The sequence below is a fragment of the Bombina bombina genome, chromosome 1 (genome assembly GCF_027579735.1).
Source record: "Bombina bombina isolate aBomBom1 chromosome 1, aBomBom1.pri, whole genome shotgun sequence".
NCBI lineage: Eukaryota > Metazoa > Chordata > Amphibia > Anura > Bombinatoridae > Bombina > Bombina bombina.
The window spans coordinates 148,223,856-148,295,944 of NC_069499.1; positions in this window are offsets into that span (position 1 = coordinate 148,223,856).

Genomic DNA, 72,089 nt, shown 5'->3' on the forward strand with positions numbered 1-72,089 from the left:
TTTAAAGACATTTAACAATGATACATAGTCATTTCATTGACATTTTTTCATAGCAAGATAATAATTTTTTTTATTATACTGGCTAATTATACTGTCGTACCATCACTTTAAGGTTATTTATTTCTGTTAAATCACAAAGCTGTTTCAGATCACAGATATACATTTGATAAAAATACAATAAAAGAAACACTGATATCATTTAGTTTCTTTTTAGGTTGATCAGGGAAAATGTACTTGTATTTACATATATTTTATTGCTGTTCAATAATTGAGTGTAATATCTCTATATTATTTATTTTTAATTTGCTATTGCTTTATATCTCTTTTAGCTATTTACTAAAGACAAATTACACATAATAAATTCTTCTCTGTGACATATACAGATACTTTTCCTTATCTGAATCAATGCATATAACAGAAACTTCATTATGTAAATTTCCAGCTAAAGTTTTAGATATTTCCAGCTTTCTGTTAATAGTTTTTCTTCATTGTATGCTCCCAATTAACCTTTTATAGTTCATTTAATCACAAAACTGCATATTCTAATGCCTGAATTTTTATCTTCTTAATTGCATTTTTTTTTTTTCAAATGCATCTTTTGATTTCAAATCTAATTACATTGCTATCACCAGAACATAGATGTTGTAAAACCATTTTGTTATTGATAACTTCCTCTCATTACTAAATTAAAATTAGCCTTATCATTCCCTATTTCCTAACATTTGATTTAAGAAATCTGTTCACATCTGGCCCTTAAGGAAATGACAGATATTATTTTGCCTACTGCACATCATTTCCTAATCTTGATAGACCACATTATAAATGCTATATTGCTTTAAGTTAATTAATGCAATGGTATTTGAAAGTAAGTGTTTGGGCTATTTTAACAAATTTTGTTGATTTCCTGTTGTCTTTTAGAGCTTTGTTTTCATATTTTTGTTTTAATTTGGAGACTTCTTAAACTGATTGGTACAACCTTTCACTAGATATGGGATGGATAGAAAGATGATAGATAGATAATTGATTGATTGATAGACTGAATAATAGATAGATAGATAGATAGATAGATAGATAGATAGTTGATTAATAGATGGCTAGAAAGATAGATAGATAGATAGATAGATAGATGGTAGATAGATAGATTTTTTTTTTTTTTTTTTTGCAGTGATATGTAAGTTTGAGCAGAGTTACTATAGGTCATACCTGCCTAAAAAAAGCTTATCAGATATATTTCTTCAAGGAAAAGTGTTTCTTTGGACACATGAGTAAGATGTAAAGCTCAAAGGTGTGTTAAGTACTTATAGCAGAAAGAAAAGAGTATGAATATGTATTTGTTTGTTTTTTTATTGCGGCATTCCTGTATTAATTAGTTGGCCTCTCTTAAATGTTTAAAACTGAGGTGAGGTTTGGGTTTAAATAATAATTTATTGGACACTATCCTCCAATATTATGTAGAATGACACCATATATCGGAAATTCCATTTATATAATAAACATGTTCAAATGAAGTCTATTAACATGATCTGCAAAAAAATGGAGCATACCAGGAATGACCTTTAATATTATATAATACATATAAATATCTATATTTGATTCAAAAATATTCAAAGGAATTGAATAAAATGCAAGAGGAAATCCCTTTTCAGCAAATGTCGAACACCTTAACGATTATTGCTACATTTTTATTTTTAAGTATATTTAAGAATATTTTGCTAAAGTATTTATCTACTGAAAGGTGGTAAATGAAGAAAACAAAATCCAATCGAAATGGTGGGGAAATCTATGGTAAAGGATTTGATGTAAAGATTGTTCAGAAAAATGTAAAATATGTAATAACATCAAAATTACTTATCTAAGGATTAACATATGTTGATGACAGTATTTTTATTTTAATATATATCTCTTTGCAAATAAAATTCCCCATCCCCCTTATTAACAGCTCTACCATATTTAAAGGAACCTATATTATGCATTGATAAAAAAATAATAATTTAGTAATCTACAATCTACAAAGCCACAGGCACTTAAAGGGATGGTAAACACCTTGTAATTACTAGAAATATATTTAGTGCTGCTATAGAACAACATATCAGTCAAGTCTTAAAGCTTCAAAAACAAAATAACATCCTTTTTACTGCAGTTGTTTAATAGCCAAACTACAACATTTCCCTAATTTGGAAGAGCCAATCTGGGATTTAGTCTACAGATAACAAGGCTAGCAACATTCATAATGTTAGTATTAAGTGTTTTGAAGTCATTATCAGTTATATCCAATAAGAGTTGTAGGGTTAGCTTTGAAGAATCAACAGGGTGCATTTCAAATTCTGAGAATTAGAAATTTCTCAACTATCAGGGCTAAGTTATATTAAAACAAGGGCAAAATATATTGCAGAGTTATTCCATTATGCATAACCAAACATTTTATATAAAAAGTATCACAACATTTTTCTATGTGTTTAAACAACATATGTTTTGGCCACTAGAGGGCACTATCTTTAGAAATTGATGTGATTTTGTACAGGCAAGGGTTAAGACAGGTGAAGGTGTATGTGGGGGCGTGGTTATAGTCTATTTAAGGTTGATTTTAAATGTATGCACATTAGACATGATTAAGGATGAAAATCCGAAATGTTGTCTGTTTTATGTTGGCTTAATAAAGTAATCTTTTTATATTAAATGGGTGGTGCTGCTATACTACTTTTGGAACAGTTCAATGTTTCCAGACCGTGGTGCTTAACTTGCACACCTGCAAAAAATTTGCAACCCCAGTGGTGGGGGTTACCTTGGTGCTTGTACACATTGGGCTTACCTGTATTTCTCTCCGCCTGTTCTGAGCACAAGGTAATATGGAGGAACAAACCAGTACAAGATGTTGAGCCGCATACTTTATGCTATACAGAGACTGTAATTACCACATTAATCCATGGTTCCAGGGAATTCCTGAAGACTACACCATCACATACAGTGAATAAATATTTTGAACACCTGAAAAAAAAAATACTTTGAGCTACATGCGGTCACCCTGGCGGAGTACCACAGGGTTTAATGCATTCCTAGAGGTTTGCACACGAATGTGTGCCCCACATTGATGAAGGAGAATCTGGATTATTGCCAAAAGTTTGAGAGAATTCTTACAAGTGCTCCTTTGATTTGATTGTGTTAACAGTTGAACATGTAAAATTAGAGCTGGATAAGCAGAAGATTCAGTTGGAGGGTCTCAAGAAAGACTTACAGTCCAATCTATCTCCGAATGCCTTAAAACAGTATATCGGCACGATTGACAAACAGATCCTGGAGTTGAGAAATTAAATCCAAGAGCATAAAAAGAGCAAATGGAGACGTGATGAGAACGATTACTTATCCAAAACTGTTTATGGGGGTTGAATGGCTGGACCGGAAGTACATGGGAGACTACTTCCGGCACCAGACGCCATGACACACGGAATGCCTATGCAGGCTCATGGAGCCAAACATCCGAATCAGGGTCAGGGGACTCCGACCTGGAAGGAGGCAGCGACACCAGCAGGGTGGTAGGAGACACCGGAAGAGGTGGACGAAGCAGGAACCGCCAGAGGGGCAGAGGCCAGAGTGTTTACTGTGTAATGACCCGCAGCAAGTACGGTCAGTAGTGCTTAATTTGAGTACTTATCCTCTAGCACCAGATAAACAGATAACTCTTTCTAAAGGACTCTAATTTTGGCCGGTACAACAGAGACTGAACACATTTGAATTAAGGAGAGACTTACAGCGTTTTCACAGATCTCTAAAATTAAAATGTAATTTTTCAGGGGTAAATGCTGGGAATATTTATGATGTTACCTGTATTTCAAAGTCACACAATAGATTTAAGTTAAAAGCACTGGGTTTGAAAAATAAAAGTAACTTTACGCCACAACAGGTGAACCTAGGTGTTAGTACCTTTATCCAACTAGTGGAACATGACATTGATAATTTATGCAAAAGGGTTGAAAGGAATTGTTCTAAACATGCATATACAGTGAATAACTTTAATAGGGATGATAGGGGCAATTTAAAGAGCCTTAAGGAATATAATAAACCTATTTTTAAAGAGGTGGACAAGGGTGGAGCCCTTGTCATTGTAAGAAAAGAGTATAATATTCAAGAGATTGTGGGACAGCTGGCTGATAAAAATGTATATCAATTGCTACCATCTAATCCAATGTATAAAATCAAAAAGAGCTTGAGATATGCGTGGTTAGAGCTCAAAAAAATGGATTAATTGATAGCAAGACAGCCAGGTTTATTCTAAAAACAGAAGACACTATACCTGTCCTGTACACACTCCTCAAAGTCCACAAGGACATGGAAAGGCCTCCTGGCCATCCTATATTGGCAGGGGTGGGCTCTAAACTTTCTAAAGCATCCATATATGTTGATAAAATACTTAGGCCATTTGTCTGCTCCACCTCGTATTTTAAAGTTACAGGGGACTTTGTAAATAAAGTCCAAAATCTGATATTAGATAACAAGGGTATTCTATTAAGCCTTGACGTGACAAGTCTATACACCTCAATTACACACGAGGCAGGTATGGGTGCTGTCAAAAGGTGTTTAGTACAAGATTTGGATATAAGTGAGAGACAGAGGACATTTGTTTTGGATCTCTTGTGTATTGTCCTTAGTTGCAATTTTTTCTGTTCCAAGATAATTTTTATTTGCAATTGCAGGGTACAGATATGGGTTCCAATGTCGCCCCAACCTATGCCAATATTTTCATGAATACATTTGAAGAATGTTTTGTTTATAGTCATCAGTTGTTTCATCTATATGGCGCCACATGGTGGTGCTATATAGATTATATTTTTAGCATATGGTTGAGTGACATTGGAACCCTGGAGCATTTTGTTAGGGATCTAAATTGTACCACACAGCATATTAAAGTTTAAATTAAATATGAGTGAAGAAAGAATTGATTTTTTGGACACTACTGTGTACAAAAAATTATGGTATGTTGGCTGTAGATCTTTATAAGAAACAAACAGACTGCAACAATATGTTGCAATTTGAAAGTGCACATCCTCCTGCTCTGGTGAAGAGTTTACCCAGAAGCCAATTCATGCGTGTGAGATGGATTGTCTCTGATGAGAAATTAATTAAAGATAGACTTTTGGAAATGTGTGAATGCTTCAAACAGAGGGGATACCCGGCAGATATAATTGAACAGGGAATGAAAGATGTATTGAAAATTCCTAGGACCACCCTTCTCTAAGACAAAATAAAGGTTAAGGGAACACCCAAAATGATTTTTGTTAATGAATATTCCCCTTGGAGTAGCCAGATACAAAAGGTTCTGCGAATGCATTGGCATGTTTTACAGATGTCAAACACAGATGTGAAGGAGTTTATAAGTCCCCCTATGACTGCATTCAGAAGTGGTAAACACCTTAACGACACATTGGTAAAGGCAGATGTTGGTCCAAAAAAGAATGTTAACCAAAGTTACATTGGTGATAAAAATGTGGGATGTTTTCCCTTCCTTGGTTGTCAAAATTGCAATAGCATCATAAAAGGCCCAATATGTACCCATCCTCGTAAGGTAAAAAATATAGATTAAGAGATCATTATACCTGAAATACAAAGTATGCGGTTTATTTAATTAAGTGTCCTTGTGGGCTGGGGTATGTTGGCGAGACTACTCGCAAGGTGTGTGAACGCATCAACCAGCACAAGAGTAATATCAGAATAGGTAATTTGGAGGCCCCTGTGTCCAATCATTTTATTATGGCTGGACATCAAATAAACCAGCTCAAGTTTAAGGTACTGGAGCATGTTAGAATACCCAGAAGAGGAGGAAATAGAACAAACATTTTAAAGAATATGGAGCTATACTGGATACATGAGTTAGGGACTATGACCCCAAATGGGAGGAATAGGGAAATGGATAGGGGGGTATGTTTGTAATGAATAGATAACCATTCCTTTAGGATTTATGGTAATTATGTTATACAAATGATCCCAAAAAATTGGATCTAAGGGATACTTTTTACTATGTGTTTAAACAACATATGTTTTGGCCACTAGATGGCACTATCTTTAGAAATTGATATGATTTTGTACAGGTAAGGGTTAAGACAGGTGGAGGTGTATGTGGGGGCGTGGTTATAGCCTATTTAAGGTTGATTTTAAATGTATGCACATTAGACATGATTAAAGATGAAAATCCGAAATGTTGTCTGTTTTATGTTGGCTTAATAAAGTAACCTTTTTATATTAAATTGGTGGTGCTGCCATACTACTTTTGGAACAGTTAAATTTTTCCATACCGTGGTGCCAGTCCGTTAGCTTGCACACCTGCAAAAAATTTGCAACCCCAGTGGTGGGGGTTACCTTTGTGCTTGTACACATTGGACTTACCTTAACTACTAAAGAGGTCACTCTTTAGTAGTTAAAGTGAATGTCAAGTTTTATGAATCAGTGCCTGTTTTTTAAAAATCCTATTAAAAACAGGGGCACTTTTATTCATCAAACTTTACATTTCACTTGTTTTGTTTAAATACTTAGGCCTAGATTTGGAGTTTGGCGTTAGCCGTGAAAACCAGCGTTAGAGGCTCCTAACGCTGGTTTTAGGCTAACTCCGGTATTTGGAGTCACTCAAAATAGGGTCTAACGCTCACTTTTCAGCCGCGACTTTTCCATACCGCAGATCCCCTTACGTAAATTGCGTATCCTATCTTTTCAATGGGATCTTTCTAACTCCGGTATTTAGAGTCGTGGCTGAAGTGAGCGTTAGACATCTAACGACAAAACTCCAGCTGCAGGAAAAAAGTCAGTAGTTAAGAGCTTTCTGGGCTAACGCCGGTTCATAAAGCTCTTAACTACTGTACTCTAAAGTACACTAACACCCATAAACTACCTATGTACCCCTAAACTGAGGCCCCCCCACATCGCCGCCACTCGATTACATTTTTTTAACCCCTAATCTGCCGACCGCCACCTACGTTATACTTATGTACCCCTAATCTGCTGCCCCTAACACCGCCGACCCCTGTATTATATTTATTAACCCCTAACCTGCCCCCCACAACGTCGCCGCCAGCTACCTACAATAATTAACCCCTAATCTGCCGACCGCAAAGCGCCGCCACCTACATTATAGCTATGTACCCCTAATCTGCTGCCCCTAACACCGCCGACCCCTATATTATATTTATTAACCCCTAATCTGCCCCCCACAACGTTGCCTCCACCTGCCTACACTTATTAACCCCTAATCTGCCGAGCGGACCGCACCGCTACTATTATAAAGTTATTAACCCCTAATCCGCATCACTAACCCTATAATAAATAGTATTAACCCCTAATCTGCCCTCCCTAACATCGCCGACACCTAACTTCAAACATTAACCCCTAATCTGCCGACTGGAGCTCACCGCTACTATAATAAATGTATTAACCCCTAAAGCTAAGTCTAACCCTAACACTAACACCCCCCTAAGTTAAATATAATTTTTATCTAACGAAATTAATTAACTCTTATTAAATAAATTATTCCTATTTAAAGCTAAATACTTACCTGTAAAATAAATCCTAATATAGCTACAATATACATTATAATTACATTGTAGCTATTTTAGGATTAATATTTATTTTACAGGCAACTTTGTAATTATTTAATTATACTATCATTAAATTAATTAAATAAAATACCTACAATTACCTACAATTAAACCTAACACTACACTATCAATAAATAAATTAAATACAATTCCTACAAATAACTACAATGAAATAAACTAACTAAAGTACAAAAAATAAAAAAGAACTAAGTTACAAAAAATAAAAAAATATTTACAAACATAAGAAAAATATTACAACAATTTTAAACTAATTACACCTACACTAAGTCCCCTAATAAAATAACAAAGACCCCCAAAATAACAAAATCCCCTACCCTATTCTAAATTACTACATTTCAAAGCTCTTTTACCTTACCAGCCCTGAACAGGGCCCTTTGCGGGGCATGCCCCAAGAAATTCAGCTCTTTTGCCTGTAAAAAAAACATACAATAACCCCCCCCCCAACATTACAACCCACCACCCACATACCCCTAATCTAACCCAAACCCCCCTTAAATAAACCTAACACTAAGCCCCTGAAGATCTTCCTACCTTGTCTTCACCCTACCAGGTTCACCGATCCGTCCTGAAGAGCTCCTCCGATGTCCTGATCCAAGCCCATGCGGTGGGCTGAAGAGGTCCATGATCCGGCTGAAGTCTTCATCCAAGCGGGAGCTGAAGAGGTCCATGATCCGGATGAAGTCTTCTATCAACGGCATCTTCAATCTTCTTTCTTCCGGATCCATCTTGCAGACCTCCGACGCGGAACATCCTCTTCTCCCGACGCCTACTAGCCGAATGACGGTTCCCTTAAGGGACATCATCCAAGATGGCGTCCCTCGAATTCCGATTGGCTGATAGGATTCTATCAGCCAATCGGAATTAAGGTAGGAATATTCTGATTGGCTGATGGAATCAGCCAATCAGAATCAAGATCAATCCGATTGGCTGATCCAATCAGCCAATCAGATTGAGCTCACATTCTATTGGCTGATCGGAACAGCCAATAGAATGCAAGCTCAATCTGATTGGCCGATCGAATCAGCCAATCGGATTGGACTTGATTCTGATTGGCTGATTCCATCAGCCAATCAGAATATTCCTACCTTAATTCCGATTGGCTGATAGAATCCTATCAGCCAATCGGAATTCGAGGGACGCCATCTTGGATGACGTCCCTTAAAGGAACCGTCATTCGGCTAGTAGGCATCGGGAGAAGAGGATGTTCCGCGTCGGAGGTCTGCAAGATGGATCCGGAAAAAGAAGATTGAAGATGCCGTTGATAGAAGACTTCATCCGGATCATGGACCTCTTCAGCTCCCGCTTGGATGAAGACTTCAGCCAGATCATGGACCTCTTCAGCTCCCGCTTGGATGAAGACTTCAGCCGGATCATGGACCTCTTCAGCCCACCGCTTGGGCTTGGATCAGGACATCGGAGGAGCTCTTCAGGACGGATCGGTGAACCTGGTAGGGTGAAGACAAGGTAGGAAGATCTTCAGGGGCTTAGTTTTAGGTCTATTTAAGGGGGGTTTGGGTTAGATTAGGGGTATGTGGGTGGTGGGTTGTAATGTTGGGGGGGGGTATTGTATGTTTTTTTTTTACAGGCAAAAGAGCTGAATTTCTTGGGGCATGCCCCGCAAAGGGCCCTGTTCAGGGCTGGTAAGATAAAAGAGCTTTGAAATGTAGTAATTTAGAATAGGGTAGGGCATTTTTTTATTTTGGGGGGCTTTGTTATTTTATTAGGGGGCTTAGAGTAGGTGTAATTAGTTTAAAATTGTTGTAATATTTTTCTTATGTTTGTAAATATTTTTTTATTTTTTGTAACTTAGTTCTTTTTTATTTTTTGTACTTTAGTTAGTTTATTTCATTGTAGTTATTTGTAGGAATTGTATTTAATTTATTTATTGATAGTGTAGTGTTAGGTTTAATTGTAGGTAATTGTAGGTATTTTATTTAATTAATTTAATGATAGTATAGTGTTAGGTTTAATTGTAACTTAGGTTAGGATTTTTTTTACAGGTAATTTTGTTATTATTTTAACTAGGTAACTATTAAATAGTTCTTAACTATTTAATAGCTATTGTACCTGGTTAAAATAATTACAAAGTTGCCTGTAAAATAAATATTAATCCTAAAATAGCTACAATGTAATTATAATTTATATTGTAGCTATATTAGGATTTATTTTACAGGTAAGTATTTAGCTTTAAATAGGAATAATTTATTTAATAAGAGTTAATTAATTTCGTTAGATAAAAATTATATTTAACTTAGGGGGGTGTTAGTGTTAGGGTTAGACTTAGCTTTAGGGGTTAATACATTTATTATAGTAGCGGTGAGCTCTGGTCGGCAGATTAGGGGTTAATGTTTGAAGTTAGGTGTCGGCGATGTTAGGGAGGGCAGATTAGGGGTTAATACTATTTATTATAGGGTTAGTGAGGTGGATTAGGGGTTAATAACTTTATTATAGTAGCGCTCAGGTCCGCTCGGCAGATTAGGGGTTAATAAGTGTAGTTAGGTGGAGGCGACGTTGTGGGGGGCAGATTAGGGGTTAATAAATATAATATAGGGGTCGGCGGTGTTAGGGGCAGCAGATTAGGGGTACATAAGGATAATGTAAATAGCGGTGGTTTACGGAGCGGCAGATTAGGGGTTAAAAATAATATGCAGGGGTCAGCGATAGCGGGGGCGGCAGATTAGGGGTTAATAAGTGTAAGGTTAGGGGTGTTTAGACTCGGGGTACATGTTAGGGTGTTAGGTGCAGACGTAGGAAGTGTTTCCCCATAGCAAACAATGGGGCTGCGTTAAGAGCTGAACGCGGCTTTTTTGCAGGTGTTAGGTTTTTTTTCAGCTCAAACAGCCCCATTGTTTCCTATGGGGGAATCGTGCACGAGCACGTTTTTGAGGCTGGCCGCTTGCGTAAGCAACTCTGGTATCGAGAGTTGAAGCTACGTTAAAAATGCTCTACGCTCCTTTTTTGGAGCCTAACGCAGCCTTTTTGTGGACTCTCAATACCAGAGTTATTTTTATGGTGCGGCCAGAAAAAAGCCAGCGTTAGCTATGCGGGTCGTTACCGACAAAACTCCAAATCTAGGCCTTAACTTTTAATCTTGAAAGCCGCTCCAGTGATTCCCCCTCCTGCCGCTCGTCACTTCATACGTCAGCTATGACGAATACGGCATCCTCCAATCATGGCTTCCCCCCCAGGGGAATTATTGCCTGACACAATGCCGTGATTGGAGGAAGCCGGATTCATAATTTTTGACATATGAAGAGGCTTGCGACGGGCGGGGGAAGCGCTGGAGCGGCTTTCAAGATTAAAATGTAAATATTTTAACAAAATGAGTGAAATGTAAAGTTTGATGAATGAAAGTGCCCCTGTTTTTAGTATTGTTTTTAAAAAACAGGCACTGATTCTTCAAACTTTACATTCACATTAAGGATCTGTTAACTCCTCTTTTCTTTTTTAATTTTTGATACATAATTATCAGTGACCATCAGCACATTGTTACATAATTACTATCAGCCTGAGTAACAGTATTAGCTAATTATTTTGAATATTTTATATAAAAAGCTTGAGTTTTTTTACTGTCCCTTTAATCCAATAAACTTAATTTTTAGGAATAAAATGAATTACTGTTATTAATATCTGCTACACTTGGTAAACCCTGGTACATACATTTGTAGGGAACAGTGTATACTGTATACTATATACTAGCGGACACTTTAATCTCCCCAGATCAACTTGGTGCAAGTATAAAGTAACTAAAATTAAATCAACTTATTTCACTTTCTACTAATACCTGATGAACTCCTACAGCTATAGTAAAGTGAAGGGATAGAATGTAATATTAATTCCATTGTATTATGGACACTGGAATAACCCCATGATCTGTAGAAGAATCTAATTCTATATTTAAGACCCCCCCCCCCCCAACTATCTTGTATAGATAACAGAATGCATGTAATTGTCTGTGTCCCATGAACAGTAACAGTAAGTACCCCCAGCCAATGCAGTCACGTGCCATCCAATGCCTCCATGCCTACATATAAAGCAATTAGTGACATTATTGGGAGTCAAAGGCTCAGTACTTAAAATATAAATATGTATGCTATTCCACGATCCCCACCAATTCACCCTATCCTTCCACTGCAAATTCAAAGCATATATGTTATGCATTGTAAAATATATATAAAATGTAACACTTTATTAATAAAACAACAAACAACATTGATCTAAAGTTGGGTGGAGCTAAATTCAACCCAACACTAGGTTAAAAACAAAAACAGAACAGGGATAGGTAGCTAAGGGGGATGCGGGATAATAAGTGCTATAGGAGTATGGGGTTAACAGTCATTTTCAATCGTTCAACACAGGCATTCCTATGTGCTCAAAGGCGTCCTGCCTACAAGCTTTGTGGGGGTTACCCAGTCAGCCGATTTCTAACTAATATTCCTATAACTATTTCACCAGCACACCACACAGGAAACTTAATAGCTAAGTGAAATTTAAAAAACGGACCATAATCGTGTGTCCTATCTCTATTGTAAGTATTAACTATAAACTAGTTACAACTAAGTTTCTTTTTAACAATACTATATTGTAACGTAATCACTGTGTGTTTCACACCAACATCGATTTAACACGCTGCCCCTTTAGCCCCGCCCACCGACGCATTTTGTCACTGTAAAACATTACTTCGTCAGGGTAATAGGACTGGCCAAGCCAAACAGCATGGCTTATGTACACTGATAGTTGTCATAGTAACCATATTTTGTTTGCGGAAGTGTTATCCACACTAACAGGCGTTAGAAAATGGCTGTGTGTTAGAATGTCTTTAAGATTGCATGAACGTCTATTAGCTATCAACGGTTTAGATGGTAATATCTCCTTAAGATCTTTATTTTTCTCAAAGATATGCCAGTATTTCTCAAAGATTCTCCATATCTTATTATGTTGTTCTAACAGCTCTATAATTTCTAGAATTTTTAGATGGGATATTATATCGATGCTGTGATGACCCTGGAGATAACATTGCAGAGATAACTTAAATTAAAAATGAGTGAATTTTTTAAAATTTATAGATTCATATGATAGAACTTTTTGTAATGGCTAATCATTCATTTTATTATATCGGTTAATAATAGATGGTAGTGTCTCATACAGATGTGCTGCACTATTCACTTGGAGTTCGGAAAAGGATCTCCTTTCTTTTCTGTTAACACATTTTCTTGCATTTCTTGTGTAATATGTATAATACTACTAAGATGCTTATACTTCCCTTCTGATTAGAATGATTAACATGCCTCTTTGTGCAGCTAACACTTCCGCAAACAAAATGTGGTTACTATGACAACGATCAGTGTACATAAGCCATGCTGTTTGGTTTGGCCAGCTCTAACACCCTGACGAAGTCACGTTTTACAGTGATGAAATGCGTCGGTGGGCGGAGCTAAAGGGGTAGAGTGTTAAATCAATGTTGGTGTGATACACAGTGATTACATTACAATATAGTACTGTTAAAAAGAAACTTGGTTGTAACTAGTTCATAGTTAAAGGGACAGTCAACCATAGAATTGTTATTGTTTTAAAAGATAGATAATCCCTTTATTACCCATTCCCCAGTTTTGCATAACCAACACAGTTTTATTAATATACTTTTTACCTTTGTGATTACCTTGTATCTAGGAACCTTCTTCCAGCCCCCTGATCACATGACTGTGACTGTTTATTATCTATTGTATTAAATTTAGCATTGTATTGTGCTAGATCTTAAATAACTTTCTGTGCCTGAACACAGTGTTATCTATATAGCCCACGTGTACTTTCTGTCTCTTTGTGTTGAAAAGAGATTTAAAAAGCATGTGATAAGAGGCAGCCCTCAAAGGCTTAGAAATTAGCATATGAGCCTACCTATGTTTAGTTTAAACTAAGAATACCAAGAGAAAAAAGCAAATTTGATGATAAAAGTAAATTGGAAAGTCAATTAAAATTAAAAGTCCTATCTGAATAATGAAAGTTTAATTTATACTTGACTGTCCCTTTAATACTTAAAATAGAGATAGGACACATGATTATGGTCCGTTTTTTGAATTTCACTTAACTATTAAGTTTCCTGTGTGGTGTGCTGGTGAAATAGTTATAGTGATATTAGTTAGAAATCAGCTGGCTGGGTAACCCCCACGAAGCTTGCAGACAGGAGGATGCCTTTGAGCGCATAGGAATGCCTGTGTTGAACGATTAAAAACTACTGTTAACCCTATACTCCTATAGCACTTATTATCCCTACTCACGCACTCCCTTAGCTACCTGGCCCTGTTCTGTTTTTGTTTTTAACCTAGTGTTGGGTTGAATTTTGCTAAAAGGATTGGATGTGACATTCCCTATTCATCTACCCAAATTTAGATCAATATTTGTTGTTTAATTAATAAATTGTTACATTTTAAACAACTTTCTTTATATTTAGTGTATAATTCTACACTCGGCTTCAAGCCCTAAATCCCTTTATATACCCTAACACTATTTTGTTTTTAAAATAAATTTAAACACTGAACTATTATCACACTGTGGTTTACCAAACAAAATCCCATTAAAGCACTTTTTATATCCTGGGTTGTCAATTTTTATAATCTCTTAGCATTTATGCAAATTAATATCAATACAAGTGCCAAATATCAGGAGGATAAACTCTATACTTTGACAAAAGATTGAAGATTGAAAAAAGTCCATCAAGTTCAACCTATACAAATCTAATATACTTACAACAACAACAAAAAAGCTCCAGTTGAGCTTAAATTAATCCCACTAAAAGGTGACCCATTTAATACAAGCAATCATATGCATGAATTTAGTTTCTAGCCAGAAATGTATCCAAACAATTTTTAAATGTATCTAAGGTATTGGCATTTGCTACTGCCTTTGGTAATGAGTTCCACAATTGTATTTCTCTTACAGTGAAAAAGCGTTTCCGTTGCAGAAGATTAAATCTCCTTTCCTCCAACCTTAAATTGTGACCTCTTGTCACAATCAATTTTCTTGGAATTAACAGAGTATCTGCCCTCTCTGTATATGGGCCTTGAATATATTTATAGAAAGTAATCATGTTACCTCTCAAGCACCTTTTTTTCTAGAGAAAACAGACCCAGTTTGGCTAGCCTCTCCACATAGCTTAAATTTTCCAACCCCCTTATTAGCTTTGTGGCCCTTCTTTGAACTTTTTCTAGTTCTGCAATATCTTTTTTTGTGATCGGTCCCCAGAACTGCACTCCATACTCAAAGTGAGGTCTTACCAGGAATTTATATTAGCTACACATGACTCTTTGCTGGGTTATCAAATAAAATATTTTCCAATCTAATTGAAATTACTAAACCCATTATATAACATAGACCCAATTAGTCAGATGGATTCATTTTTAATTATGTTTTCACAGGTTTTTTTTTTTTTAAACATTTTTTTCTTTTTCTTTAGAGCTTTAAAAGGACATGTTACACTGGACATGTTACACTGGATGTTTCTTTGCATAATATTTTGCAGAGGTTCCATTTTTATAGCCCATTGTGGGGTGTTTTTGCAAAAATAACATTGTGCTGATTTTTAGACTCCTAACCAAGCTCCAAAGTTTTAGATGTGTACTGATGTCTATAGACTCTAGCTTGCTCCTGTTTGTGAAAAGGGTCTTTTATATACAGTGGTGGGAGGTAGTGTCTGCTTTCTCAGCCAATTCAGTGGGTGTCCCAACCTAACCTCATCAAAAAAGTTTTTAAATTGGGAACTTCTAAGTATGTTTTTAAAACATTTTATACTGGATTTTTACATCAGTATCTGTGCATATTCTTCTTTATTATAGTGTTTATTACATGCAGTTATATGAAAATTGGTGTATACTATCCCTTTAACTTTTTGGGGGGTAAAATCTGTTTCTTTTGAACAACTGTGTTAATGTTTTTTTAGTCTTGTTTCCCACATTAATACATATAATCAAGGCAATTTTCAATTGTTGCATGCAAAATTCAATTTGAGAAACATACATTTTAATTGCACATATTTCTTGTTCTCTGAATGAGGCATTATGGTATTACTGGAGGAAAAAATAACATTAATAAATAAAAACATGTATAGTTGCAAGAAAAAGTTTGCAAACCTTTTGGAATTACCTGGATTTCTGCATTGATTCTACATAAAACGATGTCTGATGTTCATCTAAGTCAATTATAGACTAGCACAAACTGACTAAATTAATGACTCATACAATACTCATACAATAATTTTTATTGAATAGAATCTGTTAATACATTTATTATTATTATTACTATTATTATACTTTATTTATAAAGCACCAACATATTCTGCAGTGTTGTCCATGGGTACAATTCAATTATATAAAATAATGTTAAAAAAAAACTTGTAAGAGACAAGTCAAAATTTGGCAAACAAACACAGGAGGAATTGAGGGCCCTATTCCACTAGGAAGTTACAATCTATACGGAATAGGGGGGTGAGAAATAGGAGGCAAGGACTGCAAGAGTGAGATTGATGTTAACACAGAGAATTAGATTAAGGCAATTATTGGGTAAGTGGAATTAATTTGTTACTGAGTTGGGTGGTAGTCTTCCCTGAAAAATAAACACAATGTTTTTAATTGAGCATTTAAAAGAATGCAGATTAGGGAAAAGTCTGACAGCATGAGGGAGAACATTCAAGAGGGTAGGTGCTGCATGAGAGAAGTTTTGCAGTCAAGCATGGGACAAGGTGATAATCAAAGATGCAAGTAGCAGGTCATTGTTGGAGCTTAGTGGGTGGACTGAAGTATATTTGTTGATTAATGAGGATAGGTACTGCAGTGTGGCACTGGTAAGGGTCTTGTAGATCAGGGTGAGAATTTTAAATGTAATCCTGCTGTAAATGGGGAGCCACTGAAGGGACTCAGAGAGGTGTGGCAGATACAGAGTGATGGGAAAGGTAGATTAGCCTTTCAGAGGCATTAGGATGGATTTAAGGTGGGAGAGGCGGGGGAAATGAAGGCCAGTGAGTAGGTTATTGCAGTTATCAAGTCAGGAAATTACAAGGAAATTGATTATTTGCTTTGTGTTGTCAGTGCTTAAAAAGGGAAACATTGGAAACGTTGTGTAGGTGGTTTCAGCAGGATGAAGAAAGTGATTGGATGTAGGGTATGCAGGATATACAATACTTGAGTAAAGGTTAACTCAGAGTCAACAGACTGTGGCCTATATTTATCAAAGTCTGGCGGACCTGATCCGACAGTGCGGATCAGGTCCGCCAGACCTCGCTGAATATGGAGAGCAATAAGCTCTCTGTATTCAGCATTGCACCAGCAGCTCACAAGATCTGCTGGTGCAACGCCGCCCCATGCAGAATCGCGGCCAATGGGCCGCCAGCAGGGGGGTGTCAATCAACCCGATCGTACTTGATCGTGTTGAATTGCGGCGATGTCTATCCGCCTGCTCAGAGCAGGTGGACAGGTTATGGAGCAGCGTTCTTTAGACCGCTGCTTCATAACTGGTGTTTCTGGCGAGCCTGCAGGCTCACCAGAAACACAGGGCATCAAGCTCCATTCAAGGCTTGATAGATAGGCCCCTGTGGGTGAAAGGAGAGAGTGATGCAATCGACTGAGATAGAAAAAGTCAGAAATTGGAGTAGAGCTAGAGACGGGAGCTTAGAGAGAAGGAATTCTCTGCAGATGATCACCCAAGCAAATGTTCCCCCTTAGCTGATCTTAAATTTACAACCCTCTGCAGAAAACTAACTTTACTACATTTGTTGAATGCAGACTAGGATATAAATTATGTCCAGGTAAGAAAAGTAACATTTAGACCAAAATCAGGGGGATAGATGCAAGTTGACCAAATTGGGTGGGTTTTATTTAATTAATTTATCAAAGTTATAGTTTAAATAATTACACATTCTGGGAACATGATTAGAGCAGATCAGGAATAGACAATGGTTTCAGGGAAACAGATTTAAAACAATGTAAAAATGGTCTATGAATAGACAGTGGTTTCAGGAGTGAAATAGACATAGCAAAACAAATTTAAAAGAATGTAAAAATAATCCAGGAATAGACAGGTTTTAGTGGGTAAAAAAAATATACCTGAAATTAAATGAGAAAGAGCAGGGTTATGTTCAGCAGATGTTAGGCTTAGTAGAAGCAAGTAAATAGCACTCTGTCCAGTGTTCCGTGTAATTTGTATATATAATTCTTAGTGCTGTCACTTGAAGATGGTCACTTAGACAGATGTGAACTTTGAGAGCTGTAAATCTCTGCAAATGCACAACATTACAAATTTACTATAAAAACTATTTGAAGTAGGGTGTTTCAATTAAGAAGATGAGATTGGAAGTGTGAGATGCACAGGTGCCCAGTCCTTTAAATAAAGGAACACAAAGCATATTTACTGACAAATATGTTTATTTTATTCAAGAAAGATTGGTAAGTATTAACCATACCTTGATCCCAAGAATTTTCCCAGAACTATAGAAGATGCATTGTAGAGAGAAACAAAACTGGAAAAAGTTACAAAAGCATTATTAAAGACCTGCGTGATCATCAGCCCATAAATGGAGAAAACATAGAACTGATGATCAGTTCCCTAAAAGTGGATGTCCTGCAAAGACCACTCCAAGAGCACAATTGGCAATCCTTAAAGAGGTGAGAAAGATCCCAAGGGTATCAGCAAAAGACCTCTAGACAACTATTAAAACTCCAAAGATCTTTGTTCAATTGCCCACTGTCAGAAAAGCACTAAAAAAGAATGGCATGATAGGTATGGAATGACCCCATGGAAACCATTGCTTAAACAAAACCAAAAAAAAAAAAGAATGAGGCACTTCTAAGGTTTGTCCAATACCATCTAGATCAGGGGTGTGCAATTATTGTCCCTCCAGATTTTTTGGACTTCATCTCCCATAATGCTCTTTCAGCCATAATGTTGGCAAAGCATCATGGGAGAAGTAGTCCATAACATCTGGAGGGTCGATAACTGCCAAAACCATGATCTAGATGTTCCACAATGCTTCTGGGAAAATATGCTGTGGATAGATGAGTCAAAAGTTAAAATGTTGGCAAAAATGCACAATGCTATGTGTGTAGAATAAAGTTTTACTTCACACCAACACCAAAGCCTCATTGAAATTTAATCATGGTAGAGGGAGCATCATGGTATGGGGCTGTCTTGCTGCTTCAGGGCCAGGTAGCCTTGTAATTATTGAGGAAACTAGGAATTAAAAATTGTATCAATACATTTTACAGGATAATTTAAGGGCAGCAATCCATGGCCTCAAGCTTAGGAGAGGTTGGGTGATGAAACAAGATGATTATTCAAACTACACACAGAAATCAACTACAAAATGACTGAAAAATAAGGTTTGTGTTTTGGAATTATGAATTAAGAGTCCTGACCTCAACCCAAATGAGTTTCTGTAGCATGACTCAAAGAGGGCTTTGCAATTTAAGAAATATTGATGAACTGAAACAGATTTGTAGGGAGGAATGGTCCAAAAATAATTATCAACTTTATGTAAGTCTTATAAACAGTTACAGGAAATCATTTTTGGATGTTGTTGCTGCTAATGGGTGATTTACATGTTACTAAATTCAATGCTTCAATTTACTTTTCCAGCCTACTATGTGAATGATTACAAAATGTCTTCAATTAAAAATTTGAAAAGACTCAAACTCACCATACAATTTAAAATAAATTTAAAAGTTTGCAAAAACAAGCATTATTTTAGAAAATGTGTCTCCATGCATCAGTCACATTATATTTAAATAATTAATTACACATCTGTCGCCTACTCGCTAGTTGGGGCACCAAAGAAAGTAAATGAAATGGGAAGATTACTTTCCAACTTGGATCTAGCTATCCTGATATGGGAGCTGTTCCAGTGTAACAGCTGGGGTGAGATTGGTTCTTTTAGTGAGAGGTTCTGGGCTTGTTACAGCCTAAGTAAGAGGGATCAAACCAGTGGCATTGGCTGAGCCATATTGACAGAGAGGAATGGGACTGGGAGTGCTTCAGACTCATATCAAGACCAGGAAAGACAGAGAATGTGTCATGCCTGACATGTAACAGAAGCTGCACTATAATTAGAAAGAGTTATAAGAGGAGCCCCACTATTGAGTTCTGATAGTTCACAGTAGTACAAGAGGAATGGGGTGGTTAAGAAAGGGCAATGTCCTGGGGCATAGAGTCTAGAAGGTGACTCTTCTGAAAATGCTTTTTGAAAAGGTTGTTTAAGGAATTCAGAAATAGTAGAAAGTTATCCATTGACCTGTCCTATTCTCTACAGCTGGAACATTGTGAAAAAAAGGCTCACTTCAATACTTTCCAGTAAAGAGAAAATTAGGCCTAGATTTGGAGTTTTGCGTTAGAAGGGGTGAGTTAGCTACGCATGCTTTTTTCTGGCCGCACCTTTTAAATACCGCTGGTATTTAGAGTTCACAGAAGGGCTGCGTTAGGCTCCAAAAAGGGAGCGTAGAGCTTAATTTACCAACACTGCAACTCTAAATACCAGCGGTGCTTACGGACGCGGCCAGCTTAAAAAACGTGCTCATGCACGATTCCCCCATAGGAAACAATGGGACAGTTTGAGCTGAAAAAAAACCTAACACCTGCAAAAAAGCAGCGTTCAGCTCCTAACGCGGCCCCATTGTTTCCTATGGGGAAACAATTCCTATGTCTGCACCTAACACCCTAACATGTACCCCGAGTCTAAACACCCCTAACCTTACACTTATTAACCCCTAATATGCCGCCCCCGCTATCGCTGACCCCTGCATATTTTTTTAACCCCTAATCTCTAGCTCCGTACACCGCCGCAACCTATATTATACCTATGTACCCCTAATCTGCTGCCCCTAACACCGCCGACCCCTATATTATATTTATTAACCCCTAATCTGCCCCCCACAACGTCGCCGCCAGTTACCTACAATAAGTAACCCCTAATCTGCCGACCGGACCTCACCGCTACTATAATAAATGTATTAACCCCTAATCCGCCTCACTCCCGCCTCAATAACCCTATAAGAAATAGTATTAACCCCTAATCTGCCCTCCCTAACATCGCCGACACCTAACTTCAAGTATTAACCCCTAATCTGCTGACCGAACCTCACCGCTACTATAATAAATGTATTAACCCCTAAAGCTAAGTCTAACCCTAACACTAACACCCCCCTAAGTTAAATATAATTTTATTCTAACGAAATAAAATAATTCTTATTAAATAAATTATTCCTATTTAAAGATAAATACTTACCTGTAAAATAAACCCTAATATAGCTACAATATAACGAATAATTATATTGTAGCTATTTTAGGATTAATATTTATTTTACAGGCAACTTTGTATTTATTTTAACCAGGTACAATAGCTATTAAATAGTTAATAACTATTTAATAGCTCCCTAGTTAAAATAATTACAAAATTACCTGTAAAATAAATCTTAACCTAAGTTACAATTAAACCTAACACTACACTATCAATAAATTACTTAAATAAAATACCTACAATTATCTACAATTAAACCTAACACTACACTATCAATAAATTAATTAAATACAATACCTAAAAATAAATACAATTAAATAAACTAACTAAAGTACAAAAAATAAAAAAGAACTAAGTTACAAAAAATAAAAAAATATTTACAAACATTAGAAAAATATTACAACAATTTTAAACTAATTACACCTACTCTAAGCCCCCTAATAAAATAACAAAGTCCCCCAAAATAAAAAAATGCCCTACCCTATTCTAAAATTAAAATAGAAAAGCTCTTTTACCTTACCAGCCCTTAAAAGGGCCATTTGCAGGGCATGCCCCAAAGAATTCTGCTTTTTTGCCTAAAAAAAAAACATACAATACCCCCCCAACATTACAACCCACCACCCACATACCCCTAATCTAACCCAAACCCCCCTTAAATAAACCTAACACTAAGCCCCTGAAGATCTTCCTACCTTATCTTCACCACACCGGGTATCACCGATCCGTCCTGGCTCTGATGTCTTGATCCAAGCCCAAGCGGGGGGCTGAAGACATCCATCATCTGGCTGAAGTCTTGATCCAAGCGGCGGCTGAAGAAGTCCATCTTCGGGCAGAAGTCTTCATCCTATCCGGGCAGAAGAGGACATCTGGACCGGCAAACATCTTCATCCAGGCGGCATCTTCTATGTTCTTCCATCCGATGACGAGCGGCTCATCTTGAAGACCTCCAGCGCGGATCCATGCTCTTCTTCCGACGACTAGACGACGAATGAAGGTTTCTTTAAGGGACGTCATCCAAGATGGCGTCCCTCGAATTCCGATTGGCTGATAGGATTCTATCAGCCAATCGGAATTAAGGTAGGAAAATTCTGATTGGCTGATGGAATCAGCCAATCAGATTCAAGTTCAATCCAATTGGCTGATTGGATCAGCCAATCAGATTGAGCTCACAATCTATTGGCTGATCGGAACAGCCAATAGAATGCAAGCTCAATCTGATTGGCTGATATGATCAGCCAATCGGATTGAACTTGAATCTGATTTGCTGATTCCATCAGCCAATCAGAATTTTCCTACCTTAATTCGGATTAGCTGATAGAATCCTATCAGCCAATCGGAATTCGAGGGACGCCATCTTGGATGACTTCCCTTAAAGGAACCTTCATTCGGTCGTCGGAAGAAGAGGATGGATCCGCGCCGGAGGTCTTCAAGATGGAGCCGCTCGTCATCGGATGGAAGAACATAGAAGATTCCGCTTGGATGAAGATGTTTGCCGGTACGGATGTCCTCTTCTGCCCGGATAGGATAAAGACTTCTGCCTGAAGATGGACTTCTTCAGCCGCCACTTGGATCAAGACTTCAGCTGGAGGATGGATGTCTTCAGTCCCCCGCTTGGGCTTGGATCAAGACATCGGAGCCTGGACCGATCGGTGGTACCCGGTTTGGTGAAGATAAGGTAGGAAGATCATCAGGGGCTTAGTGTTAGGTTTATTTAAGTGGGGTTTGCGTTAGATTAGGGGTATGTGGGTGGTGGGTTGTAATGTTGGGGGGGTATTGTATGTTTTTTTTCCAGGCAAAAGAGCTGAATTCTTTGGGGCATGCCCTGCAAAAGACCCTTTTAGGGCTGGTAAGGTGAAAGAGCTTTTCTATTTTAATTTTAGAATAGGGTAGGGCATTTTTTTATTTTGGGGGGCTTTGTTATTTTATTAGGGGGCTTAGAGTAGGTGTAATTAGTTTAAAATTGTTGTAATATTTTTCTAATGTTTGTAAATATTTTTTTATTTTTTGTAACTTAGTTCTTTTTTATTTTTTGTACTTTAGTTAGTTTATTTAATTGTATTTATTTGTAGGTATTTTATTTAATTAATTTATTGATAGTGTAGTGTTAGGTTTAATTGTAGATAATTGTAGGTAGTTTATTTAAGTAATTTATTGATAGTGTAGTGTTAGGTTTAATTGTAACTTAGGTTAGTATTTATTTTACAGGTAATTTTGTAATTATTTTAACTAGGTAGCTATTAAATAGTTATTAACTATTTAATAGCTATTGTACCTGGTTAAAATAATTACAAAGTTGCCTGTAAAATAAATATAAATCCTAAAATAGCTACAATATAATTATTCATTATATTGTAGCTATATTAGGGTTTATTTTACAGGTAAGTATTTAGCTTTAAATAGGAATAATTTATTTAATAAGAGTTAATTTATTTCGTTAGATTTAAATTATATTTCTAATTTAGGGGGGTGTTATTGTTAGGGTTAGACTTAGCTTTAGGGGTTAATACATTTATTAGAGTAGCGGCGAGGTCCGGTCAGCAGATTAGGGGTTAATACTTGAAGTTAGGTGTCGGTGAGGTTAGGGAGGGCAGATTAGGGGTTAATACTATTTATTATAGGGTTATTGAGGCGGGAGTGAGGCGGATTAGGGGTTAATAACTTTATTATAGTAGCGGCGAGGTCCAGTCGGCAGATTAGGGGTTAATAAGTGTAGGTAGGTGTCGGCGACGTTGAGGGGGGCAGATTAGGGGTTAATAAATATAATATAGGGATCGGCTGTGTTAGGGGCAGCAGATTAGGGGTACATATGTATAACGTAGGTGGCGGCGGTGTGTGGTCGGCAGATTAGGGGTTAAAAAAATTATTATAGTGGCGGCGATGTGGGGGGGACCTCGGTTTAGGGGTGCATAGGTAGTTTATGGGTGTTAGTGTACTTTAGACCACAGTAATTAAGAGCTTTATGAACCGGCGTTAGCCCAGAAAGCTCTTAACTCCTGTTTTTTTTCTGCGGCTGGAGTTTTGTCGTTAGATTTCTAACGCTCACTTCAGCCAAGACTCTAAATACCGGCGTTAGAAAGATCCCATTGAAAAGATAGGATACGCAATTGACGTAAGGGGATCTGCGGTATGGAAAGTGAGCGTTAGACCCTTTAATGACTGACTCTAAATACCAGCGGGCGGTAAAAACCAGCATTAGGAGCCTCTAACGCTGGTTTTGACGGCTACCGCAGAACTCTAAATCTAGGCGTTAGTTATTTGACATGATCCTTATTCTGACAACCACTTTTATAGGATTTTACTTTTTTAATGAAATTTAATATAAATGAAGATATGCTTGTGAAAAAGTGAGACCTAACATCATATTTAGTCCTGCCAATATATTACAGTGAGCAGAGATCATAAATAATATTGTATAACACATCAATAATTGTATTAAAGTCAACATTTATTTCAAAGTGTTTTCCTGTAGTAAAATGTCCTGTAAGAATATGACACAACATACCAGAATTTCTTAGTAGAGATAACCAGACACACAAATTTAGTATTTAATTATTACAAGAAAACTCAAACCCTTTACATGTGGACCTGAAGCAGTAGCTTCAGTAGCTTACAGCACCTCCCACACAGGCCATCCACTGCAGTGCAGGGAGATAGCAACTTCCTAGGTGCCACTAGGGATAAGTTGTACACAGTCTGACATGTTACTGTACGAGGGTAGCTAAGAAAGAAGTTCAAGAGAAGACTTTAATAAGTCTCTCATGCAGAGAGGCTGCAAATGGAGATTCAAGTAAAAAATTGCTACTGTCAGCAGGGCACTCTACAAAAAAATCCACTGATGCAAAATGGAAGCACAGGATCAAGGGTCTGATAGGAAATCTATCTTTACAATTTACCCACACAAATATAAAGAATGTTAAAGTTTATTTGGAAATTTTAATTTTTAAAACGGTGTATGTAATTTTTATTCTTATTATGTGAATTTTCACTGTGCCTTGCTAAAGATAAGTAATACATTTTTTAATTTGTTTTATTTTTGAGAGAGCATTTTAAAAATGCCAGTTCCTGTGCAAAATAAATCAAAATGTTCTTTTTAGGCCCTCAGATACATATTATTCACCTCCAATAGAGCTATTGGACTTGTTCCTATCAGCCAGTGACCATAAGATGAAGTATACAGCCAACACTGAATATTAGATTCTGTTCAAATTGTAGCAGCTTTTACTTTACAATTTTCAGGCAAAACAAAAAAATAATTCCAGTAAATAAGATAATCATGACCTATTTTAAATGCTGCTCGTTCATACGCATGGCATATTTTTGTGTAGAATGTCCCTTTAAGTATAGTAATGTTCATTAAAAAAATATTAGATTACCCTAATAACCACTAGGTTCATTCACCATATGAGATTATGCTGTCAAGGTATTTTACGATTGTAGGTTTTTATTCCTTAAATCCCAAATGAAACATATCTGATTTCCCTTTCAGATATGCTGAAATATATGTCCAAACCCATTACACTCGCTGTCCATTTTTATAAATGTATGATATATTCTGTTACACTCTCCCTTATATCTTGTTCATTGTATATCAGTCCCCTATAGATGATAACTAATCTGCCGCCACCTACATTATACTTATTAACCCCTAATCTGCCGCCCCGACACCGCCGTCACCTACATTATACTTATTAACCCCTAAACTGCCGCTCCCAGAGCCCGCCGCAACGAAATAAAGTGTTTAACCCCTAAACCGCCACTCCCGGAGCCCACTGCCACCTACATTATACTTATTAACCCCTAATCTGCCCCCCCTACACTGCCACCACCTACATTATACTTATTAACCCCTAATCTGCCCCCCACACTGCCTCCACTATATTAAATTTATTAACCCCTAATCTGCCCCCACTACACCGCCGCCACTACATTAAATTTATTAACCTCTAATCTGCCCCCCCTACACCGCCACCACTATATTAAATTTATTAACCCCTAAACCTAAGTCTAACCCTAACACCCCATAACTTAAATATAATTTAAATAAATCTAAATAAATATTCCTAGCATTAAATAAATCATTTCTATTTAAAACTAAATACTTACCTATAAAATAAACCCTAAGATAGCTACAATATAACTAATAGTTACATTGTAGCTATCTTAGGGTTTATTTTTATTTTACAGCCAACTTTGTATTTATTTTTACTAGGTACAATAGTTATTAAATAGTTATTAACTATTTAATAACTACCTAGTTAAAATAAATACAAATAAACCTGTAAAATAAAACCTAACCTAAGTTACAATTACACCTAACACTACCACTATAACGAATGAATTACCTAAATTAACTACAATTAAATAAAATTAAATAAAATTATCTAAAGTACAAAAAAAAAAACCCACTAAATTACAGAGAATAATAAAATAATTACACGATTTTTAAACTAATTACACCTACTCTAATCCCCCTAACAAAATAAACCCCCCCCCCCCCAAAAAAAGCCCTACCCTACACTAAATTACAAATAGCCCTTAAAGGGGCCTTTTGTAGGGCATTGCCCCAAAGTAATCAGCTCTTTTACCTGTAAAAAAAAAATTACAACCCCACCCCAACATTAAAACCCACCACCCACCCAACCAATCCTACTCTAAAACCCACCCAATCCTCCCTTAAAAAAAACGAACACTAACCCCTTGAAGATCACCCTACCTTGAGACATCTTCACCCAACCGGGCCAAAGTCCTCAACAAAGCCGGGCCAAGTGGTCCTCCAGACGGACAGAAGTCTTCATCCAAGCTAGGCAGAAGAGGCCCTCCAGATGGGCAGAAGTCTTCATCCAGACGGCATCTTCTATCTTCATCCATCCGGTGCGGAGCGGGTCCATGTTCAAGACATCCGTAGCGGAGCATCCTCTTCATCCGGAGTCTTCTTCAACATTGGCGGTTCCTTTAAGTGATGTCATCCAAGATGGTCGTCCCTTCAATTCCGATTGGCTGATAGAATTCAGTCAATCAGAATTGAAGGGACGCCATCTTGGATGACATCACTTAAAGGACCCCTCATTGTTGAAGAAGACTCTGGATGAAGAGGATGCTCCGCGTTGGATGTCTTGAAGATGGACCCGCTCCACGCCGGATGGATGAAGATAGAAGATGCCGCCTGGATGAATACTTCTGTCCATCTGGAGGACCTCTTCTGCCCAGCTTGGATGAAGACTTCTGCCCGTCTGGAGGACCTCTTTGCCCGGCTTGGTTGAGGACTTTGGCCCGGTTGAGTGAAGACATGTCAAGGTAGGGTGATCTTCAAGGGGTTAGTGTTAGGTTTTTAAGGGGGGATTGGGTGGGTTTTAGAGTAGGGTTGGTTGGGTGGGTGGTGGGTTTTAATGTTGAGGGGGGTTGTAATTTTTTTTTATAGGTAAAAGAGCTGATTACTTTGGGACAATGCCCCGCAAAAGACCCTTTTTTAGGGCTATTTGTAATTTAGTGTAGGGTAGGGCTTTTTATATTTTGGGGGGCTTTTTTATTTTGTTAGGAGGATTAGATTAGGTGTAATTAGTTAAAAAAAACTTGTAATTATTTTATTATTTTCTGTAATTTAGTGTTTTATTTTTGTACTTACTTTAATATAGTGGCGATGGTGTAGGGGGCAGATTAGGGGTTAATACATTTAATATAGTGGCAGCAGTGTAGGGGGGGCAGATTAGGGGTTAATAAATTTAATATAGTGGCAGCGGTGTAGGGGGGCAGATTGGGGGTTAATAAAGTTAATATAGTGGCGGCAGTGTAAGGGGGGAAGATTAGGGGTTAATAAATTTAATATAGTGGCAGCGGTGTAGGGAGGGCAGATTAGGGGTTAATAAATTTAATATAGTGGTGGCGGTGTAGGGGGCAGATTAGGGGTTAATAAGTATAATGTAGGTGGCGGTGGACTCCGGGGGCGGCGGTTTAGGGGTTAAACAATCTATTTAGTTGCGATGGGCTCCGGGAGCGGCAATTTAAGGGTTAAACAATTTATTTTGTTGTGGTGGGCTCCGGGAGCGGCAGTTTAGGGGGTAAACTGTATAGTATAGTGTGGGTGTTTAGTGACAGGGTACCAAGAAAGCTTTAAAAAAGCCGAAAAGCAGCGAGATCGATGACTGTTAGTTAACAACAGTCCGCTGCTCATCGCACCGTACTTGGTGCGCAGCTTTTCGACAGCTTTTTTTATAATTTTGGAGAGCGTATTCAGGTCCGCGGCAGCAATGTTAGGCGATCTTTGGCGATTGTATTGGTGCCGTTGAATGCAGGTAAGTTGACGGCTTGATAAATAGATGCCATAGTATCCTCATATTATGCTTCATGTTAAGTTTACTGGAGGTCCAAAAGTGGCCTTACATGTTCTCAGGAGGTAGGAAATCGAGGATTGAAATTTGTTTTAGTTTTGTATTATCCCATAGGTATCACTTAGACAGTTGGATATATGGTCATATTTCACTCTCTTGGGCTCATGAGATTCATTTGCTTATATGTAAATTTACTGTCTTAGCTCACATTGAATGTACACTTGTTTTTCTTGCATCAAGATACCCGTTTGTTTATTTTTCAATCGCTCAATAAAATGAAAAATAAATAAATAATATATATATATATATATATATATATATATATATATTAGATATAAAAATGCCTCTTTACACAGAGCAAAAAAATGAAAACATAATCTCCATTTAAGACTAGTGCTCATATATCTAAATGCTTCTTTTAATAATAGTCAGCCATGAGCAAAATTTACCAAATGCTTTACTAATTCATCACTCAAATTGGCTGTAAGCTTTCTCAAAGCACTTAAGTTTGTCTATGGTGTGCTTATTTCTCATGCATGTATTTCTCCTTTTTAAGGAATTATAGAGTGCAGTATCCTCAGAGAAAAGGTTATAAGTATGATATTCAAAAATAAACATACTCAATGTCTGAAAATATTTCTTGCATTATAAATAAACCTATATGATGAATTGTCCATGCCAGATGTTAAGTTCTGGTAAATATTAATACGGTCATGAAAGATGAGGTACATTACAAGGAAAGCGCTAAGGTCATCAATGAAGAATATAGAAGTCCCCGTCTCAGTATTCACTCAAGCAAAATAATTTATAACTGAATCCTGAAGATAGCAAATGAATAGAGCCCAACGGAAAAGAAAATTAAAATTCTTAACATGAGATATAATTGAGAAATGTATTCAAATTTCTATGGCAATACAATTCAGCTAAGGTCTAAGGAGGGCAATGTTGCTAAGGCGATAATAGGTAATCTGACAAACCACACTTATATTACCATTAAAATTCAATTCAGGGTCATAAAGAAATCCAGGGTTGCATATTTTTGCCTTTTAATGTAAAGACAAAGTCTCAAGTTCTAAAGCAGTGCAAATTAATTTTTAAAAGCTTTTCAGAATAGTAATGCAGGGCAACCTTAGTTTTACAGCAGGAACTGAGTTATAGAACATTCCACAATGTTTAATTATAGCAAGTAGAAAGACATTCATTGAACAGAACATCACAGATCAAGCTGTGAAGAATAATGTTTGAAACTTAATATCAATTGAAAGAGATAAAATTAAACTGAACATTCAAGTTAACGCGCAAACCTATGTTATAATGTATGTACAACAGACAGGCAAAATGATGAGCGAAAAGGATTTTATATATATTCCAAAATTCTATATGTTTGTTACCCTTTAAATTATGGGCCAGATTACAAGTGAAGTGCTATTTAGCACTTACGCTAGAGTGCTAGTTGCTTTAGAAGTAAACATTTTGCGTGCATCAAGTTGCGCTTGTATTATGAGTTGTAAGTAAAAAATGTTAAGCTCTTGTGCTACCCCCAACACGCACAAACAGCTTACTTCTAGCACAATAAGAATATTGTGCGTGCAATAACCTATTCCCCCATAGAAGTCAATTGAAAAAAAAGTGGAAAAAAAACCCTACTCGCACGCTAACCCGAACTCATATTCACATATGTGCTAACTCAACCGCGTATTCTAATGTGCTTTAACCAGACATGAAAATATGAATATTTCACATTCCAATGTTCTGCACATTGAAGAATATGTTCTATTTATTCATAAATACATATTTCTACATATATCTGATGGTATTTTGGTACTATATATATATATATATACACATACACACAGACTCATGATTGTATATAGGTATAGATATATACAGAGATATATATATATACAGATATATATATATATATATATATATATATATACAGTATACACACGCACACATACATACACACACATATATATATATATATATATATATATATATATATATATATATATATATATATATAGTAAACACACTCTATCATCCGCAGCTCCAGAAAAAGGCAAAAAATATATTTTCTTTAAAAAACAAAACTTTATTTGACAAAATTTTAAAAGCCATGTAGGTAACATGTAAAAATACATAATTCAGTTGCGGGCCTGCAATGAGGTTTAAAACAAAACGCCAATATATATATATATATATATATATATATATATATATATATATATATATATATATATATATATATATATATACTGTATATATAGTAATATCTCTTTTAAAATACATAGGACATATTCTGCTATCTACGGAACATTGGAATGAGCAATATTTACATTAAATACATAGTCAAAACCTTTATTAAATATGAATATTGCATAAATATGATTTTTCATGTTTTCATCAACTTATCTGCAAAGGGCTCCAATGCATATATTAGATGTCTATATATATATATATATATATATATATATATATATATATATATATATATATATATATATATATATATAGTAGAACAAATGAGCTGAATCCAACGGACGGTCTCCGTGTTACAGAGGATCCAAGAAAAGCAGGCACACAGGTTTTCATAAACAATCCGTTTTAATGGTGCAAAAAGAAACCAGACGTTTCGGCTCTGACACAAGCCTTTTTCAATGGTACTCAAACCAGAATACCATTGAAAAAAGGCTTGTGGTTGTTCTTGCTGATTAGTGGATACATTCACCCACTAATAAAGAAGTGCTGTCCAGAGGTCTCAACCAAAAAATTGGCTGGCTCCGTAGTAGGGATGGGCGAATGTTTCTAAACATTAAAAATTTAAAACAAATTTTTATAGATTCGTTCGAATCGAATTTAGAATGTTTACATAACGTTCTAACATTCGATTTTCAAATGTTGATTTTTTAATTTTTCAATTACATTCGAAAATATTCGTTCTAATAATAGAAGGGTTGGATTTGTATTTTATTCGATATCTATATTTCACATTCAATTTCGAAATGTAATATTCCAATATATCAAATTTGATTTTGTTATGTAATATTCAAATTCTATTTTAATTTCGAAATATTTCTAAGCTACAATTTTCTTTTTGTAATGTAATATTCAAATTAGTTTTTATAATTCAGTTATCTTATAAATATTAGAATTATTTTATATTCAAATTTAAATATTCAAATCAACTTATTCCCTCCCATATGTAAATGTTATAGTTGTAGTTGTTAAAATTTCATTTGACAGATTTAGATTTGGAGGAACGTACTGGTTTGGTGGTCGTGTTGGAATATTTTGATACTGATTTTTTTCTATATACTACTATTGCTCCTGTGGCATCTTTTATTTTTTATTTTTGTGTGGACACAACTGTGGAGGGTGGACTGCACACCATGAGAAGACACATTTTTTACCTTCATCTTCATTCAATTTCATATATTTTTGGAGAGGTAATATGCGGTCTATTATTTTTTCTAGGCAAAAATTCAGGTGATAGTGATAGGTGGCTACCTGCTTGTACTTTGTGCATTTATTTATTTGTTTTTTTTTTCTAAGAATTTAATCTTTATATTCATAGTAATTTTGTAATTCTATTCTACATTAATGTTTCTTAACCAGAAGTGGCCCTAACAGGCCATATTTTCATGATGTCTTAACTAGAGCACTGGTAAAATAATCAGTACCTATGGTGAGAGCCAGGTTAGTTACCATGGTTACTGATTATTTTACCTGTGCTCCAGCCTAGGTTTACTTGAGGACTGTGGTTGAGAAGTACTGATGTTCTCTTAAGTAATTACAACTAGATTGTTATAGAGAAATATACACAAATAGCACTCTTTTCCCCTTGGTGTATTATAGCTGTGTGGAGTGTTTACCGCAAATTAAATTAAAATTACAACTTTATTAGGTATACTTTAAAATTGGGTGCTTTAAAATTAACATGTGCTACAAGACTGGCTTATATAAGGAGAGCTCTGGAGATGTCTCACCAGATTGGCGTGATATATTATACTTGTCTGAGTATTCTAATATTTCACAGGAGATCTTTTATTATTTACTCCTGTAAGGTCGTTGTTAAACTTCAAAGACAATTTTATTGGGTCTGAAAAGTAGTAGGTTACTTATATCCAGTGTGGAAATTGAAAAATAACTCTGTTATTCCATTGAATTGATATTCGGTTATTGTATTTGTCTATTCCCAATATAATATATTGTTTTAATCTTAGTATCCTATATAAGCAATGGACCTAATCAATTGTTACAAGCAACTATAAGTTTGTTGTTGGTCAGTTTAAATTAAACTGTTAATCAAAAACCGTATGTATTGTTTTGATAATCCATAAACTGCAAATAAATTTTAACACCTGTAATGGTTGCTGACTATTCCTTACACTATCGCAGGGGATTACCCAATTGTAATATCTAATTATCTTAAATTCAAACCGAATTAGGGACAAACATACTTGTGCTATATTAGAAAAATAATTTGCACTTATAAGACGTAGCGTATACCAATACACAAGTTGTGTTTTGCTGTGATAGTCGTGTTAGGCAGTAAAAAACTATATAATAGTGTATTAATCAGGACAGAAACGAACAGTGCTACCAAAACGATGTGAACGAAAGGGCCTTTGAAAAAGCCAGAGTTTGCCGCTAAACATGTTTGGGGAAAGGGTATATGGGACCTTTCATTTTTAACGGTTAATGTAGATCTAGACTGCAATAATTGATATCTGAGCCTGACACGCGTGCATACTCAGAATTTGTTAGATGGGGCTGAGCATCGAATACACAACCCAACGGACAGTGACTGATAAGGTCTTTCTGGTTCCGTTTATACACTGTTGATGTAATATTAATATATTACTTTTATACAGGTTAATAGCATTATGAATATACATCTTTGATCTTTTCACCCAACTCAGATTGCCATGTTGTGAATGTAATATAATGAATTGTCACAATTTATCACAGCAGCAAACAATTGCAAACTAGAGGGTTGCAAACCTTTCAAATACAATGTGACCAAATCATTACCAAGTTACTACAGCAGCAAGTAACTGCAACTAAAGGGCAAAGTAATATAACAATAAAATACAGAATCAAGGAATAACAGTATATTTATAACGTATAGAGGTTACCATATTAAACAGCGTATTTATGCACATTTGATATCCAATACTATTTAATGTTCATTCAACGTGGACTTTGCATCGTTTTGGTAGCAGTGTGTCTTTCTTTTCTGTCACTGATTAATACACTATATACTTATATAGTTTTTACTGCCTAACACGACTATCCACAGCAAAACACAACTTGTGTATTGGTATAGCTACGTCCTTATAAGTGCAATTATTTTTCTAATATAGCACAAGTATGTTTGTCCCTAATTCGGTTTGAATTAAGCTAATTAGATATTACACTTGGTAATCCCCCTGCGATAGTGTAAGAAATAGTCAGCAACCATTACAGGTGTTAAAATTTATGTGCAGTTTATGGATTATCAAAACAATACATACGGTTTTGATTAACAGTTTAATTTAAACTGACCAACAACAAACTTATAGTTGCTTGTAACAATTGATTAGGTCCATTGCTTATATAGGATACTAAGATTAAAACAATATATTATATTGGGAATAGACAAATACAATAACCGAATATCAATCAATGGAATAAAGATTTATTTTTCAATTTCCACACTGGATATAAGTAACCTACTCGATACTTTTCAGACCCAATAAAATTGTCTTTGAAGTTTAACAACGACCTTACAGGAGTAAATAATAAAAGATCTCCTGTGAAATATTAGAATACTCAGACAAGTATAATATATCACGCCAATCTGGTGAGACATCTCCAGAGCTCTCCTTATATAAGCCAGTCTTGTAGCACATGTTGATTTTAATTTGCGGTAAACACTCCACACAGCTATAATACACCAAGGGGAAAAGAGTGCTATTTGTGTATCTTTCTCTACAACAATCTAGTTGTAATTACTTAAAGGGACACTGAACCCAAAATTTTTCTTTCGTGATTCAGATAGAGCATGTAATTTTAAGAAACTTTCTAATTTATTCCTATTATCAATTTTTCTTGCTTCAGAACTATGGATAGCTCTTTTTTATTGGTGGATGAATTTATCTACCAATCAGCAAGGACAACCCAGGTTGTTCACCAGAAATGGGCCGGCATCTAAACTTACATTCTTGCATTTCAAATAAAGATACCAAGAGAATAAAGAAAATTTGATAATAGGAGTAAATTAGAAAGTTGCTTAAAATTTCATGCTCTATCTAAATCACGAAATACATTTTTTGGGTACAGTGTCCCTTTAAGTGTTCGTTCATACACAGCACCTTAGGCTCATATCATAATTTACAAGGCCAATTGAGCACCATTACAAGCCCTTCCCCAACACACAATTCTTAGTAGTGCCATCACTAAATTTTTCTTTTCGGATAAAGTACTGATGTTCATCATAGAGATGTTGTACTTGTAATGTAGTGTGGGTTGTGTTTTACTGTGCTAGTCCTGACTTGTATCTGGGGTACTAATTGAATGGCATGGGCAGCCAGTGATGCTGACTGACTAGCGTCTAATTTATATTTGTAGACTAGATTTTCTTTTAGATTTGTGTACTATGATATGTTAAAAAGATACATTTTGAATATTCGATTTCATTCAAATGTTTTCGAATGTTATATTTGATTTTCAGAGTCATATTAGAAATAATGCAATCCATTTTGATTTTAAATGTTCATAAAAAATTGAATATATACATTCGAATTCGAAAGTGACAGTTTGAAATCGAAGTATAACACATTCAAATCGAAAGTGACATTTGAAACTGTAATTAACATTCAAAAATAGAATTTTTAAGAAATTTCGTTATCAACATTCATATTTGTAATTCAAATTTTGGTAATAACATTAGTTCTAACAATGGAATTTGAAAATTTACACATTCGCCCATCCCTACTCCTTAGCTTAGATGCCTTCTTTTTCAAATAAAGATAGCAAGAGAACAAAAAATAAATTATAATACAGTAAATTAGAAAGTTGCTTAAAATTGCGATGCTCTATCTGAATCATGAAAGAAAACATTTTGGTTCAGTATCCCTTTAATGTTAAAGCTCATCTCTTTGATCACTTATAACTTTTTTTTGCAGTTTTTTTTGAATAATTTTTATTAGATAGTATTTTTATGAGTGAAATTGTACTTTGTAATGTATTTTGATGTGCTTTGTGACACTTTCATGTTTTGCCAAATCAGTTACTCACAGCTTCGAAGTTGCAGGTAATAATTCTAGAGTAAATGGCGATTGCGATCATTGTTTACAATCAAGTGATAATGCGAGCTCAACTGAATGCAAACTATTGCAAAAAGCGAGTGAGCAAATGTTTGCACTCCACTTGTAATATGCGCCCTTAGGATCTCTATTAGCACCAGCTTGGAATCTGTGAAGTAGGGTCAGATCTTGCACAGCTTCCCAGCTAGCTATAGGTAAAGTTTAAGCCTATAGGTAACATTTAACACAAACTAATGTAAATGTTAATGAAAATTCAGTATTCATTTTGTTTTAAACTATACGAATACTGAATAGAACAGCAAACGAATATTCTGAAAAACTATTTTTTTCAGAATATTAGTTGAATGATTTGTCCAAAACAAAATATTTTCTGCTGCAACATGTATTATATTATTAAAGCTGCCGACACCATCACCAACCCCAACAGTGCCACCAGCACCATCACTACTACTGGAATGTGCTATAGGCTCTCTAAAGCACAATAGTAGTAACATAGCATACCATTTCATTATATAACAATAATAATTTATAATAATAACTAGTCCTAAAGCCTGTGTACACGGGCTATTTTTTGCAGTACCAGCGGTCCCACCTCTTGCCCTCTTTCCCCCCCTCTTTTGTGCCCTCTTTCCCCCCCCCCTCTCTTGTGTGCCTTCTTTCCCCCCCCTCTCTTTTGTACTCTCTTTCTCCCCCCCTTCTCTTTTGTGCTCTCTTTCTCCCCCCTCTCTTTTGTGCTTGTTCTGCCCCCTCTCTTTTGTGCTCCTTCTGCCCCCACTCTTTTGTGCTCTTACTCCCCACTCTTTTGCTCTCTGTCATCCCCTTTTGTGCTCTCTCCCCCCTCTTTTGCTTTCTCTTGTCCCTCTCTTTTGCTCTGTCTTCCGCATCTTTTGTGCACTCTCTCTACAGACCACGCCCCTCCACGCTCACACTCCACCTGGCTATGACCCCACCACGCCCGCATTATGCCCCGTCACACCCCGGTCCTGCCCACTCTGTCTGGCCCCTCCCACACCCTCTGAACAGCAGATCAGGTTAGTTTGTGTAAGGCCAGGTGCGTTTGTCCTCGTGCTGTCTCTACTGCGCATGACAGCTTCGCACAAACACACATGGCCTTTTATATGATAGGATTTCTCAGTAGCTGGCTATATTGTACACAGTGCATGTCTGTTGCCTATACTGTTATACTGTTACCTGTAAACATCAGTATTACATATATCATAGTACAGGGTACCCCTCATCTAATTAAAACGGTATTTGTTACTGCAGTGGGGGCATAAAAAACAAACAAACTTGTAGCTAATAATATTAAATTATATTATTCTGTCATAAAATTGTTAGTCAGAGTTTACTATGTTTCCGCCTTCTGCCTCCATCACCACCCCCAACAGTAGTAGCACTGGCACCATCACTACCAGTGCAGAGCCCATGTCTGCTTTTACTTGTCTAATAAGTGGAATGGTACAAGCACACTGCTTCACAGAGTCTAATATAATTTTCAAGGCGATTGTCTGCACCTTTTTAAAGAACCAGCGGCAGTTGTGGCAGCAGAAGCAGGGTCATCTTTAGCATTAGCTGTAACATGCAATCCCATGTCCACCAAGAATAGGAGAGTTGCAGGGCAATATACTGAACCCTCAGCACATTTACAAATAGAGCAAATCTAATTTCTCAAATTTAACATTCCAAAGCTATGTTACCCTCCTCTTAGTTTTGTCACCAATTGATTTTGAAATAACTCCCTCTTGCTCCTGCCCTTTCTGTTATGAATTGGTCATTACAGATGTACAGCTGAGAAATTTTTGGTCTGGACAAAATTTTTGTTCCAAATATTCAGGGAAATTAGTTTCCCCAAATATTCAGTGGCTACACTATTATGTATTAAAACAAAATGAATTCTGTATTTTAGTTAAACATTTACATTTGCGTTCATTAAAACTAATGCAAATGTTTCAAAGCTACAGGTAAAAAGTTCACCTGTAGCTACCATACTTACCTAAACGTGCTCTGTAGAGCACGATAACCCGATTCTCTTCTTGCCAGAGCCCCGGCCGTGCTAACAGCAGGGTTAAAGGGACATGAAACCCAAAATTTTTTTTTCATGATTCAGATAGAGAATACAATTTTAAACAACTTTCTAATTTATTTCTATTATCTAATTTGTTTTATTCTCTTGGTATCATTTGTTGAAGGCGCAGCTGTGCACTACTGGTTTCTAACTGAACATATGGGTGAGCCAAGGACAATCGGTATATATATATATATGCAGCCACCAATCAACAGCTAGAACCTAGGTTCTCTGCTGCACGTGAACTTTCTTAGATAAACATTTCAGCAAAGGATAACAAGAGAAAGAAGCAAATTAAATAATAGAAGTAATTTGGAAAGTTGTTTGAAATTGTATTCTCTATCTATTTTGGGTTTCATGTCCCTTTAAGCGTTAACGCGGCTTGGGCTCTGGCAAGAAGAAGATGCATGCTTTGCAAAGAGTGTTAAGGGAAGTATTAACCCCTTAAAAAAATATAGAAAACAAATGAATACTGTCAATTTTCATCAACATGTTTTAATCTTCTTTAATTTTGTTTGTGCGTTCATTCAGATATTAATTTTGTTAGACCATTAGACATAAGTCTAATGGTCATCATACATGAATCTTTTTAATGCTTAGGGAACTACTGGCCGCTATGTTTAAGAGGGTCTAGGCAGGTCTTTTTCCTCCACCTCTTTTGGAGTTATATTCTGAGGTGTATGTACTGTGAGGGCTACCTTGTTCAGTACGTCTGCAGTTTGCTGCTGCTTTTTCCACTTCTGCCCTTCCTGTTCTGTGTTGATCATTATCCGTCAATGCCTAACCCTCATGGAACTGCTGCCTGTTGTGTCCAAGAGGTCTAGGCATGTGTTTGTCCTCCTTCTCCCATGGGGTGTAATTTTCAGGTTTATGTACTGTGAGGCCTACCTAGTTCAGGAAGTCTGCTGCTGGCTGCTTTTACTGCCACTCCTCCACCTGCCCTTCCTGCTCTGTGGTGGTCATCATCTATCAATGCTTTATCCTAAAGAAACTGTTAGCCAGATGGGTCCAAGGGGCTCTAGGCAGGTGTTTGTCCTCCTCCTCCATTGGAGCAGAGTTTTTGAGGTTTATATGCTGTGAAACCTACCTAGTTCAGTAAGTCTGCTGCCAACACTCCAACTCCTGCCCTTCCTGCTCTGTAGTGGTCACCAAACATCAATGCCTAATCCTATGATATATACAGTGATGCTATGGCATAAAGGGAAGTCTGCCTAAAAGCAGGCTAAAGTAAAAAAGTGAGTCATTGTGAACCTCATTTGCATACCGTACCCAAAATCCTTTGCTGCATTGGAAGCAATGTATTTAGAGGTTTTCTGTGGGAAAGCAAGTCTTCTGTCTAAATTTGTAAATGGACTACACAATGAGTTATATATATTCTCTCTCTCTCTCCCTCTCTCCATGCATACACATACTTCGACAAGTATATGTTAGTACCCTTTGAAGTCAAACATCTTATTATATAACATAAACCGTTGAGCCCTTAATTTTTTAAAATATTTATTTGAATCATTTTTATCAGATAGTTTTTATATGAGTGTAACTGTATTTTAAAATGTATTTATGTTGTATTTTAGTCCAATCTTTTTGACGTTCTACAAGGGTTACATTTGCGGGAACCTGGCAAGAGTAAAACGAGATTGTGTTTACTTTCATCTTCTAATATGCACGCTATTCTTTTTTTGTGTGCTAAAATCTGACAATGCTTGTGCAAAATTTAGCGTGCCACTTGAAATCTATCCCATATTACCTTTTCATGTTTTACTTAGGGGGTTATATCTCTCTTTATCCAGAGACTTGGGGTGAGATTATATATACAGCTTAGGTTTCTGCGCAACTGCAGCAGATCAGATACTGCCGTAAGTCAGATAAACTGGCGATTTTCAGAAATGTGCGGAAATAGAAATTTCTGGAGTCGCCAGTTACTTACGGCAGTATATGAACTGCCGCCGCAGTTCATATACTGGGTTTAAATCACCCATAAAATCTAACCCGCCTCCCAAAAATAAACCCGACACGTCAAAACCTGTATATGCGCCATCCCCTCCAACTAATAATAAAAGTGATTAACCCCTAAACCGCCAACCCCCCACATCACAAAGTACCTAATAAATGTATTAACCCCTAATCTGCCATCCTCCAACATTGCAAAGTATCTAATTACACTATTAACCTCTAATCAGCCAACCCCCACAACGCAATCTGCCTATTAAAACTATTAATGCCTAAACTGCTAACCCCAAACAACGCAATCTACCTAATTAACCTATTAACCCCTAAACCGCCATCCCCCCACAACGCAAAGTATTAATCTAGTCACTAATCACCCTAACCTAACACCCCCTAAGTTAACCCCAATTACATAAAATAAAAAAGACTATCTCCCAGAAAAAATTAATTCAAAATTACGAAAATAAAAAATCTGTTCAAATCAGCCAATAGGATTTCAGTAGCTCTCATCCTATTGGCTGATTTGAAAATTTCAGCCAATAGGAATGCAAGGTACCCCAATATAAAAGGGGGTACCTTGCATTCAATCTTCAGTGTGCAGCGGACAATCGCATGAAGAGGACCACCACGTCCTGAAGACCGCCGCTGCTGAGGAGGACCAGCGCTCCAGATCCATGCATCGGTGAAGACCGCTCCGTACCTCCGGCAAGAAGAAAGAGGATCCCATGATGGATGAAGATGGAGCCGCATGGAAGAAGACCTTCGCCATTGGATTTTAGGAATGGTGAGTACCTATGTCGGGGTTAGAGTTTGGTTTTTTTTATTTTTTGGGTGGGTTTTTTTTAGATTGAGGATTTTTTTTATTTTTAATAGGCACGAAAGAGCTTTTAAGGGCAATGCCCATACAAATGCCCCTTTAGGGGCAATGGGTAGCTTGGTTTTTTTTAGGGTAGGTCTTTGTTATTTTTGGAGTGTTTGGGTGGGTAGGTTTTTTTTTTTTAAGGTCAAATAGCTTATTGCTTCATATCAATGCCCTACAAAAGGCCCTTTTCAAGACTATTTGTAGTTTATTCTTAGATTAAGGGGTATTTTATTTTGGGGTGGTTTTTTTGTTTAATCGGGGTATAAGAATAGGTTTAAATTTTGGATAATTTTGTTTATTTTTTATGTAATTTTTTATTTATTTTTTATTTTTTGTCATGTTAGATTTTTTTTTTATTTAATGTTAGGGTTTTTATAATGTGATGTTAGGATTTTTTTTTTTTTTTTAAAGATAGGATTTTTTTTATTTTGGTAGTTTTTAATGAATTTATTAGTAAAGTAGTCTTTTTTATTTTATGTAATTGGGGTTAATTTAGGGGGTGTTAGGTTAGGAGGCTTAGTGATTAGATTAATACTTTGCGTTGTGGGGGAGGGTGGTTTAGGGGTTAATAGTTTTAGTAGGTAGATTGCGTTGTGGGGGTTTGTAGATTAGGGGTTAATAGTATAATTAGATCATTTTCATTTTGGGTGGGTGGCTGATTAGAGGTTAATAACTTTATTATGTACTTTGCAATGTGGGGGTTGGCAGATTAGGGGTTAATAGTTTTAATAGGTATATTGTGTTGTGGGGGGATGGCGGATTAAGGGTTAATAGTTTTAATAGGTATATTGCGTTGTGGGGGGATGGCGTATTAGGGGATAATTACTTTATTAGGTACTTTGCAATGTGGGGGTTGGCAGATTAGGGGTTAATACATTTTATTTAGTTATTGTGGTGGGGGGATGGCTGTTGACAGGTAGATATTGCGCATGCGTTAGGTGTTTGTTAATACTTCTAGGCAGTTATGGTAGTTTCATATTCAGCGCAAGGCTTGCTGCATCTGCCTATGTGTGGCGAGGTGAAAATGGAGTAAAATTTCTCTATTTTCACCTCATAATTCCTTGCGCTGAATATGTGATACCGACTTGCGACGCCGGTTCTATGTTAGTTTATGGGAGTAAAAATAGCGAAGTAAATATACGTGCGGCTACTCGCTTGTTAACCCAATCGGATATTCACATATGCGCTAACCCAACCGCATATTCTCATATGTACTAACCCGACATGAAAATATGAATATTGCACATTCCAATGTTCTTCACATAGAAACATTTGTTCTGTTTATTCATAAATACTTATTTCTACATATATCTGAAGTTATTTTGGTACAATATATAACTTTACATAGTGTAATCCAGCACCCACTTCTGGTTCTTGATTTAAAGGAAATAGCACGGTACTTTAGGTTATAAATGACACCGCTTTGATACATTTAAACAGTCAGTTTTATTTTCACTGTCCAAGTGCAGATAACAGCAATTTGTGCTTATAGCAGTTTAACACGCTTAATACTACAAACAAACAAAAGGCTAGCTCAGTTTGAGCTCTTACTAACATAAGTTCACATCAGTTACTGAAACAGGGTAAACTAAACAAAACATGATGTTTTTAGCAAACTCACTTTTATCAGCTTTTATCAGTTCAGCTGCAATGTGTGTCTCTCTCCAAGTCAGAAACACTGGTGTCTCTCTCTCTCTCCACCTAGTAGCTGGAGAATAAATTACCCTCCTTTCTCTCAGCTATAGAAAACTGAGGAATGAAACACTGGCCCACCCTCTCTCCAGTGTTCCACCCCGGGACCCAAAACACAGTAGCTTAATTCCTAGCCACATTTTATACAACACATTTCCCTGTGGTTTAAAAACTGAATACACATTTCAACATAGTAGGAGAAATATACACCTGGGGCGCGATCCGATATAGATCGCAGTTTGCGGCGCAAGCGAGGGAACCCGCGTCGCCCGCAGTTTCAGCTCGCAACTCGAGCTATCCCATATATGTCGCCGTCAGATGCTAACGTGCTGTAAGTCTGACAAACCAACGATGTCCAGAAATATGCGCAAGTACAAATTTCTGGCGTCGCCAGTGACTTGCGGCACGTTAGAAACTGCCGGCGCCTACAAAACCTGACTAAAGTCTAAATCACCCGCACTGTCTAAAACGCCTCCCTAACATTGCCTGACACGTCTAACACGCCTCCCTAACATAGCCCGACACGTCTAACCCTCTATCCGCTATCCCCCCTCACTATCCTAACAATAAAATATGTATTAACCCCTAAACCGCCGCTACCTAATAAAGTTATTAACCCCTAAACCGCCGCCAGCTATATTAAATCTATAACCCCCTAAAGTGAGCCCCTAACACCGCCGCCATCTACCTTACCTACCCCCTAAAGTGAGCCCCTACCCCACCGCTATTTTAAAATTATTAACCCCTAATCTAATCCCCCTACCCCGCCGCCATCTATATTAAATTATTTAACCCCTAAAATACTAAACTATCCCTACCACTAAACCTAAGTCTAACCCTACAAATAGCCCTGAAAAGGGCTTTTTGCGTGGCATTGCCCCAAAGTAACAGCTCTTTTGCCAGCCCTTAAAAGGGCTTTTGGCTGGGCTTTGTCACAAAGTAAACTGCTCTTTTGCCTACAATCTACATCCCCCTACACCGCGGCCACCTATAATAAATGTATTAACCCCTAATCTAATCCCCCTACACCGCCACCAACTATATTAACTATATTAACCCTAATTATATTAGGGTTAATATAGTTAATATAGTTATTATATTATATATAATAACTATATTAACCCTAATTATATTAGGGTTAATATAGTTAATATCGTTATTATATTATATATATATTAAGTATAATAACCCTATCTAATTCTAACATCCTAACTAAACTCTTATTAAAATAAATCTAATATTAATATTATTAATTAAAATATTCCTATTTAAATCTTTATACTTACCTATAAAATAAACCCTAAGATAGCTACAATGTAATTAATAATTACATTATAGCTATTTTAGGGTTTATATTTATTTTACAGGTAAATTGTTAATTATTTTAACTAGGTATAATAGCTATTAAATAGTTATTAACTATTTAATAGCTACCTAGTTAAAATAATTACCCAATTACCTGTAAAATAAATCCTAAGGTAAGTTACAAATACACCTACACTATCAATAAATTAAATAAACTACAACTATCTATCTAAAAATACAATTAAATAAACTAAACTAAATTACAAAAAAAAAAAAAGCACTAAATTACAAAAAATAAAAAAAAGATTACAAGATTTTTAAGCTAATTACACCTATTCTAAGCCCCCTAATAAAATAATAAAGCCCCCCAAAAATAAAAAAAAATCCCTACCCTATTCTAAATTAAAACAAGTTCAAAGCTCTTTTACCTTACCAGCCCTTAAAAGGGCCTTTTGTGGGGGCATGCCCCAAAGAAAACTGCTCTTTTGCCTCCAAAAAAAAACACAATACCACCCCCCAACATTACAACCCACCACCCACATACCCCTAATCTAACCCAAACCCCCCTTAAATCAACCTAACACTACCCCCCCTGAAGATCTCCCTACCTTGTATTCACCCCGCCGGGCAGAACTCCTGATCCGATCAGGGCGATGTGTTCCAGCAAGCGGCAGTGAAGTCTTCTTCCATCCGGGCGATGTCTTGAAGCAAGCGGCAGAGAGTCTTCTTCCATCGGCGACGTCTTCAAGCAAATCGGCATCTTCAATCTTCTTACTTCGCTCCTCCGCCACGGAGCATCCTTCCGGCACGACGACTTCCCGACGAATGAGGTTCCTTTAAATGACGTCATCCAAGATGGCGTCCGTCGAATTCCGATTGGCTGATAGGATTCTATCAGCCAATCGGAATTAAGGTAGAAAAATCTGATTGGCTGATTGAATCAGCCATTCAGATTCAAGTTCAATCTGATCGTCGTTCAGTCGTCGGCCGGGATGGATGCTCCGAAAGAAAGAAGATTGAAGATGCCGCTTCATGGAAGATGCTGCCGGAAGGAAGAAGACTTTGCTGCCGCTTGGAGGAAGACGTTGCCGGGAGGAAGAATTCTTCTTTATTGCTTGGAGGAAGACATCGCCGGAGGAAGAATTCTTCTTTGCCGCTTGGAGCAAGACATCGCCCGGATCGGATGAGGAGTTCGGCCCGGTGTGGTGAAGACAAGGTAGGGAGATCTTCAGGGGGGTAGTGTTAGGATTTTTTAAGGGGGGTTTGGGTGGGTTTAGAATAGGGGTATGTGGGTGGTGGGTTGTAATGGGGGGGGTATTGTATATGTTTTTAAATGCAAAAGAGCTGAATTCTTTGGGGCATGCTCCACAAAAGGCCCTTTTAAGGGCTGGTAAGGTAAAGAGCTTTGAACTTTTTTTAATTTAGAATAGGGCAGGGAATTTTTTTTTATTTTGGGGGGCTTTATTATTTTATTAGGGGGCTTAGAATAGGTGTAATTAGCTTAAAAATCTTGTAATCTTTTTTTTTATTTTTTGTAATTTAGTGTTTGTTTTTTTTTTTAATTTAGTTTAGTTAATTTAATTGTATTTTTAGATAGATATTTGTAGTTTATTTAATTTATTGATAGTGTAGGTGTATTTGTAACTTAGGTTAGGATTTATTTTACAGGTAATTGGGTAATTATTTTAACTAGGTAGATATTAAATAGTTAATAACTATTTAATAGCTATTATACCTAGTTAAAATAATTAACAATTTACCTGTAAAATAAATATTAACCCTAACATAGCTACAATGTAATTATTAATTATATTGTAGCTATCTTAGGGTTTATTTTATAGGTAAGTATTTAGATTTAAATAGGAATATTTTAGTTTATAATATGAATTAGATTAATTTAATATAAATTTAGTTAGGGGTGTTAGGGTTAGATAGAGTTAATATAGTTAATATAAATACTATAGTAACTATATTAACTATATTAACCCTAATATAATTAGGGTTAATATAGTTAATATATATAATGTAATAACTATATTAACTATAATATACTTAGGGTTAATATAGATAATATAGCTGGCGGCGCGGTAGGTAGATTAAATTAGGGGTTAATAATTTTAATAGAGATGGCGGCGGTGTAAGGGGCTTACATTAGGGGTTAATAATATTAATATAGCTGGCGGCGGTATAGGGGGATTAGATTAGGGGTTAATAATTTTTATATAGGTGGCGGCGGTGTAAGGGGTCAGATTAGGGGATAGATAAGGTAGATGGCGGCGGTTTTAGGGGCTCACAGTAGGGGGGTTAGTTTATGTAGATGGCGGCGGGGGTCCAGGAGCGGCGGTTTAGGGGTTAATAACTTTATTAGGGATTTCGGGGGGGGTGGATCGCGGTTGACAGGTAGATAGACATTGCGCCTGCGTTAGGTGTTAGGTTTATTTAGCAGATCGCGGGTGGACAGGTAGATAGACATTGCGCATGCGTTAGGTGTTAGGTTTTATTTAGCAGATCACGGGTGACAGGTAGATAGACATTGCGCATGCGTTAGGTGTTAGGTTTATTTTCTAGCTAGTTTAGGGAGTTACGGGACTCCAATAGTCAGTGTAAGGCTTCTTACGGCTGCTTTTTGTGGCGAGGTGAAAATGGAGTAAGATTTCTCCATTTTCGCCACGTAAGTCCTTACGCTGCATATTGGATACCAAACTGCGCTGGTTTGGTATACCTGCCTATGGCCCAAAAAACTACGGGCGACGGCAGAAATATACGGGCGTAACTTCTAGGTTACGCCGTATATGTGATACCAAACCAGCGTAAATATTGGCGTCGCCGGCTTTTGCGGGCGACGATTTTTATCGGATCGACCCCCTGATCACTCTCAATTCCCTGTTCTCTGTCACAATATATATATATGTATATATAGGAATAATGCTTTAAAAATACATAGAACATATTCTGCTATGTGAATAACATTGGAATGTTAAATATTTACAGGAAATACATAGTTAACACCTTTATTAAATATGAATATTGCATAAATATGTTTTTTTTTTTTTCATTTTTTTTATCTACTTAACTGTAAATGGCTCCATTACATTTCTATATATGTGTATATAGTGTATGTATGTATGTGTTTATATGTGTACATACATATCTATGTGTACATATAAATACATAAATACATCTGTATACATATGTAGACATTTAAATAAATATATATATGTATCTCAATGTTAGAGTCTTTTGCCTGCTTTTTGAGCACTTATAACTTGTTTTTGGAAAACATGTTGTAATAATTTGTATTAGATGGTGTTATTATTAGTTTAACTGTACTTTATGATATATATTTTAATATGTTTTGTGAAACTTTTATGTTTTGCTAAACAGTTAACCATAGCTCTGAAGTCACAGTTATCATTCTAGCATAAATCGTGATTGTGCTCACGCAATCACATTTACGCTCAATTTATAATATGAGCTCAATTAACCTGCGTGCAAACAATCTGGCCCAAAATGTTTAGTTATGTGTAATGAAACAACTTTCTTTTTTTTTTTGTTTGGTCTTCATGTAATTTAGCTCTGAAAAAATAGCTATTTCTAATTCTCAGACCTTGAAATGCACCCTGCTGACTTCTCAAGGCTAACTCTGCTCCATATCTGTCCCTAATTGAATGTTTCAGTTTACAATTGCAAAACAATGCACATTATACCATCTCTTTGACAGTGACTAGCCTTGTTGTCTGTTGTCTGTGGACTAAAGCCCAGATTGTCTATTCCAAATAAGGCAAAAGCAGCTAGATTACGAGTTTTGAGCGCTATAGGGAAATTAACGGCCACCACAAAAGCGGTGGTATTTCACCTCCCTATAGCGCTGCTATTACAGGTTTTAAAAAAGCAGGCTTGCGCGGGCGATATGTTGGCGTTGCGCTCCATACCTCACCCAAATACAAGCGCTGCTTTTACATGCTCGTGCATGATTTCCCAATAGACATCAAAAAAAGTCTAACACCTGCGATCGCGGAAACAAAAGCTCTGTAACACAGCCCCATTGATGTCTATGGGAAAAGAAAAAGTTATGTTTAAACCTAACACCCTAACATAAAAAACATGTCTAATCACCCCTAATCTGCCGCCCCCGACATCGCCGGAACCTACATAATGTTATTAACCTCTAATCTGCCGCCCCCAACATTGCCGCCAAATACATAAATTTATTAACCCCTAATCTGCTGGCCCTAATATCGCCGCCACCTAACTACACTTATTAGCCCCTAATCTGCCGCCCCCAATGTTGCCGCCACTATACTAAAGTTATTTACCCCTAAACCTCTAGTTTCTCACATCACTAACACGTCATAAATATATTAACCCCTAAACCTAACCCTAACCCTAACGTAACCTTAACCCTAACACCCCCTAATTTAAATATAATTAAAATAAATCTAAATAAAGCTTACAATTATTACCTAAATAACTCCTATTTAAAACTAAATACAAACTTACCTATAAAATAAAACCTAAGCTAGCTACAATATAACTAATTGTTGTATTATATCTATCTTAGGTTTTATTTTTATTTCACAGGTAAGTTTGTATTTATTTTAACTAGGTAGACTAGTTATTAAAGAGTTATTAACTATTTACTAGCTACCTATTTAAAATAAATACAAAGTTACCTGTAAAATAAAACATAACCTGCCTTACACTAAAACGTAACATTAAAATAAAATAAAATAAATTAATAAAATACAATTATCTAAATTACAAAAAAATAAACACTAAATTACACAAAATAAAAAACGAAATTATCCAAAATAAAAAGGAATTACTCCTAATATAATAGCCCTATCAAAATAAAAAAGCCCCCCCCCAAATAAAAAACCCTAGCCCACACTAAAATGCCAATAGCCCTTAAACGGGCCTTTTGCAGGGCATTGCTCCAAAGATAACAGCTCTTTTACCTGTAAAAAAAATTTACAAACACCCCCCAACAGTAAAACCCACCACCCACACAACCAAACCCCCCAAATAGAATTCTATCTAAATAAAACTAAGTTAACCATTAAAAAAAACTAAGCTAACCATTAAAAGGGCATTTGGCTCTTTTACGGTGCCCAAACCCTAAGCTAAAAATAAAACCCACCCAAATAAACCCATAAAAAAACCTAACACTAACCCCCGACGATCCACTTACAATTTTCGAAGACCAGACATCCATCCTCATCCAGGCGGCAGAAGTCTTCTTCCAAGTGGGCAGAAGTCCTCATCGAAGCCGGCAGAAGTCTTCATCCAAGCTGGCAGAAGTCTTCATCCAAGCGGGCAGAAGTCTTCATCCAGACAGCATCTTCTATCTTCATCCATCCGGTGCGGAGTGAGTCCATCTTTATGACATCTGGCGTGGAGCATCTTCTTCCGATCGTCGCTGGAAAATGTAGTTCACTTTAAGTGACGTCATCCAAGATGGTGTCCCTTACATTCAGATTGGCTGATAGAATTCTATCAGCCCATAGGAATTAAAGGGGAAAAAATCCTATTGGCTGTTGCAATCACCCAATAGGATTGCGCTCACATTCTATTGGCTATTCCAATCAGGGTTAAATGCCCTTTTAAGGGCAATGCCCATACAAATTCCTTTTTCAGGGCAATGGTTAGCTTAGCTTTATTTAGATAGAATTTTATTTGGGGGGTTTGGTTATGTGGGTGGTTGGTTTTACTGTTGGGGTGTGTTTGTATTTTTTTACAGGTAAAAGATCTGTTATCTTTGGTGCAATGCCCTGCAAAAGGCCCTTTTAAGGGCTATTGGCAGTTTAGTGTAGGCTAGGGTTTTTTTTATTTTGGGGGGCTTTTTTATTTTGATAGGGCTATTAGATTAGGAGTAATTTGTTTTTATTTTTGATAATTTCTTTTTATTTTGTGTAATTTAGGTAGTTGTATTTTATTAAATTAATTTATTTTATTGTAATGTTAGGTATTAGTGTAAGCCAAGTTAGGTTTTATTTTACAGGTAACTTTGTATTTATTTTAACTAGGTAGCTAGTAAATAGTTAATAACTATTTACTAACTAGTCTACCTAGTTAAAATAAGTACAAACTTACCTGTGAAATAAAAATAAAACCTAAGATAGCTACAATATTATAACTATTAGTTATTATGTAGCTAGCTTAGGTTTTATTTTATAGGTAAGCATGTTTAAGTATATTTAGATTTATTTTAATTATATTTAAGTTAGGGGGTGTTAGGGTTAGGGTTAGACTTAGGCTTAGGGTTACGTTAGGGTTAGGTTTTAATGGTTAATATATTATTTATGTAGTTATGTGGGAGGTCAGAGGTTTAGGGGTTAATAATTTATTTAAGTATATTTCGTTGTGGGGGCTTGCGGTTTAGTGGTTAATAGGTTTATTATAGCGGCGGTGTGGGCGGACAGCAGATTAGGGGTTAATAATCTTTAAATAGTGTTTGTGATGCGGGAGGGCGGCGGTTTAGGGGTTAATAGGTTTATTATAGTGGCAACGAAGTCAGGGAGCGGCGGAATAGGGGTTAATAAATTTTAATAGTGGTGGCGATGTCCAGAGCGGCAGATTAGGGGTTAATAAATTTATTATAGTGTTTGCAATGCGGGAGGGCCTTGGTTTATGGATTAATAGGTAGTTTAGGTGTTAGTGTACTAATTATGAGTTTTATGGTACAGCTTTGTAACGTAAAACTACTGACTTTAGATGGCGGTACGGATCTTGTCAGTATAGGGTGTACCGCTCACTTTTTGGCCTCCCAGGCAAACTTGTAATACCGGTGCTATGGAAGTCCCGTTGAAAAAGGACTTTTTTAAAAGTACGGTACTAACATTGCATGACAGCCAAAAAGGAGTGCGGTACACCTATACCTGCAAGATGCTTTTTCACTCATAATGCAAAACTCGTTATCTAGCTGATAGTGAGTAGAGTTAGTCTATTGAAAAATAATTACAGTAAAAAAGAATGTTAATTTTTTTTAAAAATGTTTAGACTTGGCTTATATGTTATTCTATAGCAACACATCAGAAATGTCTTGTAATTACAAGGTGTTTACTGTCCCTTTGTGTTTGTTTGTTTCTTCAACTATTTTTTTTCCCATTGACTTCTATGGGGAATGCGAAAAGGCAATGGAGTTTGCGCGATCTCGGGTGTGAGGTTTATTTCCCACTTTTGTTTCTCCCTTGATCTCTATGGGGTTCATTTATCATTGTGCGGATGGACATGATTCGCTATAGCGAACCATGTCCGCCGCACATCAATAAATGCCAATAGCATACGCCTGCAGGGGGTGTCAATCAATCCGATCGTATTGGATCGGGTTGATTTTCGGTGATGTCTGTCTGCGGCCTCAGAGCAGGCGGACAGGTTATGGAGCAGCAGTCTTAGCTCCATTTGGAGCTTGATAAATAGACCCCGATTGGTGAATTCTTGCACGCGCACGTGAAAAAGTTTGTTTTTTCGCACTATTCGGGTTAACGCTAGCGCAAAATAAGTTTTTTTGGAACTTGCAATATGAATGCAACCCGAAAAGGGCAAGAATGAAAATTTAAGTGGAGTTTTCAAAAAAATAAATAAATACTGCGCCATATGTGATTTGGTTAATATCAGATAATGAATATATGTTGGAATACTTTGTATGACATATACTGTATGTATTGTACTGTACTATATTGTGCTCATTATTATAGAGATATTCAACTTGTTATAAAGCACTGCTTAATCTGAATATGAAAAAAGAAAAAAAAATGTGTTACATATTAAACATATTTAGAATTGTTACTGAAAAAATATTCAGCTTTATCTTTTTTTCTTGTCTTTGTTGGCTTTGTTTTTATGTGTTTTAATAACTGATTTGATAATAAAGTGATGATTAGCCATCTGAGCTTGGAAACCACAAGCTGTATATATAAGTATATCAGTATAAGTTTACCATCAGCACTATAAGTGAAATAGTGAAAGTATTTTTGAAAAGGTATAAACAGTGTCTATAGCAATCTAAGACATGTGAGTTTACCATTGTTTTATAGTGGGTTGGGTCAAATTTTCTTGCAAAAAAAAAAAATAAAAACAAGAAAATATTTATGGATACCATATACTGCTTTTTGTCAGAAGTGGGCAATACAGCAGGCAGTGTCCAACTTGAGCCAGGATGTGTTTTGGCCAGAATAAAACATATGCATTGAGGACCACTATGCCTATGATATAGGAGAGACCTAACCCTTTGTGTTATGTTATTATTGTGAGATATTATATTATATTGAGAATATCATTTAGAAGACAGTAATCACTGGATTTAATCTGAGGAAACATGTTGTAATGTAATGTTACAGAGTTACTCCTTCAGACTCTCTATTTTTGCCTGAAGTAGTTTGTAACTCTGAAAAGTAAAAAAAAAATATTGCTAAGATTAAATCCAATGAGTGAGGTTGAAACTTTTGCTAAGAGAGTCCATATTTTCACTTGTATGTACATATAGACTTTCGTGGTTCAGATAGAGGGTTCAATTACATATGCGGCGTCGCCTACAAAAGCTGGCGCCGCCAATTTTTATGAGATTTTGGTATTACATATACGGTGCCGCATATAAAATGCAGCAGGTATATTTCACCCGTCGGCAGCTATTTTTACTCCCATAAGCTAACATAGAACCGCGTGGCAAATCGGTATCACATATTCAGCTCAAGGACTTGCGCAGAGAAAATGGAGACATTTTACTCCATTATCACATCGCCACACATACACCTAGATTTAGAGTTTTGCGGCCAAAGGGGTGCGTTAGCTACGCGTCTTTTTTTTCTAGTGCTGCTTCTAAACAACACTGGTATTGAGAGTTCTCTGTTAGGCTCCAAAAAGGGAGCGTTGAGCCGAATTTACCGCCACTTCAAACCTTAATACCAGTGTTGCTTACGGTAGTGGCTAGCTGGAAAAACGTGCTCGTGCACAATTCCCCCATAGGAAACAATGGGGCAGTTTGGGCTGGAAAAAACCTAACAGCTGCAAAAAAGCAGCGTTCAGCTCCTAACGCAGCCCCATTGTTTCCTATGGGGAAACAGTTTCTAAGTCTGCACCTAACACCCTAACATGAACCCCGAGTCTAAACACCCCTAACTTTACACGTATTAACCCCTAATCTGCCACCCCCACTATCGCTGACCCCTGCATTACACAATTAACCCCTAATCTGCCGCTCCGTACACCGCCGCAACCTACATTATACCTATGTACCCCTAATCTGCTGCCCCTAACACTGCCGACCCGTATATTATATTTATTAACCCCTAATCTGCCCCCCCAATGTCGCCGCTACCTTACCTACACTTATTAACCCCTAATCTGCCGACCGGACCTCGCCGCTACTATAATAAATATATTAACCCCTAAAGCTAAGTCTAACCCTAACCCTAACACCCCCCTAAATTAAATATAATTTTAATCTAACTAAATAAATTAAATATTATTAACTAAAGTATTCCTATTTAAAAATAAATACCTACCTGTAAAATAAACCCTAATATAGCTACAATATAACGAATAATTATATTGTAGCTATTTTAGGATTTATATTTATTTTACAGGCAACTTTGTTTTTATTTTAACTAGGTACAATAGCTATTAAATAGTTATAAACTATTTAATAGCTACCTAGTTAAAATAATTACAAAATTACCTGTAAAATAAATCCTAACCTAAGTTACAATTAAACCTAACACTACACTATCAATAAATAAATTAAATAAATTAACTACAAGTACCTACAATTAAATACAATTAAATAAACTAAACTAAATTACACAAAATAAAAAAAGATTACAAGAATATTAGGCTAATTACACCTACTCTAAGCCACCTAATAAAATAACAAAGCCCCCCAAAATAAAAAAAAATTCTCTAATATAAATTACAAAAGTTAACAGCTCTATTACCAGCCCTTAAAAGGGCTTTTTGCAGGGCATGACCCAAAGTAATCAGCTCGTTTGCCTGTAAAAAAAAACACAATACCACCCCCCAACATTAAAACCCACCACCCACATACCCCTACTCTAACCCAAACCCCTGTTAAACAAACCTAACACTACTCCCCTGAAGATCTCCTTACCTTGAGTCGTGTTCACTCAGCCGGGCACCGATGAACCAAAAGAGGACATCCGGAGCAGCAGAAGTCTTCATCCTATCCGGGCAGAAGAGGACATCCAGGCCGGCAGACATCTTCATCCAAGTGGCATCTTCTATCTTCATCCATCCGGAGCGGAACGGAGCCATCTTCTTCCAGCCAACGCGGATCCATCCTTCTTCCCCGACGCCTACTCGCCGAATGAAGGTTCCTTTAAATGACGTCATCCAAGATGGCGTCCCTCGAATTCCGATTGGCTGATAGGATTCTATCAGCCAATCGGAATTAAGGTAGGAAAAATCTGATCCAATCAGCCAATCAGACTGAGCTTGCATTCTATTGGCTGTTCCGATCAGCCAAAAAAACGCGACTCCAGAAATTTGTATTTACTCTCATTTCTGGACATCGCTAGTTTATCCAACTTACGGCACTTTATAAACTGCTGGCGGGGTTTATGTAATACCCCAATATGCAAGCTGAAATTAGGGGCGGCACAGGCTTCAGTGCTTGCGCTGAAGCCTGCGCTGTATATGTAATCTCGCCCAGAGCATGACATTTTAAGAGTCATTTAAATTTACTTCTATTATCAATTGTACTTCAATCTCTTAGTAGACTTTGTTGAAAAGCATACCTAAATAGGTTCAGGAGGAAAAATGCACTACTACAAGCTAGTTAGATAATTGGTGACTATGTGCATATGACCCTTGTCATTGGCTCACCAGCTATCTCCCAGTAGTGTGGCTCTGAAACTGACTCATTGCAAGATCCAAGACAGACAGAGAGATAGATAGACAGACAGACAGACAGACAGATGGACGGATGAACAGACAGACCAGTAGAAATACACAAAGGGCTCCATGTATTTAGAGGCGTGTGGACAGTTTCTCAACTTGCAAAGCTGTCCGTCCACCTTTGCTACATACGGGCAGCGGATCTGTTCGTCCGCTTCCCTGTATGTATCATTAAACACTCATCGCAGTGTGTAATGCCCGCCCCTTTAGTAGCACGACTAAAGGGGCTGTCAATCACCGAGAGCAAGCTCTCTGTGATTTTCCCTCTCCACCTCAGAGGTGGCTTAGGGTGTAAGAAGCAGCGGTCTAGTGATTGCTGCTTCTTGCATGGGCTCCAGAGCAGCTCTCGCTGCTTTGTACATAGAGCCCAAAGATATGAAAATATTTGAAATATATATATATATTTTAAAAAAAATAACTGAAAAATTTCTAGTTATGGATTAACAAAATTTTAATTTTAATGCAAATTTGCTAACTTTTATATGTTTTCCAACATTCAAATAGTAATATAGTATATAATTGATAGAGATGATAAATATATTATATAAAGATAGATAGATGATAGATAGATAGATTGATAGATAGATAGATAGGTTTTAGCTTTGTTTTTTATATTTAGAAGCTGAAAACGTATCTTCAATAAACAGCAATATATCTGTACATGTTAAATAAGTCTTATGCACACACATACATACACACACACACACACACACACACAGATATGTGTTATACTCATTAGAATGTGTTTGACTTTGCTTGGATTTATTTTTATTTTTTCATATTTTTTTGGTATAGAAATACATTTTCAAGCCACTTCTTTCTCAATATTCAAGCCAAAGGGGCCAATTTACTAATGTCTGGCGGACATGATATGCTGTAGCGCATCATGTCTGCCAGACGTCACTGAATGTTCTTGTGAACTGCTTGTGCAAGGCTGTCCCCTGCAGATTCACGGCCGCTAGCAGGGGGTGTCAATCAACCTGATCATTTAGGACCGGGCGGATTGATGTCTGCAGTCTCAGAGGCAGCGGACCAGTTAAGGAGCAGCGGTCTTAAGACGGCCGCTTCATAACTGCTGTTTCTGGCAAGCCTGAAGGTTCACGCGGAAACAGGGGCATCAGGGGCTAATCGGCCCTTGATGAATCGGCCCCTATGTTATTTCCTTTTAACCCATTGACTGTCAGAGAGAGCTACACACTGCTATTAAAGCCTTACCTTTTTTAGACATCAAATGGGTTAAATATTTTAAATAACCTCTATAAAAGTATTAGACTTAGGTCTGAAAACAAATACCTGTTAAAAAAAAATAACACAGAGAGATTACATTTAACTTCTAATAATTCTAAAATAATGTATTCCTTCAAAAGGCAATAGACAAATCATCACCAAGCACTCATGCAGGATATGAAAGTAGAACAAATGCTTGCAAAAATGATATTAGCTCCCCACAGTCCTATTAGTGCACATTATAGTTGAGATAACAAGTTTACTCTTTTAATAGACTTTCATCTTCCTTGAGAGCAGCATTTGATTTTAGAGTATTGCATTGTGGTAAGGGATCCTGAGATTTTATTACACACCTCTTGTAATAAAGGTTAATCTCCTGTTTGCCATAAGAGTTAGAGCAACAAAAGAACAATTATTTTTATTGGATGTTTTCCAATATTCATGATGCATTAACTCCTTAGATTTATTTATCAGATGTTTCTGTTCTTATAATATTACAATATTACAAAATATTTAACAATATGGGTATCACAAAGATGTATTAATGTTTTTATTAAGATATAATTATAACACAAATAGACTAGACTACACAATGGGCTCCATTTATTAAGCAGCAGATGTTTTGCTTTGGAAGTCCATTTGTTTCGTGGACTGGAAACATCCTGAGTTGACCCTATCGGGATGATTGATGACCCCTACTAGCGGCCGATTAACCGCCAGTAAGCAGGGGACCGAATTGCACAAGCATTTCACCAGAAATGATTTTGCAATGATAAATACTGATAGCATATGCTGTCGGCATTTATCAAGGTCGAGCGGACAGGATTCGCTACAGCAAATCATGTCAGCTCGCCCATAAATCTACCCCATTATTTCCTTTCTTCCTCAAATTTGCAAACCTGGGCCTAGATTTAGAGTTCGGCGGTAGCCGTCAAAACCAGCGTTAGAGGCTCCTAACGCTGGTTTTGGGCGCCCGCTGGTATTTGGAGTCAGTGATTAAAGGGTCTAGCGCTCACTTTTCAGCCGCGACTTTTCCATACCGCAGATCCCCCTACGCCATTTGCGTAGCCTATCTTTTCAATGGGATCTTTCTAACGCTGGTATTTAGAGTCGTTTCTGCAGTGAGCGTTAGAGCTCTAACGACAAGATTCCAGCCGCCTGAAAATAGCAGGAGTTAAGAGCTTTCTGGCTAACGCCGGTTTATAAAGCTCTTAACTACTGTACCCTAAAGTACACTAACACCCATAAACTACCTATGTACCCCTAAACCGAGGTCCCCCCACATCGCCGCCACTCGATTAAAATTTTTAACCCCTAATCTGCCGACCGCCACCTACGTTATACTTATGTACCCCTAATCTGCTGCCCCTAACACCGCCGACCCCTGTATTATATCTATTAACCCCTAACTTGCCCCCCACAACGTCGCCGCAAGCTACTTAAAATAATTAACCCCTAATCTTCCGACCGCAAATCGCCGCCACCTACGTTATCCCTATGTACCCCTAATCTGCTACCCCTAACATCGCCGACCCCTATGTTATATTTATTAACCCCTAATCTGCCCCCCACAACGTCGCCGACACCTACCTACACTTATTAACCCCTAATCTGCCGAGCGGACCTGAGCGCTACTATAATAAAGTTATTAACCCCTAATCCGCCTCACTAACCCTATCATAAATAGTATTAACCCCTAATCTGCCCTCCCTAACATCGCCGACACCTACCTTCAATTATTAACCCCTAATCTGCCGACCGGAGCTCACCGCTATTCTAATAAATGTATTAACCCCTAAAGCTAAGTCTAACCCTAACACTAACACCCCCCTAAGTTAAATATAATTTTTATCTAACGAAATAAATTAACTCTTATTAAATAAATAATTCCTATTTAAAGCTAAATACTTACCTGTAAAATACATCCTAATATAGCTACAATATAAATTATAATTATATTATAGCTATTTTAGGATTAATATTTATTTTACAGGCAACTTTGTAATTATTTTAACCAGGTACAATAGCTATTAAATAGTTAAGAACTATTTAATAGTTACCTAGTTAAAATAATTACAAATTTACCTGTAAAATAAATCCTAACCTAAGATATAATTAAACCTAACACTACCCTATCAATAAAATAATTAAATAAACTACCTACAATTACCTACAATTAACCTAACACTACACTATCAATAAATTAATTAAACACAATTGCTACAAATAAATAAAATTAAATAAACTATCTAAAGTACAAAAAATAAAAAAGAACTAAGTTACAGAAAATAATAAAATGTTTACAAACATAAGAAAAATATTACAACAATTTTAAACTAATTACACCTACTCTAAGCCCCCTAATAAAATAACAAAGCCCCCCAAAATAAAAAATTCCCTACCCTATTCTAAAATACAAATATTACAAGCTCTTTTACCTTACCAGCCCTGAACAGGGCCCTTTGCGGGGCATGCCCCAAGAATTTCAGCTCTTTTGCCTGTAAAAAAAAACATACTATACCCCCCCCCCAACATTACAACCCACCACCCACATACCCCTAATCTAACCCAAACCCCCCTTAAATAAACCTAACACTACCCCCCTGATGATCTTCCTACCTTGTCTTCACCATGCCAGGTTCACCGATCCGTCCTGGCTCCAAGATCTTCATCCAACCCAAGCGGGGGCTAGACATCCACTGAAGAAGTCCAGAAGAGGGTCCAAAGTCTTCCTCCTATCCGGCAAGAAGAGGACATCCGGACCGGCAAACATCTTCTCCAAGCGGCATCTTCTATCTTCTTCCATCCGATGACGACCGGCTCCATCTTGAAGACCTCCAGCGCGGATCCATCCTCTTCTTCCGACGACTAGACGACGAATGACGGTTCCTTTAAGGGACGTCATCCAAGATGGCGTCCCTCGAATTCCGATTGGCTGATAGGATTCTATCAGCCAATCGGAATTAAGGTAGGAATTTTCTGATTGGCTGATGGAATCAGCCAATCAGAATATAGTTCAATCCGATTGGCTGATCCAATCAGCCAATCAGATTGAGCTCAGCATTCTATTGGCTGATCGGAACAGCCAATAGAATGCGAGCTCAATCTGATTGGCTGATTGGATCAGCCAATCGGATTGAACTATATTCTGATTGGCTGATTCCATCAGCCAATCAGAAAATTCCTACCTTAATTCCGATTGGCTGATAGAATCCTATCAGCCAATCGGAATTCGAGGGACGCCATCTTGGATGACGTCCCTTAAAGGAACCGTCATTCGTCGTCTAGTCGTCGGAAGAAGAGGATGGATCCGCGCTGGAGGTCTTCCAGATGGAGCCGGTCGTCATCGGATGGAAGAAGATAGAAGATGCCGCTTGGAGAAGATGTTTGCCGGTCCGGATGTCCTCTTCTTGCCGGATAGGAGGAAGACTTTGGACCCTCTTCTGGACTTCTTCAGTGGATGTCTAGCCCCCGCTTGGGTTGGATGAAGATCTTGGAGCCAGGACGGATCGGTGAACCTGGCATGGTGAAGACAAGGTAGGAAGATCATCAGGGGGGTAGTGTTAGGTTTATTTAAGGGGGGTTTGGGTTAGATTAGGGGTATGTGGGTGGTGGGTTGTAATGTTGGGGGGGGGGTATTGTATGTTTTTTTTTACAGGCAAAAGAGCTGAAATTCTTGGGGCATGCCCCGCAAAGGGCCCTGTTCAGGGCTGGTAAGGTAAAAGAGCTTGTAATATTTGTATTTTAGAATAGGGTAGGGAATTTTTTATTTTGGGGGGCTTTGTTATTTTATTAGGGGGCTTAGAGTAGGTGTAATTAGTTTAAAATTGTTGTAATATTTTTATTATGTTTGTAAATATTTTATTATTTTCTGTAACTTAGTTCTTTTTTATTTTTTGTACTTTAGATAGTTTATTTAATTTTATTTATTTGTAGCAATTGTGTTTAATTAATTTATTGATAGTGTAGTGTTAGGTTAATTGTAGGTAATTGTAGGTAGTTTATTTAATTATTTTATTGATAGGGTAGTGTTAGGTTTAATTATATCTTAGGTTAGGATTTATTTTACAGGTAAATTTGTAATTATTTTAACTAGGTAACTATTAAATAGTTCTTAACTATTTAATAGCTATTGTACCTGGTTAAAATAATTACAAAGTTGCCTGTAAAATAAATATTAATCCTAAAATAGCTATAATATAATTATAATTTATATTGTAGCTATATTAGGATGTATTTTACAGGTAAGTATTTAGCTTTAAATAGGAATTATTTATTTAATAAGAGTTAATTTATTTCGTTAGATAAAAATTATATTTAACTTAGGGGGGTGTTAGTGTTAGGGTTAGACTTAGCTTTAGGGGTTAATACATTTATTAGAATAGCGGTGAGCTCCGGTCGGCAGATTAGGGGTTAATAATTGAAGGTAGGTGTCGGCGATGTTAGGGAGGGCAGATTAGGGGTTAATACTATTTATGATAGGGTTAGTGAGGCGGATTAGGGGTTAATAACTTTATTATAGTAGCGCTCAGGTCCGCTCGGCAGATTAGGGGTTAATAAGTGTAGGTAGGTGTCGGCGACGTTGTGGGGGGCAGATTAGGGGTTAATAAATATAACATAGGGGTCGGCGATGTTAGGGCAGCAGATTAGGGGTACATAGGGATAACGTAGGTGGCGGCGGTTTACGGAGCGGCAGATTAGGGGTTAAAAGTGTAATGCAGGGGTCAGCGATAGCGGGGGCGGCAGATTAGGGGTTAATAAGTGTAAGGTTAGGGGTGTTTAGACTCGGGGTACATGTTAGGGTGTTAGGTGCAGACTTAGGAGGTGTTTCCCCATAGGAAACAATGGGGCTGCGTTAGGAGCTGAACGCTGCTTTTTTGCAGGTGTTAGGTTTTTTTTCAGCTCAAACAGCCCCATTGTTTCCTATGGGAGAATCGTGCACGAGCACGTTTTTGATGCCGGCCGCGTCCGTAAGCAACTCTGGTATCGAGAGTTGCATTTGCGGTAAAAATGCTCTACGCTCCTTTTTTGGAGCCTAACGCAGCATTTGTTTGAACTCTCGATACCAGAGTTAAATTTATGGTGCGGCCAGAAAAAAACCCGCGGAGCGTTAACAGCCCTTTTACCGCCGAACTCTAAATCTAGGCCCTGTAAATCCTAGTTCTTTTGTAACAAATAGAAATTATACAAATTAGAGGTCCATTCTCTCCTTCTCATTTGTAAGCTTATTTCTTCCAGTCCCTCTTAATTTAAAGCCGAGATTTAGTAATAACTGGAAAGACAAGGTTTGCTCCCACGAACCTGTCCACCCGGCATCATGTCCTGTAGGCAGCAATACACTGCATTGCACAAGTAGCTGTCAATCACTCCAGTCAGACTTGCCCTGGGTGATTGCAAACCACCAACTCAGACGGCATATAGGTTAAGAAGCAGCAGTCTGATGACTGTTGCTTCTTAAAGGGACAGTCTAGTTAAAAAATAAACCTTCATAATTCAGATAGGGCAACTTCTAATTCACTTTTATAATCAATTTTGCTTTGTTCTCTTGGTATTCTTAATTGAAAGCTAAACCTAGGTAGGCTCATATGATAATTTCTTAGATTTTGAAGGCCACCTCTTATTTGAATGCATTTTTATATTTTTTCACAACTAGAGGGCATTAGTTCATGTTTGCCATATAGATAACATTGTACTCACGCCCGTGGAGGTACCTAGGCGTCAGCACTGATTGACTGAAATGCACATCTATCAAAATAACTGAAATAAGGGGGCAGTCTGCAGAGGCTTAGATACAAGGTAATCACAGCGATAAAAAGTGTATTAATATAACAGTGTTGGTTATGCAAAACTGGGGAATGGGTAATAAAGGGATTATCTATCTATTTAAACAATAAAAATTCTGGTGTAGACCGTCCCTTTAACTATCGAGCCGACCTGCGATGACGAGCTCTAGAGCTGCATCACTCAGCATCATAAATCTCAGGCCTAAGTTTCTTTGATAGTTTCTTGAGGCAAGGGGTGCCACATTCCGTTCCAAAAAAAAGCTGACCATGCTAATTAAAATACATATGCATAAATAATAATGCAACATAAACTAAAGTTGTTAAAACTAATTTTAAATAATCATTTGTCTAAAACAAAATTACAATACCCTTAAAAAGCTCACCATAACCATTTATTTTGATATTTATTCTTTATAATTTACATTGACATAAAACTTGAAAAATACTGGACACGGCGGTAAAATTATCAGCTAGGAGGCAGCTTTACTTGTGACAGCTTTCAAAATGTATCTAGCAGCTTTCTCAGCTATGTTTTCGTTTTAATAAAAATGTAAACTTGGTTGCTGGTGTCAAACTCCACAGCTACATAGCTTAATAATTTGAATTATTATTTTTCTAGATTTAAAAAAAAAAAAAAAAATGTGATGACATTGCTCCAAGTACAAACACTGAGGTAAAGTCATAATATTGTCTACATGGAAAGTGTCATTTTTAGTAACCTTATTTGTCCTGTCTGACAAAAGGAGTAAAATGAAACTACATAAAAAAATCAGCTTGCACGTTCAGTACTATCTGAATGGATATTTTTCAACAAAAACTTCAGAAATAATATGTAAAGGACTTAATTACCTTTCACCTATAGATAAAAATCTGTCTTCAAAAAAAATATGACAGCTCATAAGTATTGTTGTCATTTTATTTTTAAAAGTGCTTGTAATACATTTATTTCCACTGTGATAATGGATAGGTTAATATTTCAGCTTATTCTAAATGACTTCATCAGGGAACTCTAAAAAGCAGAAATGAAATAGACACAGCAGTTATTAATAATATTGATCTGTATAAGCTGCCACTGTGGCTTGGAGAACATATTTACAGACAGAAAAAGAAAAGTTATTGGTTCTAGGGGCATGCTGTTGGATGCACTGCTATAGGAAGGCCTGGACGGCACCTATGCAGGGGAAGGGCTATTGAACCCTGTATAGGTGAATAAGCGGGATAGGTTGGGAGTTAAGGGGAGGAGATAGGTGGAGTTTGGAGGATAGGGATAAAAGAGGTGGGGGTGGCCAAAAAGAGCGCCAAGAAAAGCTGGAGAGAGAGGGTAAGTGTGGAAAAAAGCTTGCTTTGTTGCACACTTACCTGATAGCACTATGGCAGTGACTCCGGACCTGTTAGCAGCGGTAACTCCTTGGCCCAAGCCAGAGGTGCAGAGTGGGTGATGGAGCAGCTCCGAACAGTAGGAGCAGCTCCGGTAGCAGATGGGGCAACGAGGGGCAGGGCAACACGGCCTCCTGGGACCAGGCCCGTCAGGAGGGCCAGACCGCCAGAAAGACTGAGCCCGGAGCTGGGGGGCAGGGCTGTGACGAAGGGCCTAAGCCTAAGGAAAGGAAGCGGTAGAAGGACGTCGCCAGGGAGGCCTGTGGGTCGACCCGCTGGGAGCTCGACGATGGTGAGGCCTGCGGCCGGGCAGGGCCAGCATTGACTGAGGAGGCAACTTCGGGAGGAGGAGCTGGAGGCAGCTCCACCTGCAGTGCGGGTGGTAGGCCGGGGAGACTGGCAAAAGAGAAGAGGCAGCCGTCGGACGGGGCTGCGGATAGAGATGAGGCGGGGACATGGTGGTGAAGGACTTGGGAGATCAGCTGTGGCAGCGAGCGGGGGAGGTTATATGGAAGGAGGTTAGGTTTGGCTGGGCCGGGGTGTGCAGGTGGTGCAGTTGTGTGCCGGGTGGGCTATTGATGGATGGGGGGGTGGGTGTGTGTATGGGACCTTTGGGGTACTTGTGTGGGCAGGAAGGTGGGCATTGATGAGCCCCATGTGGGGGGGTAGTAAGCCTGGTAAGGGGTCAAAGTTATTGAGATGCATGGATTATAGAGGGATAAGGGGAGGGCCATTCCCCGGTTCAAGGGCTAGAGTCATAGGGATAGGTGGGGGGTGTTTGTTAAAGGAAGGCAGGGAGCTCATAGGGGCCCTGGGGGTTGCGGCCACAGCTGGGGGGCTGATTGCCTGCAGCAGAACCTATATTGCAGCCCACTCCCCTCTCCTTGTCCTCCTGCCCCCCCTTCTGGGATGGGGGGTTGTTGTGGGGGGGGGGTGGGCCCAGGTGGGGGCAGCTAAAGCTGCCAGGCCAGTTTCCAGCAGCAGAACCAATATGGCCATCCACTCCCCCCTCCCCTCCCTCTACCCCCTCCCCTTCCCTCCCCCCCTCTCTCCCCGCCTTCCACCTTCCCTCTCTCCCCCAACCCCCCTCATGAGGGGGATCAGGTATCAGGGGCAAAGGGGGTGTCAGGTGGTGAATGGGAGGGTTTGGACTAATGCAATGATGTAAGGCTGTCTCTCAACCTCCCCCCCCCACACACTCTCTTCTTATTTTGTATTCCAGAGAGACCCGGGACCAGTGACGGCGGGCCTGCTAGGAAGGCAATGCCTGCTGAAGAGTTGGACTTCAACGACATGGACATGGACACCATATTTCTGGGGGACTCCTACAATGAATTAGAAGAAGAGGGGAATGGAGGGGTAGAGGAAGCTGGACCAAGTACGGTGGACCAGATAGGGGATATGAGAGCTTTGGCACAATTGCTGCAGTTATGGTCGCCTGGTGCCGCTGGGAGCATAGGAGGGTCAGAGGAGAGTCCTGATCAGGGCACGGACAGGAGGCAGCGGAGGGTGGTCAGCAGGGTTGGGCCGGGTACGGGACGGCCTGGTTGGGCCGGTTCTGAACTTATGTTTTCTTCGCAGGCTGGAAGGGAGGACAGCCCCAGAAGTGGGGTCCAAGAATCTGGCAGGGCCGGGAGCAGTAGACGGCGAGCGAGATCCCGCTCACCAGTGGATGCCAGGAGGGTGAGAGCCTCGCGGATATCACCAACATGGAGGAGACTAGACAGGTCTCCCAGGGGTGGAATGACTGGAGTGTGGGGAAAACATGGGGTCCAAAGCTCAGGGGACAGTGCAGCACCCCCAGCGGCAAATGGGTCAGGGGGGCATTATTAAGGTGGCCGAAGTGGCAATGAGCAGACCGTGCTTGTGCACGATCGGGCTTTTGGGCATTCATTTAACGCAAGAGATCAAGGAGAAAATTTGGAAGAGGAAGTTTTTGGAGATCTTTTCATTGCTTCCTCTGGAACAGTTTGTGGAGATTAAAGAGGCCCAGAAGCCAGAGCAGGGGAAGAAGGAGGAGGAGGAATGCAAAAAGAGATACAGGAAACTACCAAAGACGTTTGGAAAATGGTTGCGGGCCTTTTGTATCCTGGCTAGTGTGACCGCAGAAAAGTTCCCAGAAAAAGGCTCTGCATTGTTTTGTTATTTTCAATGAAATATCAGCGGCGTACCGCACATATGGTGGCATGGCATGGTGGCGGTACGATGAACAGTTTCGGCAATGGATAGCAGTACGCCCGGACATGAAGTGGGACGACCGGGACATGGGGATATGGTTGGAGATGATGACTCCGCTTCATGGTGGACAGTCCTTTCGTGGGGCAGGAGCAAGTACTGGGGGGGATGGAGCAAATGCCGCAGTGGCACTCAGAAAAGGGCTGTGTTTTCGGTTTAATGACGGCCAATGCCGGTTCGGTGGGCCATGTAAGTATAAGCACAAGTGTCATGGATTTTCCTCACTTCTCTCTGCCCCTTTAAATTTACCTGTGCTCACACCTAGCAAGGTTATTTAATGCCTGGACACGCCCTTCCTCCTTGCTTCAGTAATGTTATTTGGTTGTATTAGCAGCAAACAGACAGACGTTAGGAATTACCTTTCCAGACTATCTTTACCTTTTTGAAGGATTAACCTGACGCTAAGAAGAAGCCTACCCTGAATTCGGAATAGGATTTCAACCTTGCTCTGAATTGTTTGGAGCGCATTGCAGCGCGAATTACCGCACCTATTTTCTCTGACTTACATTAAGAACTTTTTTACCTTCCAAGTCGCTCTCTCTAACCGCTCTTGCGGTCTTCAACTGGACTTTACTATTTCGGTTAAGGACTTTGCTCACAAAGTTTATCTAACAACTCTCAGAACTGGAGTGCCGCTGTGAGTACCTGAACACGCCCCATCAGTTGCGAGTCATGTCACAAGCAAGCTGCCTGTCAGTTCTCTCTAGCCTGTCAGCTCAACCTGATACTGACCGCACACGGAGTTCAGCCTGTCAGCTCACCCTGATACAGACCGCACACGGAGTTCAGCCTGTCAGCTCAACCTGATACAGACCGCATACGGACTTCAGCTTGTTAGCTCATACTAACCTAACGCTTCACTCTGAGCCAGACCGCTCGCAGGTTTCAGCCTGACAACTTCCACAAACCTGCCCTACCAATAACATACAATATTCTGAAGGTGCTTATCTTCATATAAATTATCTCAATTAGCTAACAAGTACTCCTAGCAACAAACAACATTGGCTAAGAGGTTATATAACTCAGACTCAGAGAGATACATTCTATAACACCTACCAATCCTGATTTAGAGAATACTGATCAGGAACATCTATTTTCAAAAGTAATCTTGTTCTGCCCAAAACCATAAGATACATTGTATTCACTCTCTCTGTATCTAGGTTTAAGGCATACATTCATATAATTCCGCAGTTGAGATCCACAACATACGTTAGATCTTACATATTACTGAAGCCTACTAATGGATCCAGGGGAGTTACCCAAAATAGTTTATGCTCTCTCCCAGAGAGTGGATCAATTGAGTCATGGACTCAGAGAATTACAGGTTCAAAATGAGACTCTCAATAATATAATAAAAGACTCTATGGGTAAACCACCCACACCAGAGACTACCCCAGAACCCGTAGTTTCTATGCCTGATAAATTCCATGGAGACAGGGCTATGTTTTCTCAGTTTAAAAATTCCTGCAACCTGCTTTTTAGTTTAAAACCTAAAACTTACGCAAATGAACGCGTTAAGGTTTTAACTGTTATTTCCTTCCTCCGTGGAGAACCCCGCAAGTGGGCAGACTCATTTTTTGAACAAGATCATCCCATACTAACATCATTGGATGATTTCTTCAAAGAGATGGCAATTCTTTATCAGGATATAAATACTCAACTCACTGCAGAAACTAAAATGAGATCCCTTAAACAAGGAAAAAAGCAAGTAGAAGAATATTTAAGTGAGTTCAAACAGTACAGTAAAGATACGGAGTGGAGTGAAATCGCTCTCAGGAATCAGTATCGTCTGGGCCTAAACGATGCACTAAAAGACGAACTCGCTCGCACTGAGCTTCCTAGGTCCCTGGAAGGGCTAATCACACTCAGCATTCAAATAGATAGAAGGTTGAGAGAGCGCAAATCTGAAAGACAAGGTATGGATACAACTTCTAGACCGCCTTCCAGCTATTATAAACCCATAGTTCCTCAACCCTCTGAACCTATGGTTTTGGGATTCACCAAAGGACCTTTACAACCAGAGGAAAGGAACTGCAGACGCATAAACAACCTATGCATGTATTGTGCATCCAACGCACACACTGTAAAGGATTGCCCATTCCTACAAAGACAAAAAAGACGTAAGTCCATCAGAAAAACTACATGCTTAACCACTAACATAAAACATGTCGCTTACTGTTCCTTATCTCTTACCTTACAGTGGGATCAACACCAGCTACCCAGTGAAGCCATTATCGATTCTGGAGCTCACTCATCTTATATAGATTCTGTTTTTGTCACTGTAAATAAAATACCCACTGTGTTGAAAGCAAGCCCCGTGTCCATTAGAGTTATTGACGGTAATACTATCAGTTCTGGTCCTATTACACACCAAACTGTTCCTATAAAAGTTTCCACTTCAGGTGCACACATTGAGTTTATCTCCTTCGATGTGATAACCTCCCCCATGTTTCCTCTAGTACTTGGCCTACAATGGTTGCAAACACATCAACCCACTATACACTGGGACCGTCTTGAAGTAGAATTTCACTCGGACTATTGCAAGAACACTTGCTTCCATCACTCCTTGATATGTTGTCTCGATCCGAAAGGAAAAACTATTCCATCTGACTATCAAGATTTTCAAGATGTGTTCAGTGAAAAGGAAGCCGAGATTCTTCCACCTCACCGGCCATATGACTGTCCTATACCTTATGGACACATATACCCCCTTTCACAACCTGAATTAGACCACCTTAAAACTTACCTATCCGAGAACTTAAGGAAAGGTTTCATACAATCCTCTTCTTCCCCTGCTGGTGCAGGCATATTCTTCGTCAGAAATAAGGACAAATCTCTTCGCCCTATAATTGATTATAGGGAACTTAATAAACGCACAGTCAAGAACCATTACCCTTTATCGTTGATTCCAGAACTCATCGAACGACTCAGTCAAGCAACCATTTACACCAAGTTGGACCTACGTGGAGCATATAATCTCGTCAGGATCTGAAAAGGGGACAAATGGCTCACCGCCTTCAGAACAAGATATGGCCTCTACGAGTACAAGGTGATGCCATTTGGGCTCTGTAACGCCCTGGCAACATTCCAATATCTAATAAACTATATATTCCGTGACCTTCTTGACATCTGTGTTGTCGTATACTTGGACGACATTCTGATATACTCCAAGAACATCATCGAACATAAAAAACATGTCCGTTGGGTCCTCTCACGCCTCAGACAACACCGACTCTTTGCTAAATTAGAAAAATGCATCTTCCATACTTCGGACATCACATTCCTGGGTTATACTATCACACCCGCTGGTATTCAGATGGATAACTCCAAGGTGGAAACCATTATAAACTGGCCCACACCCACTTCAAAAAAGGACCTCCAAAAATTCCTTGGGTTTTCAAATTACTATAGGAAATTTATTAAAAACTATTCTACTGTCACCAAGCCTCTAACCTCTCTTACGAGTGTTAATGTTCCATTCATATGGACAGCTAAAACACAGGCAGTATTCAACTATCTCAAGGATGTTTTCAATAAAGCACCAATTCTTAAGTTCCCAGATCCTGATGCTCACTATGTGCTTGAAGTAGACGCTTCCAACTACGCCCTTGGTTCCATTTTCTCTCAACGTAAAACTCCTGAAGATCCACTCCACCCTGTTGCTTATTTTTCACGAGTAATGACACCTGCTGAATTCAACTACCCTGTAGGCAAAAAGGAGTTGTTAGTGATCAAGGTTTCGTTGGAACACTGGAGACATCTACTAGAAGGCAGTAAGTTCCCGATCCTAATATACACGAACCACAAAAACCTGGAATACCTTCTCACTAACCGAACATTATCCTCCAGACAGCTAAGATGGAGTTTATTCCTTTCTCGGTTTGATTTCCATATAACCTACAGACCAGGTAGTAAAAACGGGAAAGCGGATGCCCTCTCCAGGAAAGATACCAAACCACCATCCTTCAATAACCCAGGTACAGTCATTCCAGTTGAACAAATCATTGCATTATCACCAACCTACCCAGAAGTCCTCAAAGTCCTACAGCAAAATGATACTACTATCCCTAGACAGGCTCTCACTTTAGGACAAGATGGTCTCTACTACCATCAAGGACGTCTTTACGTCCCACCTACTCTACGAGACAACTTATTAAAGGAACATCATGACTCATCAATGGCAGGACATCTTGGAATCCATAAAACCTTTGATCTCCTCTCACGTACATACTGGTGGCCTTCCATTAGGACTTCAGTACAAAAATATGTCCAAACTTGCCACATCTGTACTGTTTCCAAGACGGAAAAGAAACCTCCTTTTGGGTTGTTGTTACCATTACAGATACCTGACAGACCCTGGCAATCCATTGGAATGGACTTTATAGTCGAACTTCCCTTGTCAAAAGGTTACAACACCATACTAGTTGTTGTTGACCATTTAACCAAGATGGCCCATTTCCTGCCATACCATAAGCTACCGACTTCATCGGAACTCGCTGGTTTCTTCTTGAATAACATCGTCAAATTACACGGACTTCCAGATTCCATCGTAACTGACAGAGGTAGTCAATTCACCTCTCGATTTTGGAAACAGTTATGCGACACCATGCAAGTAGAACTCCGTTTCTCCTCCTCATTCCACCCCCAATCAAATGGGCAAACGGAGAGAATAAACCAATGGCTAGAACAGTATATACGTTCTTATTGTTCCAACCAACAAGATCAGTGGGCACACACCCTAGGTATGGCAGAATATGCGTATAACAATTCTTCAAGTTCCACTACTCTCAAAACACCATTTTTTGCAAATTATGCATTCCACCCTTCTTTTCAACTTCATCCTCGAACAGATTCAAACTGTCCCAAGGTTGATGACCTCACTAAGGACCTTCAGGATCTCTTTAGAGATCTCAAAAGCCACATTGCCGCAGCACAAGCTCATCAGAGACACTACTACAATCTCCTTAGGCGTCCACCACCAACCTATAAAATAGGTGATCTGGTATGGCTGTCGACCAAGAACATCAAATTGAAAACTCTGAGTAAGAAACTTATCACTGCCTTCATTGGTCCTTATCCTGTCACGAGGATAGTAAACCAAAATGCTATTACCTTGGACTTACCACCCAGTTTCCGACTCCATCCTACTTTCCACGTTTCTCATATTGGAACCAGACAAGTGAATATTAGCACTTCCCCTGTTACCCTACTGGACTCTGATGCAGAATATGAAGTCGAATCCATTCTGCATTCCCGAATTTTCCGAGGGTGTCTGCAATATCTAATCCGTTGGAAGGGTTTCACTGTTGAGAATGATTCCTGGGAACCTTCTTCAAACATCCATGCTCCTAAATTGGTCTCCATATTCCACAGGAGGAATCCCGATCGACCTAGATTTGTAGCTGCGGGGCACCTACCCTGAGGAGGGGGGTATGTCATGGATTTTCCTCACTTCTCTCTGCCCCTTTAAATTTACCTATGCTCACACCTAGCAAGGTTATTTAATGCCTGGACACGCCCTTCCTCCTTGCTTCAGTAATGTTATTTGGTTGTATTAGCAGCAAACAGACAGACATTAGGAATTACCTTTCCAGACTATCTTTACCTTTTTGAAGGATTAACCTGACGCTAAGAAGAAGCCTACCCTGAATTTGGAATAGGATTTCAACCTTGCTCTGAATTGTTTGGAGCGCATTGCAGCGCGAATTACCGCACCTATTTTCTCTGACTTACATTAAGAACTTTTTCACCTTCCAAGTCGCTCTCTCTAACCGCTCTTGCGGTCTTCAACTGGACTTTACTATTTCGGTTAAGGACTTTGCTCACAAAGTTTATCTAACAACTCTCAGAACCGGAGTGCCCCTGTGAGTACCTGAACACGCCCCATCAGTTGCGAGTCACGTCACAAGCAAGCTGCCTGTCAGTTCTCTCTAGCCTGTCAGCTCAACCTGATACTGACCCCACACGGAGTTCAGCCTGTCAGCTCACCCTGATACAGACAGCACACAGAGTTCAGCCTGTCAGCTCAACCTGATACAGACCGCATACGGACTTCAGCTTGTCAGCTCATACTAACCTATCGCTTCACTCTGAGCCAGACCGCTCGCAGGTTTCAGCCTGACAACTTCCACAAACCTGCCCTACAAATAACATACAATATTCTGAAGGTGCTTATCTGCATATAAATTATCTCAATTAGCTAACAAGTACTCCTAGCAACAAACAACATTGGCTAAGAGGTTATATAAAAAACCATAAGATACATTGTATTCACTCTCTCTGTATCTAGGTTTAAGGCATACATTCATATAATTCCGCAGTTGAGACCCACAACATACGTTAGATCTTACATATTACTGAAGCCTACTAATGGATCCAGCGGAGTTACCCAAAATAGTTTATGCTCTCTCCCAGAGAGTGGATCAATTGAGTCATGGACTCAGAGAATTACAGGTTCAAAATGAGACACTCAATAATATAATAAAAGACTCTATGGGTAAACCACCCACACCAGAGACTACCCCAGAACCCGTAGTTTCTATGCCTGATAAATTCCATGGAGACAGGGCTATGTTTTCTCAGTTTGAAAATTCCTGCAACCTGCTTTTTAGTTTAAAACCTAAAACTTACGCAAATGAACGCGTTAAGGTTTTAACTGTTATTTCCTTCCTCCGTGGAGAACCCCGCAAGTGGGCAGACTAATTTTTTTAACAAGATCATCCCATACTAACATCATTGGATGATTTCTTCAAAGAGTTGGAAATTCTTTATCAGGATATAAATACTCAACTCACTGCAGAAACTAAAATGAGATCCCTTAAACAAGGAAAAAAGCAAGTAGAAGAATATTTAAGTGAGTTCAAACAGTACAGTAAAGATACGGAGTGGAGTGAAATCGCTCTCAGGAATCAGTATCGTCTGAGCCTAAACGATGCACCAGACTCAGAGAGATACATTCTATAACACATACCAATCCTGATTCAGAGAATACTGATCAGGAACATCTATTTTCAAAAGTAATCTTGTTCTGCCCAAAACCATAAGATACATTGTATTCACTCTCTCTGTATCTAGGTTTAAGGCATACATTCATATAATTCCACAGTTGAGATCCACAATATATGTTAGATCTTACAACAAATGCTCAGGTTGTGGGGGAGGGCATGCATACTCAAA